This window comes from Macrotis lagotis, chromosome 7 (genome assembly GCF_037893015.1).
Source record: "Macrotis lagotis isolate mMagLag1 chromosome 7, bilby.v1.9.chrom.fasta, whole genome shotgun sequence".
Lineage (NCBI taxonomy): Eukaryota > Metazoa > Chordata > Mammalia > Peramelemorphia > Peramelidae > Macrotis > Macrotis lagotis.
Genome location: NC_133664.1, coordinates 183,783,276 through 183,841,281, shown reverse-complemented (window position 1 = coordinate 183,841,281; position 58,006 = coordinate 183,783,276). Strand labels below are relative to the sequence as shown.

Genomic DNA, 58,006 nt, shown 5'->3' with positions numbered 1-58,006 from the left:
GAAAAAAGCAACGTGGGGGAGGTAGTTACAAGATACCTGAGTAAGTACTAATAATTAAGACTAACTTGTCTTGCAACACCTCAAAATAACATCAAATGCACCAAATAAATTAAAATAAACAACCAGAGAGGAAAAATCTCATAGAAAAAAATGAAAAGAGCAACTAAAAAATGTGAAGCACAAAAAAGACCCAAATAACAATGCCAGCAAGAAACTCAGATAAAAAAAAATCTATCTATGGTAAAAATCTTCAAAGTATTCAGAAGTGCTATGTGCTAATTGAAAGGAAACTTAGCATCTGGTAAAAATAGACATGGAATCATAGAACAGCAAAAAAAAAAGACAAACATGCCTGAAAACTCCAAGAGTCAGTGGAAAATCTTAGTAAATCAATGAATTTGCTCTAGAATAGAAAGGCTCATATAGAAAATGAGCACACAGATGACAAAACAGAAATTCAGCAACAAATACACAGAAAAGAAAAGAAAAGAACTAGAACATCTAATCTTAACCAATAAAAATATTAGAAATAGCAGGCAGGGGGGTGGCTAGGTGGTAGAGCACCGGCCATGGAATCAGGAGTATCTGAGTTCAAATGTGACCTCAGACACTTAATAATTACTTAGTTGTGTGGCCTTGGGCAAGTCTCTTAACCCCATTGCCTTGGAAAAAAAAACCCTAAAAAAAAAAAAAGAAATGGCAGGCAAAGCTTGTTAAGAATTGCTTATCAATAAATAGAAAGAAGGGAGCCATGATGGTGGTGTGAAGACAGCATATCCCAGGAACTCCAACTCCCCAAACCCCCCAAAAAACAAGGGATGGCTCTAGCCCAAATTTAGAGGGGCAGAACCCACAGAAAGACTGAGTGATATGTTTTCCCAGGGCAAGATAACTTAGAAGTTCACCAGGACCGGGGGTTGGGAAAAAAGCCAGGGTGCAGTGCAGACCAGCCCAGTGCGGTGCAGCCTAGAGATCACCTGCACCAGCTTGAAGGGGCTGTGAGAGAACTCTGCTGCACCTGGGTGAGTGTGGAGTGAGGAGCACTGGCCACAGAATCTGCAGTGAGAATTGGGAGAAAGCAGCCTGCACCCCCCAGAGATGGTAAGGGAAGTCTGCAGATATTTCTCTGTTCTAGCTGGGGTAGGACTCTGCTGTTTGCCTCCACTCAGATATTGCAGTTTGGGCTCCCATATTAAGATAGCTGGATCCTGCCTTATAGCCCCAGGGCAGAGAGAAGTACTGGGTCATCTACATATCAAAGCACAGGCAAGAGAGCATAAGACCTTGGAGGAATAAAGGTCCCAGTGGGGTGTCCCCCCACCCAAAATAACCCAAAGCCTTGGAAGGGCTGCAAATTAGTCTTGGGCTGAGGAAATGAGTAAACAGAAAAAAGAAGAATCTGACCATAGAGAATTATTTTAGTCCTATGGAAGATCAAAACACATACTCAGATGATGACAAAATTGAAGCTTCTGTATCCAAAACCACCAAGAGAAATAGAAAATGGGCTCAGACTATGGATGAGCTCAAAAAAGACTTTGAAAAGGAATTAAGGGAGGTAGAGGAAAAATTGAGAGGAGAAATGCGATCAATGCAGAAAAATCATGAAAACCAAATCAAAAGATATACAAAAAAATACTGAAGAAAATAATTTGTTAAAAACCAGTTTAGGCCTAATGGAAAAAAGCAAAACAAAAGGCAAATAAGGAGAAGAATGCCTTAAAAAGCAGAATTGCCCAGCTGGAAAAGGAGATAAAAAAGGTCTCTGAAGAAAATAACTCCTTCAAATGCAAAATGGAACTAAAGGAAGCTGATGACTTTTCAAGAAAGCAGGAAGAAACAAAACTCTGCCAAAAAAGCCAAAAATCAGAAGAAAATGAGAAATATCTCATTGGAAAAACAACCAACCTCAAAAACAGATCCAGAAGAAATAATTTAGAAATTAATGGGCTATCTGAAAGCCATGAGCAGGAGAAGGGCCGAGACTTAATTTTTCAAGAAATAATACAGCAAAATTGCTCTGAGATCCTAGAAGCAGAGGGCCAAATAGAAATCGAGAGAATTCACCAGTCACCTCCTGAAAGAGATACCAAAAGAAAATAACGTCAGGAATATTATAGTCAAATCTCAAAACCCCCAAATCAAAGAGAAAAATTCTAAAAATTGCCAGAAACAAACAATTGAACTACTGAGCTCCATAGTCAGGTTAGCACAGGATCTGGCAGCATGATAATCCAGAAGGCAAAAGATCTTGGTTTACAACCAAGAATCAACTACCCAGAAAAACTGAACATCCTCTTTCCAGGGAAAAGATGGACTTTCAATGAAACAGGGGACTTTCAAACTTTCCTACTGAGATGACCAGCGCTGAACAGAAAGTTTGATCTCCAAGTACAGGACTCTGGTGAGCCATAGAGGGAGTGGAAGAGAGGGACTAACTATGAGGCACTTGATGATATTAAACTGTTTGTATTCCTGCATGGGAAGAAGATATTAATAACTCATATGAACTTTCTCATTTATAAGAGCTGTTAGAAGGAGCATATATAGACAGGGCATAGGAAGGAGTGGAATATAATGGCATGATGTGGTAAAGGGATGGAGTCAATGGGCAATGGGGGAAAGTACTGGGAGGAAAGAAAAGGAGATGAAGAAGAAGCTGAGAGATTTCTCATAAGAGTCAAGAAAAAACTTTTTCAATGAAGTGGAGGGGGGAAAGGCAAGGGGGAATGAGTGAGTCTTCATTCTCATAGGAAATGGCTCAGGGAGGAAATGACATGCACACTTAATAGGGTGAGGAAATCTGTCTTGCCCTGGAGAAGGATGGGAGGAAAGGGATGGGATGAGGGGGAATGGGGGGAGGGAAGGGAGGAATAGTTGATAGAAGAGAGGGAAGAACAAGAGAGAGGGTACTCAGATTCAACACATTTTTGGACAGGGCCAAGATGAAAGGAAAGAGAGAGACTAGAATAAATGAGAGTGGGGAGAAATAGAGTGAAGGTGCAGCTAGTAATAGCAACTGAGGGAAAAATATTATAGCAACTTCTCTGGTGGACTTATGATAAAAAAAAAAAAAGCAATCACCCCAGAGACAGAGCCATTGAAATCTGAACACAGACTGAAGTTCAGTTTTTTTTTCTCTCTCTATTCTTGAGGTTTCTCATCTTCTTGGGCGGGGGAGGGAGTTTATGTTTATTCTTATGTTTACTCTTATAACATTAAACTTACATCAATGTATGGCATGGAAACAATGTAGAGAGGGAGAGGAGGGAGGAGGGGGGGAAATTGTAGAATTCAGAGCCTTGCAAAAAATGATGGGTACATATTACTATTGAATATGATTGGAAAACAAATAAAATGTTATAATGTTAAAAATAAATGAATGAATGAATGAATAAATAAAAAGAATCTGAATGCTATGTTTCAGGAAAGGATAAAGAAAATTTCTTTGAAGTATTCATTAAAATGGAATATCATAAATTTTAAGAGCTTTGTTGTTATTGGAGGGAAGTGGGACTAACCAAGTAAAAGAAGTCAATTTTAGCAACTCCACATGGTTTACCAGTTCAGGGTTTCTTCAAACATGGATTAGTCCTCATGGAACATGGAGCTATACTGGAATGGGAAGGAGAGTTATTGACACTGTTCAACTTTTCATCTGTTTTTGGGTTTGTGTGTGAGAGTATTCTGTGTTTTTGCTGTTTCCTGTTCAGGTCAAATAAAGTCTCATCCTCTATTTGATGTATTGTTGGTCTGAGTACTTGCAAAAAAACCAAAGTTCCTTTATCTTTTGTGTGCAGCCTGAGCCACAAGCATAATTCTGATATAGCCAAGAAAAAGTTAACTGGAGGTCTATTTTAGTGAGAAACTACCCCAAAATGGAAACTGAGACATTTGGTTCTATAAACCTTAGGGCATTTGGTTCTGAACTACAAATCATGTCTATAATTATAATCTACTGAGGAGATTACAAAATAATGTCCTAAATAATGTATGTCAAAGACCAAATTATAGTGTAACAGGGGAGTTGAATAGTGAAACCCAGAGCATCCCTCCCTGCTTCTAGCCAGTGCTGAGAGGCTTGGGACTTTGGGGATGAAGAGGCCTGCTCAGAGTTTCAAGGTCTTTCACTTTTAGTTTAAGAAATTTCCCATTATTGGCCATTGAGAAGAACAGATGATTCAGTGAACCTTTAAAAAGGGAGGGACTCTGACCCTGTCATCTATTCAAGAAGAAAAGAGAGAGCCAGGGATTTTCTTTAAGCTGTACAGAATTAGATAAGTAGTTTATATATTCAAAGACCTATGACTCTCCTTCCTATATTTCATTCCCTCCTCTGTACTTTTTCTATTCTCCCCCCCCACTCAGGAAAAAACAAACTCCCATCCCTACTTGTAGGCTGCCTTCTGTCTCCTTTCTCTATCACCAGAAAATACTTTATTGAACTTTGGGGATACAAAGAAAGGCCAAAGACAATTCCTGCTTTTCAGAAGACAGCATGCTAACAATCATGTGAAAACAAGATATGAACTAGATAAATTGGAAATAATGGATTATGGAAGATTATGAAAAGCACTTGCATTAAGGGAATCTGGAAAGACTCCTTAAGAAGGTGGGATTTTAGCAAGGACTTGAAGGAAGCTGAAGAAAGTGGAGATGAGGAGGGAGAGAATTCCAGACCTAGGAGATAGCCAGTGAAAATATTCAGTACAGGAATGCAATGCAGTGAGTTGTTCAAAGAACATGAGGAAGCCCACACTGGATGGAAGAATATCCTTCAAGGCACCCAGGTTCATAGCTACTCTCTCTCCCTCCCCATATCCAATCACTGAAAGGTCTTACTGATTCTACCTCTCCCATATCTTTTTAAAAAAAATTTATTTATCTATTTTGAATTTTACAATTCCCCCCCCCATCTTGCTTCCCCCCACCCCCCTACAGAAGGCAGTCTGTTAGTCTTTACATTGTTTCCATGGTTTACATTGATCTAAATTGAATATGATGAGAGAGAAATCATATTCATAAGGAAGAAAAAGAAAGTGTAAGACATAGCAAAATTACATAATAAGACAATGGCTTTTTTAAAAAATTAAAGGTAATAGGGGCATCTAGGTGGCACAGTGGATAGACCACCAGCTCTGGAGTCAGGAGTACCTGAGTTCAAATCCGGCCTCAGACACTTAATAATTACCTAGCTGTGTGGCCTTGGGCAAGCCACTCCCATTGCCTTGCAAAAAAAAAAAATTAAAGGTAATAAGTCTTTGGTCTTTGTTCAAACTCCACAATTCTTTCTCTGGATACAGATGGTATTCTCTCTCTCTCTCTCTTTTTTTTTTTTTTTTTTAGGTTTTTGCAAGGCAAATGGGGTTAAGTGGCTTGCCCAAGGCCACACAGCTAGGTAACTATTAAGTGTCTGAGACCGGATTTGAACCCAGGTATTCCTGATTCCAGGGCCGGTGCTTTATCCACTGCGCCACCTAGTCGCCCCAGTCTCCCATATCTTAAAGGGTGTTCAGGGGTCCCCTGAACTTGTCTTTTTGAGTTGTCATATTTTCCAGAAACACTGGACCCAGAGTATGCAGGAGGCCTGAATGTAGCAAGGACGAAACTCTGAGCTGACATAACTCACACCTCAACCTGGACTCCCTGTGTGTGTACTTGGGAGGCAGGACAAGTGCCAGCCAGTCTGTGCCAGGCTAGGATAATGCTTGTGTAGTTGAGGTCCTTTGCAGATAAGCAGACCCTCCTATCTTCATAGTTCTATATTCCTAAGGGAAAATGCCCCTCCCCATGGGAAGTAGTCTTGTCTTCTTTTTTTTAACATCTTTGCTGCACCATTTCTGCCCCCCCATCTCTTCACCCTTACTCCCCTCTGCCCCACCCCCTATATCATGCTCCCTTGTCCTGCTATAATAAAAACATAAAATTCTTAAAGGTCTGTGCTTGCATTTGATTTCCACATTTGAGTTCATTCCTCTTGAAATGAGTTTTCAGGGCGGCTAGGTGGCACAGTGGATAAAGCACCGGCCCTGGAGTCAGGAGTACCTGGGTTCAAATCCGGTCTCAGACACTTAATAGTTACCTAGTTGTGTGGCCTTGGGTAAGCCACTTAACCCCATTTGCCTTGCCAAAAAAAAAAAAAAAAACACCAAAAACCAGAAATGAGTTTTCACTTAAGTTTCATGAAGGTGTGATTTCCTCTGTTCCCATCCCTCCATTCATGAAACCACTCCTCAAGTTCAAGCCTCATTACTTTTTGCCTTGGCTATTTAACAATAGTCTCTTAATTGGTTTATTGCTGTTCGGTCCCTCACTTCTCCAATCCATCCTCTGCTTAGCTGCCTATTTAAAGCCTCCTCAGGTCAGATTACAACTCTGCCTAAGAAACTCAGGAGGCTCCCCTATTACTCCTAGGAGAATAAAAAGCAAAAACCTCTGGGATCATACCAGTATGATTCTTTCATTTTTCAAAAACCCAGATGCCTGCTCCTCCTGCCTTTCAAATCTGTCTTTTCCAGATTGAGTGCATTTTACTCCCTCCCCAGATTCTATATAATAGGATGTTCCAGGTGCTGTTTCTGTGCCTTTGAAAAGACTCCCCTCACCCCCCATACCTGTGATGCTCTCCCACATCCAATTGGTCTCTCATATTCCTTCAGACTCAGCTCAAAAGCTACTTCTTGCAAGAGAAGGCCTTTTTTTGATTTTCCTAGTTAGTATTTCTTTCACCTAAAAGTTACTTTGTTCTTTTTGTTATTATTTACTTATCTGTAATATATCCTTTCCTGCTCTCCCCTCCCCCCCACCAAAATGTAAGTTGTTAAAGGCATTGACTTTCATTTTTTTGTCTATGTTTCCCTCTTACTTAGTCCAGGTATATTCAACTGAAAAAATTTAATAAACACGAAGACAAAAGCTCAAGCCATTATGGAATTTACATTCTTTGGAAAAACAAACAAATATGAACACAAGTTAAGTTGGAGGGGAGGGAAAAGGGGTAGGGAAATCCTTTTCTGTTTTGCTCCAACAGACAGTAAAAAAAGTAAATACATAAATAAATATATACAACCATAAATATGTGTGTATATGATACCCTTCACATCCCTTCTGATGAACTATTTTCCCTGAATTTTAATAACACTGCTACTGACAAAGTTCCAATTAACAACAGGACTAGTTTCTCCTTTCTGACTTGATATTTTCTGTAGATAAAATAAATATATATTTATAGAGATATATAAAACATTGGAGTTTCTCCCTTTCCCTAATGTCATAAGTACAAGAATTTATTTGGGTCTCTTTTAGAGATAACTAGACCAGTTTCCTGCTTTCTTAGGAAGGTTTTTCTCTAATTGTTGACACAACTGGCAAAGCCAATTTGTAGACGTCATTAGAGGGAGACCAGGCTAATTTACACAGTCAGTCTTCAGATTTATACACAGGTTTTGAAGAGGACAGAGGCTTCAGACTTATAAACCTCAATTAGAGGCGGAGAAACTAGTTTTTATCAGAAATATAAAAAAAATCTAGAAATTTAACTTTCACATTCTTCAAAGGACAAAGTACATTAATAGGGTAATATGTTTTGACTTGCATGTGATTTGGATTTAACTGAAGTGGGGCTCAGCCTCTCTCTCTCTCTCTCTCTTTCTCTCTCTCTCTCTCTCCTCTGGAGCCAACTGGATCCAAGTGCAAGAAATAGTTCAGTACAGGTGGAGATGGCCCTGGAGTGAGAGGTGATGGCCATTTTAAGCTAAGGTCTTTCCCAGGTCTCAGTTTGCCTGAGGCAATACCCAAAAGGCAAATAAATAAATTGGTCTAGTTTGCCTTCACAAAAGAAAGAACTGATGGTGTCTAAATACAAATTGAAGTATACATTTTTCTACTTTACTTTATTGAGGGGTTTTGCTTTGTTTTATTTTTGGTCTAGATTTTCTTTCACAACATGATTGCTTTGGAACTGTTTTGCATGACTTCAGAGATATAGCCTATAATGAACTGTTTGCCTTCTCAGTGGGGTGGTGGGGGGAGGGAAGGGAGAGAATATAGAACTCAAAGCTTTTTTTTTAAGGTTTTTGCAAGGCAATGGAGTTAAATGGCTTGCCCAAGGCCACACAGCTAGATCATTATTAAGTGTCAGAGGTCGTATTTGAACTCAGGTCCTCCTGACTCCAGGGCCGGTGCTCGATCCACTGAACCACCTAGCCGCCCCTTAGAACTCAAAGTTTTAAAAATGGATGTCAAAAATTGTTTTTACAAGTATTTGGGAAAGATAAAATACCAGATAAACTTTTTTAAAAATCCATGTGGAATGGGCAGCTAGGTGGCAGAGTGGATCGAGCACCGGCCTTGGAGTACCTGGGTTCAAATCCGGCCTCAGACGCTTAATGACCTAGCTGTGTGGCCTTGGGCAAGCCACTTAACCCCATTTGCCTTGCAAAAACCTAAAATAAAAATTGATAGAAATGCGGCCTATCTGCCCTGCGGGTGACGTCACAATAAAAAAAGGCGGTCAGATTAGGAGAAATATGAAAAAAGGATATCACGGCATAGAGCTGGAGTCATCATAAGGACCTGAGTTCAAATTTGGCCCCAGACATCATTGGCTAGCTGTGTGACCTTGGGCAAGTCACTTAATCCCACGGCTTAAATAAATAAAAAATGAGAGAAACAGAGCTGTTTGTAGAACAGGAAAAGTAAATGGCAGTGGGGCTATGTCTCCTCTAGAAAGCTCGCCCGTGTTTTCTTCTCGAATGAACCTGAAAGCCCCGGTTCGAGTGCTGCCTCGGACGATGCCGGGGTGCGTCCCTGGGGCACGGAGCAGCGGGGGCACCGGCCGTCAGGGAGAGGAGGCGGGCGCGGGCGGGCGGTGCCGGGCTCGTGGGGCCGCGGGCCGCGCGCCTGCGCAGCTAGGGCAGAGCGCGCCCCGGGCGGCCCGCCCAAAGCTGGGACCCGGGCCGGGATGGGGCTGGAGGCCTCCGACCGACAGGGGGCGCCCGATCCCGGGCCCGCCCCTCCCCGCCGCGGGCCCGGGCTCTCTACGCACCTGCCGCAGGGGCCGTCGGGAGCGCGGCCGCGGCGGCCCCGGCGCTTCCGCTCCCGCCGCTTCCGGGCCGCTCTGCTCCTCCGCGGTTGGCGGAGCGCGGCGCTTGCGCACTGCGCCTCGCAGCCCCGGCCGCCTGCAGCCCCGCCGCCGCCGCCGCCGCCGCCGCTCCGGCCCATGGGGAGGATCCGCCGGGCCCCCCGGGTGAGTGGCCCCGCGGCCCCGGCCCCTGTCCTCCGAGCCCCACGCCGGCCCGGCCCGAGCGAGGACGCCGGCCCCGGCCCCGGCTCCCGGGCTCGGGCCGGCCCTAGGCCGCGCCGCGGAGGGCCGAGGGAGACAGGCGGGCCCGGCCGCCTGGGGCCCCTCCCCCGGCGCCCCCGGGCTCCTGCTTCCGCGCCCTCTCCTCCGAGGCCCCGGGCGTGACCTCTCCCCCACCCGCGCCCCCCGCTGCCCCCTCACCTTGTGCCCTCCTTCCTGGCTTTCGTCTTCCCAGCTATCCCCTTCCAGCCCCAGCTACCCCCTTCTTCCAGCCCCAGCTACCCCCTTCTTCCAGCCCCCATCTGTCCCCCTTCTTCCAGCCCCAGCTACCCCCTTCTTCCAGCCCCAGCTACCCCCTTCTTCCAGCCCCCATCTGTCCCCCTTCTTCCAGCCCCATCTACCCCCTTCTTCCAGCCCCATCTACTCCCTTCTTCCAGCCCCCATCTGTCCCCCTTCTTCCAGCCCCAGCTACCCCGTTCTTCCAGCCCCCATCTATCCCCTTCTTACCACCCTCCTTTTACCGCCTCCCCCGTTTACCCCTCACCCTCTCCTGCAGCCCCCTGCTGCCTTCCGCACTCGATTTCCTTCACCCTCCTCACCCCCCCTTTCCCGCCACTACCCTGGGGTCCCTTTCCAACCCTTCTGCGGACCCCACCTCCAGATGCCCTCCTTCTCTTCTGCCACCCTTTAGACTCCCTTCTTTCCATCCCACCTCTGAACTTCCTGCTCTTCTCCTCTTTACAGCCTGCCTTTCCACTCATTTCTTTCTCCACCCTCCTCCCCTCTCAGAACCTTCTTTTCAGAAACAGCCTGCTGTGGAAGCATGTTTATGGAAGTGGTGGGGGACCAAAGTAATCCTTCCATTTTTCAAAAACTGAAGGTGCCAGAGAAAGGCATTGACTGCAGGGGAGGAGATGAAGGACTGTTAGCTTTGTCTGGATGGGCAAAGTGCTCCAGGAGACGAGGAAAGCTGGACATCATCTGAGGCTACTCTGTGTTGGGGAGAGTGGATTTCAAAAGTTTTTTGAGAAAGGATGGGTGGAATCCCACAGACAGGAAATCTGCTTCTCATAGAAGCAACAAAGAATGAATTGTGAAAACAAAGAGTCTGGATGTGTGGATTCCAGTCTACCCTCTATTCAGCTGTCAAAACTGATCTTCCTTTAAGTATAGGCCTGGACGTGTTGCCTCCCCATTCACTGAAATCTAGTGGCTCCTTATTATCCCAGGATAAAAATACAAAATCCCGTTTGACTTTTAAAGCCCTTCATAACTGGCCCCTTCCCACCTTTCCTGCCCCCTAAGACAGGGAAGATAGCTGCATGGACTGGTAACAAAATAGACACATAAGTCAGATATGGTCCTTTAAAAATAGTATTAGAAGTGCTGAGAAGATAGGCAAAGAGGTAAAAAGACAGCAGTAAGAAGTGCTCAGAGAAGAGCTACTGCACTCTTAATGATCATTGGATTGGAAAGGAAAACACAAAATGAGCAATAGGGATATGGTCAGTCAGAGATAAATAGGGAGAAAGTTGCAGGCGATTTAGCTCATTTTGATAATTTTAAGTTAATCAGATCCCAGTATAAGTTGTAAATCTTATAGAGTACTGAAAGAACTGACTGATGTTATTGCTTAGCTGTACAGTGATAGCATAGAGTTTCAGGACAGACAGTTTTTCAGCATATAAAAAGTTAATTAACAGGCATATATTAAATGCCTGCAATGTTCCAGGGACAGCACTATGATTTGGTGGAGCATCTTCCTTGAGAAACAGCAAAGAAGACAGTGTCACTTGATTGTAGATTACTTGGGGTCAAGGTGTGGGGGGAGAAAGGACCAAGTAAGAGGAAAGAAGATAGGAAGGGGTCGTTATGAAGGACTTTATTTTTTTTATTTTAGGGGTTGTTTGGGGTTTTTTTGCAAGGCAAACAGGGTTAAGTGGCTTGCCCCAGGCCACACGGCTAGATAATTATTTAGTTCTGAGGCTGGATTTGAACTCGGGTACTCCTGATTCCAGGGCTGGTGCTTTATCTACTGTTCCACCTAGCCACCCCATATGAAGGACTTTAAAAGCCAAACGGGATTTTGTATTTTTATCCTGGGGATAATAGGGAGGCACTAGATTTCAGTGAATGGGGAGGCAACACGTCCAGGCCTAAACTTAAAGGAAGATCAGTTTTGAGAGCTAAATAGAGGGTAGACTGGAATCCAGACCCCAAGCAGCAGGCTGTTGCCATAGACCAGGTGTGAGGAGAGAGTGGTGTCAATGTCAGAGGAGCAGAGATGCTACAGAGGTGAGGTGACAGGACTTGACAACAGATTAGCTTTGGGGAACAGAGGGATGAAAAGAGTGAGGAGTCCAAGGTGACTCTGAGATTGAGAAACTAGACCAAGAAAGGAAGATGGTTTAGAGAAATTAAGGTAAGGGAGGGAGGGAAGCTGTGGAGTCTACAGAATGATGAAAAAGTTTGGAAAAGCTTTTGTGGTGAGCAGGATAGTGACTAACCTGGGGATGTTAAAGGATTGCCTTCCTTCAGTGAGATTCCAGTTGAGATTTTGTAAGAAATTTGTAGTGGATTCAGCAGAATTTGGTAATTTTCTCTAGTTTCTTTCAGCAGCAGATGAGTAGGAGCATGACAGTGACGTTGTTGGAGCTCAGCTTTGAAGAAGGGGAACAGGCATTTATTGAGCAACTTGCTCTGTGGCAGACACTGTGCCAGGTGATTTACAAATCTCCCATTTGATCCGCAGAGTGAAGGGTGGTTTGGAGTCAGGAGGGTCTGGAGGCTGAAAAACCGGTTAAGGCCTGGTAGAATAGTCCAGGCAAGAGGTGATGAAGACCTAAACTGATGGTGTCTGTGTGTAGAAAGTGGAAGAAATGTTTTAGCAGTAGATAGAAAGTAGATAACTGATCAGCTACATAAGAATGGAGAGTTGAAGCTGATACCAAAATTTTGAACTTAGGTGATTGGAAAGATGGTCATGTCCTTGGGAAAGGGATGAGTTGGGAAAATGAGTTTGGACATGTTGAATTTGAGATGTCTTTAGTTAAGGGGACAGGACATTCTGATGGTCCAAAAAAGGGGAAGGGAGTAGACTCTGCAGAGTATAAGCCAATGAGCTTGAATTTGATGTCTGACACAATTCTAGAACATGTTGAAGAGGATGATTGATTTCTCAATAATGGAGACATAATCATAGAGTTAATGTGTCCTCTTTAAGAACTTGTCATACCACACTAATTTTTAAACAGTTTTTGGATTGGTAGGTGAGGGAAATGCTACAAAGTTTGCCTCTGTTCATCAAAGCATATGACAGAAGATTGCTATTTAAGAAACATAGAGATATAAATGATAATTCAGTTAGATGGCTTTGAACTCTGTCCAAATCTCAGGAAAAATCAGCATCAAACAATCTCCAGTGGAATGCTGTAATGAGAAAATAGTTGAAGGAAGTGGGGACGTTAAACCTGGAGAAGAGAAGACTTGAGTAGGGGAGGAGGTATAATGAATGAGCTGTAGTGGGTGGGAGCTGCAAAGATGTGTATGATTTCCTAACAATTAGTACTTTTCAAAGTCAGACACACTAATGTATTCTTTTTTTTTTTAATTTTTATTAAAGATATTATTTGAGTTTTACAGTTTTCCCCCAATCTTGCTTCCCCACCCCCACCCCACAGATAGCACTCTGTCAGTCTTTGTTTCCATGTTGTACCTCGATCCAAATTGGGTGTGATGAGAGAGAAATCATATCCTTAAAGAGAACAGAATTCTCAGAGGTAACCAGATCAAACCATAAGACATCTAGGGTTTTTTTTCCGAATTAAAGGGAATAGTCCTTGTACTTTGTTCAAACTCCACAGCTCCTTATCTGGATAGAGCTGGCACTCTCCTTTGCAGACAGCCAAAAATTGTTCCCAGTTGTTGCGCTGATGGAATGAGCAAGTCCTTCAAGGTTGAACATCATTCCCATGTTGCTGTTAGGGTATACAGTGTTTTTCTGGTTCTGCTCATCTCACTCAGCATCAGTTCATGCAAATCCCTCCAGGTTTCCCTGAAATCCCGTCCCTCCTGATTTCTAATAGATCAATAGTATTCCATGACATACATATACCACAGTTTGCTAAACCTTTCCCCAATTGAAGGACATTTACTGGATTTCCAATTCTTTGCCACCACAAACAGGGCTGCTCACACTAATGTATTCTTAATGAGACTATTAATTGGGCCAGTCATTCTGGAAAGCAATTTGGAATTATGGTTTTAAATATAGTGGCAAAAGATGCACACCTTTTTACCTACATTGGCACTACTAGCCTCCAAAGAAGTTTAAAGACAGAAAGATCTCATATGTGTAGAAAGTATTACTAACAGTGTTTTTTGTGGTTGTAAAGGACTGGAAATAGGTGCCTGTCAATTAAGATTAGATAAATGCATTGATGTCCATTAATATAATGGAATATTACTATTCTGTGACATTTGTTGTTAATGTAAGTAGTGAGGTATCCTAGTTCATGGAGTCAGGAAAACCTGAGATCAAATCCCATCTCTGATATTTACTAACTGTTTGATCCTTTTATATAAAATGGGGATAAGGTAGTACCTACCTTGTATGATTGTTGGGAATATCAAGAAATACCACATTTGCTTATAAACATTAAAACTTTATACAGATGCTAGCTATTATTATTAACAAATGTGAATTATTCAGAGAAACACAGATAGACATGAATGGAGAAAAGTGAATAGAACCAGTTTGCACAAGTACTATAATGGAGAGAAAAGAACAATTAAAATGAATCCTGTGTAATTATAATGACCAGGATTGGTCATGCAGAAGAGTTGAGAAAATGCATCTCCCTTTTGTTATTGTAGAACAAGTTAGACTTTGAGGATGGGTTTGTATGCTGTTTGGTTTGCCGAATTGCTTTTTTTTCTTAATGTTTTTTCAGTGTGCTAACCATCTTATCCTGTTATTTTGGTAGTGGTGGTAACATTGAGCATAAGTGAACTAAAAACATTAAAGCAGTGGATTATTTAAAACTTTTGTTTTAAATTGTAACAGATGTAGGGATGTCAGAAGGTAGAATAAATTTCTGTGTCAGTTTAAGAAAATTAATTTATGGAATAAAACGAACAATTCCATAACATAGTAGAGTAAAAAAGGTGATTGTAGATGCAATTGCAAATCTACTACTCATGGCATCCTATTTATTCCTTTAAATTTTACAACAAAATTATTGTGTAGACTTTTCTCTTTCCCCTGAGCTATGGAGATAACCACCATAGACATAAATAGGGTGTGGTGGGGAGAGGTGTAGAATTAATCTTATTTATTTCTCTGGATACAGATAGCATCTTTCTTCATATAGCATTTATAGTTAACTTGATTATTTATAATAGATAAAATAGCCTATTCACTCAGTCATTCTTAAAACTTGCTATTACTGTATACAGTGTTCTCTGTATCTCCAGTTTAAAAATTATTAGACATGAATTTTTATTATTAAACAGATTTCTTATTTATTAGAAGGCCTTTAATAGGTCTTTGCTCCTGTTAATTAGAGTTGTGTAGTTAGCATTTAATTGTATTTGTCTTAGCCTTTTTAAAAGTATTTCAGAACCCAACACAATGACTTACATTTAGTAGCGTCAGTTGATCAATAACCATTTTATTAATTGCCAGAAAATTTGCTAGCCTGGGGACAAAAACAAAAGACATAAAGAATCCAGGGGTGTGAAAAAATATTGAGATATAGATCAAACTGACTTGTTCATAGAACCATCTTTAAGTAAAATGGTAGGATAGAATTCATGGGTAAACAAACACTGCAAAGTTTCTCATTGATTTACTTTTGTGAAGGTATGTAATTCATTGGCTGAAGATTGTAGAAAAGAGCTATTGGGTATCTGAAGTTCTCCTTTTATTCTTTTTCACTTAGGCTTTAAGAATTACTGCTGTTGTCTTAACTTAAAATTTTTGAAGATATTTTTATTTTGTCGGTTTGAAATTCATTTGATTGTCTAATACCTTAAGGTTCTAAACCCATGTCACTTGTAGTTATAGGCCCATGGGGTGAACTAGAATAACTCTGAGATAGAGAACAAGTAAGAAAGTTCTTATTGTGTGCCAAAACTAGATTAGACAGGAGGGAGAGTATAATATATCCAGAATATTTACAGCTGTATAGAAAACCTTGAACTTGAGAGGTGAAAAAATGGTGAGAAGGATTTAGGAACTGAAAAATGGAATAGCAAAAACAAGTGATATCATTGTGGGAGCATTTTTCAGAGTGCTGACAGATGGAGAAAATAGATGAGCACAGTCTTATATGAAACCCCAGAAATGACTGAGTCTAACCTCCACCCGAATGGCTTTCTACTATTCCCTACAACTGGTCATCCAGTCTTGCTTGCAGATCTGTAGTGACAGATGACCTCCTCCATCTGGTGGCTAGCCATTCTACCCTTAAACGATTCCAACTGCTGGGAGATGGGGAGAGAGTATTTTTCTCCCATCAAATCTCTGTTCACTTCTTTGAAACTCTGCCTATTGCTCCCTAGGTCAGCCCTTTCAAACCAAGAAGTGCAAACCCAATTTGATAGCTCAGAGTACTTGAAAGATTGGTCTCTTACCCCTTATACCATAAGGGGGAAGAAAGGATGCAGATCTGTCTTTCCTAGAAGCAGAACATTTGGTGGTTTTTTTTACCTGTTGAAAATATAAACTTTTAGGAGGTAAAAAGCTATGAAGTTAAATGTTCTAATATACTGGATTCTAACCAGACAGAAGAAAGAGAAACAGCAGTAGCTGTGGGGAAGGAGTAAATGTGCGATGTTAAAGGTCATGATAGACCAGGAGAGAAAATCTGTCCTTAACCTATATGTTCATGTGAATGAACTCATATGTTGAATTTTTTTTTAACGTTTTAAAGGTGAAAGGCAAGACATAACTGAGATGAACACTAAAGTGATATATACTTCTTAAGGAATATGTCAGGAAAGCTAAAGACCAGAATCACCCCAAACTTTTTAGAAAATGCTATATTAGGGTAACAAAAAGAACAGGAATATATGCCTGATGCTTGAGATAGGTACAAGAAATTAATATCAAACAAGAATCTGTCAGTTCTTTGATTTTGACTCAGTAACTTCTCCTTTCTTTTTTCTCTCTTCTCTCCCATCAAAGCTTCTTTTCCATATTACCTGATCATATTTAGCTTATATTGTTGGGTATTTATATAGTTTTGTGAGTAAACCCTTCACCAAGAGTACATTACCAAACTTCTGTGTCTTAATAGACATGAAGTTATTGACCATTTTTGTGATTTGGACCTTTTTAACAGTCTGGCGCTAAGCACTTCACTTTTTAATAATAATGCACAAATTCATTTTATTATTTATTTTTTAGGAAGATTTTATTTATTTTGAGTTTTATAATTTTTCCTCCATTCTTGCTTCCCTCCCCCCACCCCCACAGAAGGCATTCTGTTAGTATTTACATTCTTTCCATGCTATACATTGATCTAAGTTGAATATGGTGAGAGAGAAATCATATCCTTAAGGACAAAAAATAAAGTATAAGAGATAGCAAAATTACATAATAAGATAATGGTTTTTTCCTAAATTAAAGGTAATAGTCTAGTTTCATTTAAAATAGTTCTTGAAACTATTTTTGAAAAAACTCTTCTTGAAAAACTAGTTCTTAAAACCCAAATTTATGATACAATATATATACTTTTAATACATTAAGTAACAAAACAATACATGTAAAATGTAAGCAAATTAAAATTGAATTTTTATTTATTTATTTATTTATTTAGGTTTTTGCAAGGCAAATGGGGTTAAGTGCTAGATAATTATTAAATGTCTGAGACCGGATTTGAACCCAGGTACTCCTGACTCCAGGGCCGGTGCTTTATCCACTACGCCACCTAGCCGTCCCTGAATTTTATTTTTTAATAATAATGTTCATTAGGGGTGGCTAGGTGGCACAGTGAATAGAGCAACACCTTGGAGTCAGGAGTACCTGGGTTCAAATCCGAACTCAGACACTTAATTACCTAGCCGTGTGGCCTTGGGCAAGCCACTTAACCCCATTGCCTTGAAAAACCTAAAAAAATAAAAATAATAATGTTCATTAGACTCTGGAATGATGGTCTTTGACAACTTCTATGTCAGTCTGGACATCCTGAAGACAAAGTCACATATATTACTATGTTTTATTTCCTACCTTCAGAAGGGAAGAAAATGCTAAATTTCAGTACGAGGTTTGTGAAAATAATTTTTTTTCCCATCCCAAGTTCATGGACCTTCTGGGGTTCTGTGGATCAGAGATTTGCAACACCTGAAGTAAATATAAATAGTTGACATGAGTTGCTGGGGTAATATGTGATGGCCCGTTTATTGTCTAGTCTTGATGAGACTTCCCAAACTTGAGCAGGTCTTTGAAGACTGGGTAAAAATTTTTACCCCATTCCTAATCAAACTTTTTCCATTGGTCTGACCTCTGTATAGCTTTTTGTCAACCCTGTATCACTAAAGTAGAACCTTAGAAGGTTGGGCTAATAATGCACTCTTCAAAAATTCTAAAAGACCTTTTGGGAAGATTAGAGGATTATTTCTCCACTTTGTGAAACATTACACTGCTAGAATAGGAAAACTTTGTGGGCAAGAGAAAAGAAAAAAAAACAGATCATTTGAGATTGTAGAACATTTTAAGAGTAAGCCTGAGCAGGATACCCCAGTGATGATCATTAGGTATCATGAGTGCCTTTGAGTCTAGAAAGAGGTGCAGTTGGGAATAATATAGAGAATGACAAGTCAGAAAATTCAAAAGACAAACTTGAATTGCTTTTCAAATTTTTGAGATTTTTCCTATGTTGGACTCTGTACCCAAGAAAGAGAGATGATTTTCTTTTTTTTTTTTTTTTTCATTCTATAATCCTTGTTTCAATACACAGAATTGTGACTGGTACTACTAATCCATTGTGCACTTTTGTGAGTTGAACCTTGGATTTTAACTACCATTATGACACATTTAAATGTGTCCCAAATTCCAATGAACTTTGAAATACAATTTCTTTTTTAACCTTGGGGCTTCCTTGACATCTATAGTTCAGTTATTTAGGAAGCATTTATTAATCATTTATTTTGTGCTTGATGTTGATGATTCAAAAACAAAGAATGAAGCAATGCCTACTCTCAAGGAGTTTGTTCTGATGGCTTGTGGGTTTCTGTTTGAGCTTCATGTTTAAGCATTAATGGCATAGACTAAGAAATTGTCTTTTGATTTTTAACATTTCAGTGAAAATAAAATTTGAAGCAAGTATTTAGATGTTTAATGACAGTTGATTTCAGAATTTTACGTTATTCCTTATGAAACATTTATCTCAAATTTCCCATAAGCAATAAATAATGGAATTGTCTGAAAGGATTTACAGAAGTGACATAAAGGAGGCCACGTGGCATAAGAGGCAGTACAGAACTAGAATTGGAGTAACTTGGGCTTTGATCTTTTCTTGGAAAAATCACTTGACCTTACTGGTCACTGTTTCTTAATCTTTAAGGTAAGGGGGTTTGGATTAGACATCTGTTATTCAAGAATTCTATGTTTCTTGATTCTAAATTACATTACATTGGAACTATGATTGTCAATTTTTTTCATAATTTTAATTATTTTTTTAATTTGTCAATGGGGTTAAGTGACTTGCCCAAGGTCTGAGGCTGCATTTGAACTCAGGTCTCCCTTTCTCCAGGGCCGGTGCTCTATCCATTGTACCACCTAGCTGCCCCCCAGTTGTCTTTTTTTTTTTTTTAGGTTTTTGCAAGGCAATGGGGTTAAATGGCGCTAGGTAATTATTAAATGTTTGAGGCCAGATTTGAACTCGGGTACTCCTGACTCCAGGACTGGTGCTGTATCCACTGTGCCACCTAGCTGCCCTGATTGTCAATTTTTTGATGATTGAATGCTGTTAATAAATTTCTAAAAATCTGAAAACTTAACTGATCTCAGCCTACTATTCACCTAGTCTTTTAACTTGTTTCTCCCTCTTTGTCTTTAGCTTTAAAAAGAAGAGAAGATGTCCTTGTATGATGACCTGGGAGTGGAGACAAGTGATTCAAAAACAGAAGGCTGGTCCAAAAATTTTAAACTCTTACAGTCTCAGCTGCAGGTCAAGAAGGCAGCTTTAACCCAAGCAAAGGTAAAGGTAATAACTGGGAACAAGTCAGACTTCTACAGTATAGGGCTGGTTGCTTGTCAAGATAACAAATGGTTTGGATATAGCAGATGTTTTCTTCCTTTGTGATTGGATTGGTGAGTGGTTTTGTGGATTATGTATTTGTAGGGGTGAGTCTAGGAATAGAATTTAGTTGTAGTCAAGTCCAAGACTAATTTACATCCCCAACCCCTACCATGATATTAGATTGTGTGGTGGTGCCAGACAATGGAGAGACAACTTCTTGCACTGTCACCAGGATTCCTTCAGTAGAAGCTATGTTGATTTGAGCCACAGAGAGAGCACATTGTTTGATTTTTGATGTAACAGTGGCATGGAAAGTTTTTCCTTCTTACCCCGGTTTCTTTGAACCCCTTGTTTCCTTAAAAATTCATTTCATCTGTCTCCATGAGGTTTTCTTTGTCCTCTCAACTGCTAGTGCCTTCTCCAAGGTTACCATGAATTTAATTTATTAATATATATATATAATATCTTAAATATTCAAATTACTTTACAGTCCTTGAGAGCAGGAACTTTTTCAATTTTTCAATTTTCAATTTTTCAATTTCAACTCTATATCCCATTCATTGCCTATCAGATAGCAGGTTTGTTTTTTGTTTTTTGGGGTTTTTTTTAGGTTTTTGCAAGGCAAATGGGGTTAAGTGGCTTGTCCAAGGCCACACAGCTAGGTAATTATTAAGTGTCTGAAACTGGATTTGAACTCAGATACTCCTGACTCCAGGGCCGGTGCTCTATCCACTGCGCCACCTAGCCGCCCCCCTAGATAGTAAATTTTTAAAATGTACTTATTGTCCTATATTGATGGTTTGTTCCCATTATTCAAGACATTAGGAATGTAACATTCTTTTACTATGTGGCCATTGTTGACAGACATCGAATGCTTTCTGTTAACACAATTGAGTAAAAGAAGTATTTAATGAAATTAATGTGCTGAAAATTATGTCATTCTTGGTACAAGAAGACTTGGGCTCATTGGGGGAATACTTTGTATTGTGTTTCTCAGGCGAATTAAGTTCTCATTTTGCAGAAATATAAAAAACAGTATCAAATTTATAAGAATAAGAACCGTTTTCCAGTTGATAAATGGCATAAGATATGAGCAGGTGTTTTCAAGGGAGTCCAGACCATTTTCAGTAATATGAAAAATTGCAAATCACTAATAATTAGAAAGCTGGAGGTTAAAGCAACTTTTAGGTTCCACCTCACACATGACAGATGGTCCAAATTGACGAATAAATGCTGGAAAATATCACGTGCTTGAACATACTGTTGGTAGAGCTGTGGTTTGGTCTGGTCTCTCAGGAAAATAGTTTTGAACTCTGTCCCCAAAATCCATTGCTTTTGTTCCAACAACAGCCAGGCTTATACCACAAAGAATTTAAAGAAAAGAAAAAGAATTCTTGTGTACAAAAATAGTTATAGCAATTCTTTTTACAATTGCAAAGAACTGGAAGCAAAGGAGGTGCTATTCAATTGGGAAATGAACTGAACAAATTATGGCATTTAAATAAAATGGGTTATTATTTCTCCATTAAAAATAAGATACAATTACTTTGATGTTTTAAAAGAGACTTGAAGGGCAGCTAGGTGGCACAGTGGATAGAGCACTGGCCTTGGAGTCAGGAGTACCTGAGTTCAAATCCGGCCTCAGACATCTAATAATTACCTAGCTGTGTGGCTTGGGCAAGCCACTTAACCTAACCATTGCCTTGAAAAAAATCTAAAAAAAAAAAAGAGAGAGAGACTTGAGAAGATTTGTATCAGCTGGCACAGAGTAAAGAAAGGATAAATGGGAAACGAATTTCTATAATAACAATAACACCATAAAGAAACAACTATGAAGCTATAAGAATAATGATCAGTATAATGACCATTCAAAAATGAATGAATGAATGAACAATAATATATTTCTGTATGATATAGGAAAATATATAATGGCCAATCAGGATTCCGGGGCACTGAAGATGAAGTATACCACTCACTTCCTGAAAAGAGAAGTGATGGGCTTAAGGTGTAGAATGATGTGGCTAATGTGTTTTGCTTGAATATTTGGATATTTGTCTGTGTGTGTGTGTGTGTGTGTGTGGAGAGACAGACAGACAGACAGACAGAGGTGGAGGTGGAGAGACAGACATATTTTAGTCTTTTTAAAGCAAAAGTCCAGTTTGTGGTTAACATTTATGTAATTGGTGGCAATTGGAGAAAGCTTTGTTTTTAACCTAACCATCAGATATTTCTGTTTGAAAATTCATTTCATAATGGAAATTAATTGTTTAACCAAATCTTTCTGCTTGAATTTCCTTTTAACTGTTTTATAATATTGGTAGTTGAATTAAGAGTTCAAATTTGTTCTGATTTTCAAATCTATATTCTTAGGATTTTCTCTTTTCTTTGAACTACTTTAAAATTCCTGCTCTTAAATTTAATGAACAGTGTTTGAAGGAATTATAGAAGTTTGGCCTGGAGAAGACTTGGGAGAGCATAACTATTTTAAGCTTTGAAATGTCTTAATATTTGAAAGTTGGTAGAGGTTACAGATAGTAAAATTTTGGCCAGAAATTTGGAAGAATTCCCCAGTGGTTACTAGAAATGTTTGGTAATATAACAGTTTCTCAAAGCAATTAATCCAGTGTCAACGGAAGCAGATTCTGATAGATTATTTGTCAGGGATTTTGTAAAGAGAATTTAAGTGCTGAATCTATGGATCCTTTATATTCTTATGTTAGTATCCTTTCAGATCAAAATGACTTTCATGAAATTAGTTTAAAGACAATTTTACTTGAAGCCATTTTACTTTTCTTTGTTAAGTGATTATAATCTTACTAAAATTTAGTAATTGAATTTTGATCTTACATGGAAATTTAACTTCCTGCATAATCAATCAATAAACACTCAGTTCAGGAGAAGTTACAGATGAAAAAATGTTTTATAATATACTCAGAAGAAAGATAAAGATTGATATACATCATTCTAAGTATTTAAAAAATTGATCTTCAAATATGCTATTTTAAATATAAATTTTGTGTTTTTTGTTTTTTCCTCTGGATTCCTATGGCAAGAATTAACCTATAGAAATATAGTTTTATTTATATCATCAAAGTTATTTTATTAGATAAAACTAGCTACATAGAATAGAAATCATGTCCTTTTAGAGGGAAAAGCTAAGGAAAAATCATTGTGAGTATTTTAAGCATTGTTTTATGTAACCAGAGGTGTTAAACTCTCAGCTTCAAAGCCACCAAGGGCACCTGAGCCAGATGAAAATGTAATTGAAAATTGTTTGGGGGTATTTTTTTTTTTTAGTTTTTTTGCAAGGCAATGGGGTTAAGTGGCTTGCCCAAGGCCACACAGTTAGGTCATTATTAAGTGTCTGAGGCCGGATTTGAACTCAGGTATTCCTGACTCCAGGGCCAGTGCTCTATCTACTGCTCCACCTAGCTGCCCCAAAATTTTTTTTTTAACAAAATAAAGATTCAATATAAAATATGTGGTGTTCATTTATGGTTTTCTAAGTCAGTAATTGACCTGCTGGAATCAGTTTCTGTTTGAGTTTGATACCATTGTATCTTACATATTTTTAAAAAAAATTATTTATTTTTTTTATTTTTTAGGATTTTGCAAGGCAAATATGGTTAAGTGGCTTGCCCAAGGCCACACAGCTAGGTAATTATTAAATGTCTGAGACCGGATTTGAACCCAAGTACTCCTGACTTCAGGACTGGTGCTTTATCCACTGTGCTACCTAGCCGCCCCCAAAATTTTTATTTTTATATGATTGTACTATAGTTTAGTATATTGGTTTAGAATAATGCATTCATCTTACTTTTCTGTTGATTAGCTCACATTTAATGCAGCATTTTGTAATTTAGTAAAGTGCTTTTCTTAGAAAAGTCCTTTGAGTTATTTAATGAAAATCTTTTCATTTTACAGATGTGAAAAACTGAGGTTTAGATATGTAATGATTTATCCCATTTTTTGGCCTTATCCTCAATACTAGGTCTTCTGATTCTCATTCCAGGATGTTTTCCACACGATCACCATATTTCTATTGATCTTTGTATGATTTAAATACATTGGTGACCTAATTGAATGAGAATTGCCACAATTTGTAAGTTTGAAAGATTGCAAAAATGTGGTGAGCTTACAAAAAGTTAATGTAAATTTTCCTTTTTATTCATAGATGAAAAAGGAAAAGACAAATATTGGAGGCAAGATATACATTATCCCTAATGGAGTTAAAACTTGAATTTAGCAATGCCTGACTCCTCCTAGTTGTGTTTTTTCATAATTGGATCTTTGAGTTCTGTTAGATTATTACTGTTTATTTTTGTGTTAAGAATAAAAATCCTATTAAATCAAGATATTGCTAATATATTGTTAATATTTTGAAATTGGTTTTCTGGGATGCAAAGGAATTGCTATTGCAGAAACAAAAACTAATTGTTTTACTTGTAAGAACTTGTATTTGGAATTTCAGTATTTTTTTTAACAATATCTGTCTTTTGATTGTTTTATTTTTAGAGTCAGAGGACAAAACAAAGTACAGTCCTTGCTCCAGTTATTGATCTGAAACGAGGGAGCTCTTCAGATGACCGGCAGATTGTAGATACCCCTCCTCATGTTGCAGCAGGCTTAAAGGTAAGATCAGCTCATAGCGAAAAGCACCAAATAGTCCACCTTTCACTTGCTTGTGGAATTTTTTTCTTGTTTTAAAAAAAATTTGCATTTATTTATTTGCCTAGTTCTTGAATTCATTAGCTTTTCTTAAAGTTATCTTTAAGATTATTAATATTTTCTGGGTCAGCTAGGTGGCACAGTAGATAGAGCCCTGGCCCTGGAGTCAGGAGTACCTGAGTTCAAATCCGACCTCAGGCAATTAATAATTACCTAGCTGTGTGGCCTTGGGCAAGCTACTTAACCCCATTGCCTTGCAAAAAAAAACTCTAAAAAAAAGATTATTAATATTTCTTTAAAACAATCATTATTATTCACATTTTTATGTGACAAACCCAAGGCATTAAAAGTTAATTGGTGATATAAACAGTAGTGATTGGAAAACTTTTTGCATTCAAAATCTTGCTGAGCCAACAGCATAGCTGCCTACTGTTGTACTAATACAGTTTCTAATGTTCAGTAATTGATATTTTGTGTGCTGTGGTATTTTCACCACCATTAAACCTTGCTGCTTTTCTTTAGTATACTTGGGATACAGATTTATCACTGAATTAACTTGGTTCAGCTATTAAGAATTATTTTCTGTCATTTTTGAAATGACTAAAAAAAATGGAACATTGACCTTCACACCCATGCTATCAGTTTGCCTATACATAGCCAATTTATCTCTGATCTTAATAGTATGCAAATTATTTAATTATCAGTTTCTTTTCTACTATAATAATTGAAAAAATAATAGAAATGAGTGTATATATGTGCATGTACATATAAATATAATAAAATTTATGTTTTCAAGTCTTTTTAAATCCATAATAAACACCTTTAGGAGTATTAAGTAAAATTTTTCCCTTGAAGAAATGTTTATCCCTTTTACATGTTAAGGGATTTTCTAATTGTTTTTCTGATTACTTTTATGTAAAAAAGAGTGTCTTCAATAAGAAGATTGATGAATTTGCCCATGGTGTAAAAATGCTCATTTGAATAGTTTATGGATTAGATTTAGGTCTATGATTGAATACGTACCATCTTGTTATCATTATCATAACAGTTGTACTTTAAATACAAAATATACCTTATATTTTAACTTTCCCCATAAAGTGTCTATCACAAATAGCAAACAAAAATAAGCTTAACTTTTGATATCAAAATCAACTTATTTTGCAGGTTCTCTAAAACTGTAAGTGAATTAACCTTTTGAGGACCCTGAGTTCCATTCTATTTTTAATTTATTTATTTTTATTTTTGTACAAATGATTTTTTTTTATGCATTACTTTGTTTAAGAGTAAACATAATACCCCCTCCCTGACAAAATAAAATATAGACCCTCATGAGCAATAGAGTAAAGGAAAAAGAAAATTAAAATTAAAAAATAATAATACTAATAATAGGGGCAGTCAGGTGGCGCAGTGGACAGAGCACCGGCCCTGGAGCCAGGAGCACCCAAGCCCAAATCCAGCCCCAGACACCCAACAAATCACCCAGCTGTGTGACCCTGGCAAGCTACCCTAATCCCACTGCCCTACAAAAACCAAAATAAAATAATAATGATAATAATAATAGTAGGGGCAGCCAGGTGGTGCAGCAGACAGAGCACTGGCCCTGGAGCCAGGAGCACCCGAGTCCAAATCCAGCCTCAGACACCCAACAATCACCCAGCTGTGCAACCCCAGGCAAGCCACACAACCCCATTTGTCCTATAACCCCCAATAATGATGATGATGATGATGATGATGATGATGATGATAAATGTGCTTCAGTCTATGTTCCAACACCTCCAGTTCTGTCGTGGGTGGATCACAGTCTTTATGATAAGTCCATCACAAAAGCTACTTCCATATTTTTCCACTGTTGCCATTGCTGATTGCAACTCCTTCCATTTGTACTTCCCTACTACCATATACTATATTTTTTTCTCTCCTTTCACTCTGTCCCTCTTCTTAAATTTGCTGTAAGGTAGCTGAGAGTGGTGCAGCAGACAGATTACCAGCCCTGGGTCCATTCTACTTTTAATGAAATATATTGGTAAAGAATAATTAGTAAATACCAATCGAGAATATAGGAAATATCACTATTACGGCAGATTAAAAATTTTGTGCTAGAATAAAGATAGTTTACAATAGGTTTCTAGGAATCGTGCCATGAAGTGTAGTCTCAACCTTAAAGTGTCATTATTGATTTTTTTTTTTACTATTTGTTTCCTTCTTACATAGCATTGGATGAATAAGCTTCATCTTAAATAATTGCTTGTGTCTAAAAATGTAGAAAAGAAGATACCAACTCCCACATACCAAATTTGATCATCAGACCTCAAAAATTAGAGGTTACATTGATTTTAGCAAGAATTACATTCCGTCTATGAGACTTGTAGTATTTTTAAAAATAGAATTATTTCCTTCATGTTAAATTAATTTCTACATGTTTTTATTGTAAATTTATTCATTGTATTTCCTAGGGAGTGATTTCAGTAATTTGTGAGTTAGAAGTGTAGCATTTTGGAGCTCAGGGGATTCAGTAATCATCTAGTAAAACTGTTGGTTTTTTTTAAGGGTGGTTTTTTTTTTTGGTAAAACTGTTATTTTATAAATGAGTAAATGGAAGTGACTTGTGAAGTGAAGTGAAATAATGTAATTTAGTGACAGAACCAGAATGCAATCCCAGCTTTTTGAATACAAGTTCAATTGACTTTTCATCCCATTACTCCCTCTAACAAGAAGTTTGTGAGAGATTTAAAGTTTTTCCTTTCCTTTTTCCCTTACACACACACACACACACACACAACACAACAACACATTATGGGTGGAAATAATTACATAATTTGATAATTTGATTCTGGTAACTTTGGAATTTTGACTCTTTAGGATCCTGTGCCTAGTGGATTTTCAGCAGGAGAAGTTTTGATTCCATTAGCTGATGAATATGATCCCATGTTTCCTAATGATTATGAAAAAGTAGTAAAACGCCAAAGGGAGGAACGCCAAAGACAGCGGGAGCTGGAAAGGCAAAAGGAGATTGAAGAAAGAGAAAAGTAAGAGTCTGCTTTGGATTTTTGAATAATACACAGTTCTTGTATTTTGATTGGAATATTAACATGTAGCCATGAACTTTAATATCCAAATCTATTTTCTCTTTATCACATTTTAAGACATTTATTTTCTAATCATAATTTTTTCATTGTTGTCCTAAAGTTTAGTTTAAATACTGAGGCAGACAATTAGGCATAGTTTCTTCACATACAACGTTAGTATTTTTTATTTTTTTTTTAATTTTTTAAAAATTTAAGGCAATGGGCTTTAAGTGACTTGCCCAAGGTCACACAACTAGGCAATTATTAAGTGTCTGAGACCAAATTTGAACTCAAGTTCACCTAACTCCAGGGCCAGTACTCTATCCACTGTGCCACCTGGCTGCCCCAATGTTAGTCCTTCATTTTCAAGAAGACCATGACATCAGTGAGGTAATGCCATGACAGGCATGTGAATTAGATTTGAGTGAGGGGCTTCTGTACTAAGTCACCACCTTCACTTTCTCCTCCAGAGCCATTTGGGTTTAGTGGCCAGATATGAATCAAGGCCACTGGAGGTGGCCCTGGTTGTGAAGCAGTCAGGGTTAAGTGACTTGTCCAAGATCTAAATTATCTGTAACAGATTCCAAAAGAATATCAACATATTATATAGGAAGATGATTGTTCACTAACCTATGAATCTTCATTTATCATAACCTTACATATTTGAAGCTTTTTAAAAATAACTAAGTTATGATAGTTTTAATCAGTTCTTGCCACACTTGCTATTATAACTGCTCGTGGCAAGGAACTTTAGTAGTTTGAAGAAATAGGATCTTGGGGCAGCTAGGTGGCATAGTTGGATAGAGCACCGGCCCTGGAGTCAGGAGCATACTTTAATAATAACAACCTACCTTGGACAAGTCACTTGGCCTTGCAAAAAACAAAAAAAAAGAAAATAGGATCTTGCCAGTTTTCATTTTTATTTATTTGGGTTTGTGTTTTTTTTTTGCAAGGCAAATGGGGTTAAGTGGCTTGCCCAAGGCCACACAGCTAGGTAATTATTAAGTGTCTGAGACTGGATTTGGACCCAGGTACACCTGACTCAAGGCCGGTGCTTTATCCACTACGCCACCTAGCTGCCCTTCATTTTTATTTAAAAGCTTATTCAACTGTATCCTATTATCTGTCAGGTCCTTGACCAAAGTCTATGAACCTTTATTAAAGTAATGTAGAATGACTCAAATACAAGGTGTTTTGGGACTCCCTGTATAGCAGGATGACATCTGTACAGATTATCATCAAAAATAGATATTGCTCATGTTCTTTTGGTAATAGTGGATATTTATATATTGATACTGAAGAGACTTAGAAGAGATTTCTTCAAACAGAGCAACTCTGGGGCAGCTAGGTGTTGCAATGGATAGAGCACCGGCCCTGGAGTCAGGAGTACCTGGGTTCAAATCCAACCTCATACACTTTAATAATTACCTAGCTGTGTGGCCTTGGGCAAGGTACTTAATCCTATTGCCTTGCAAAAAAATTAAAATTAAAAAAAAACAGTGCCGCTCTATCTTTTAGTTGGTTGAAAAATTATTCACTTACCATCGCAAGAGGACTGGTTGTACACTGGGCTTGTCAGTAGAAAGGCTTTGAGTGTAAGAAATAAGATAGAGAGGCGAAGTGAGGATTTTTGAGAATGAATGGTATTCCAGCTATTCCAAGGAAACATAATCAACCCATATATCCCTTTTACCCCCTTATTTTCTTTTGAGAGTCTTTTCTTTTGATCTACCTTGTTTTTTTCTTTTACTATCAACTGTTGGTCTCAGGATTTATCTCTGATCCAATGGAGAACATAAGTCAACTTCTTCTCTTTTCTTTTCTATCACAGTTGTTTTGGAATTTTTTTAGATCATTGTATAAGGGGGAGTCAGGAGGACCTTGAGCTCAAACCTGGCCTCAGGCACTTAATAATTACCTAGCTATGTGACCTTGGGCAAAACACTTAACCCCAATGCCTTGCAAAAAAAAAATTTTCCGAAGGTTTATATTTTTCTAATTGCTGTCAGCAAAATAAAAGGCATTAAAAATGCTTTCTCTTCTTTTTATCTTCTCCCTGCTTTAAATCCTTTAGAAAAAAATGCAAAAATAAGGGGGCCATCTAGGTGGTGCAGTGGATAGAGCACTGACCCTGGAGTCAGGAGGACCTGAATTCAAATCTGCTCTCATACACTTAATAATTGCCTAGCTGTGTGACTTTGAAAAAGTCACTTAACCCCATTACCTTGCAAAAAAAAAAGAAAAGAAAAATATAAAAAAAATACACATAGATGATATGTCCTTGGGTACATAAAGGATAGAATTAACTTTCATTTGCATTTCAGAGTACTGCCAGACTCTGGAAATTTCTGCACTAAGTAGAATAAGGCCTGGGTATAGGTGGGAAAGGACAAAGGGTCAGGAATTGAGCATGTTTAGGAGTACAATAGCATTGGTTTGACTAGATGGTTGAGCAGTCTTGGGACATTTTCTCCCTCTTTTTCCTGTCACAATGGTGATTAAAAGCTTTTTACATTGTCTATCTTTCATAATGTTATATATCATATATCTATTTAATACCCATCCTCCGTGGTATTAAATAGCTTCATTTGAGCCAGAAATATTTTTATTTACAACCAAGAGTTTTAATTTTATCTGCCTTTTATGAACTCAAGAATTGTACTTAAATATATTTAAATACTTTAGTATTTAAACTGAGCTTATCAGTTTGGGCATAATGCTACATTCAAAACTCATCCATGATTTGTGTCTGTTTTCTTCTATAGTTCCTCCCTAGAGATATCTTCTTTTGTGCTAGAGGTCTTCCCTTAGGTCTGTTTACATTTTAAAGGAACCTATGGTGACTCTGACCATCCATTTGTCATCCCTCACCAAACTTCTCTCTATTGCTCTTAGAATTGACCACAGCTTTAATTCTGCAGAGATTATAAAAGTAGTCGCAGATTTGCAACTCTATACTGGCACCATGAAAATGGTTGTATTAGAAAGATTTTTTTTCACTTGGAAGTTACTTGGTATCTACAAAAGAAAAGTAGTTTCTCAAATTTGTTTCCAGGTCCCTTTTTGACATATTCTCTAGTTGTAGTGCTTACTTGTGGTTCATCTTCAGTGCCTAAACTGTGTGTGTGTGTGTGTGTGTGTGTGTGTGTGTGTGTGTGTGTAGATATAGATATGCCAATTTAGTGGGATGGCCATGCAATTGCATGTCATAGCCTAAATAATATTGGAATTTTTTCATGCAAACTGAAAGAATTTAACATTAGAGATTTATGAGCTAAAGTGATTTTTTTTATTCATCATTTCACTAGTAACAAATAGTTAGTTTCTCTATTACTCTGACATATATTCATTAATCCTGGATTTAGCACTCTTGTTACTGGTGAAATTTATTTTATCTGTTCTAAGGTAGCTCACAAATTGAAAACAACAAAGCTATAGTGATCTTTTTGTTCTTGGTCAATTTGTATTCACATTACATATGCTAAATTGATGCCATTTGGATTCTGCATTGATACTGTTTTATTGTCTTTTGTATTCGTATAGTATAGCCCCTTGCTCAGATAGAAATTGTCTGAAAATAAGGGTTTGTACAACATAGCATCTAAATTACAATTCATTTTCTAACATTTTATTATCTTTTGATAGAGGATATAGATATTTGTTGGGCAAGAGCAAATTCCATAGCAACACTTCTCCAAATTTCAAAAATATGATTTTAAAGGTAATTTAGTCCATTTGAAGCATGAGTTTCTCCATGTTGTCCTCAAAAGGTACTTACAAAGCCTCTACTTGAAGACCTAATTTGTAAGGAATATTTTGTTTTCTATAATTTTAGGAGGCGTAAAGACAGGCATGAAGCTAGTGGGTTTTCAAGACGACCAGATCCAGATTCTGATGAAGATGAAGATTATGAGCGAGAAAGGAGGAAAAGAAGTAAGAAACAAGAAAATATTATATCCACCTTCCCCCCCCCACTTTAATTAGATTGACATTTTTTGTTGTTCTTTCAGATAGACTTTCTTTCACTGTGAGATGTGTGATGCCTTTTCTAAAATCCCTCTTTCTGTAAACTTTCAATTTAGCATCAACTGGCATTTATTAAGAGCTTCCCTTTGCCAGGCTCTGTGCTAAGCTGTAGAAATGCAAAGAAAAGCAAAAAATAATTCTTGTTCTCAAGGAGTGCACAGTCTAATGGGGACACAGTATTTTAAAAATTTTGTACATAAAGATGTATTTGGAATAAATTGTCACAATCAGAAAAATCAGTTAAATAAGAAATTCCTGGGCAATGGACAAACACTGAAATTAATTTTAAAAAATTAAATTCTCTATGAGAAATACCCCTGAACATTTGTTTCTGATGGGGAATATTGAGTGAAAAAGAAATAAGGAAAGAACATGTCATATTTTTTCCCTTATTTAAATTAGATTGATCATTTTGTATGTTGGAAAGGTATTCCCTAGGACATTTCCAAAATGTGTTAGAAACAGTAAAAGCATGTGTATTTTAGCATTACAAATAAATCATGCTTTAGAATGTGAAATGCAAAACTATCCTGATACTCAGAAACTTCATTAAAGGCTGATAGTTTTTCCTTTAAATACAGTGATCCTAAGTTTTATGTGTGACATATCACCAAGACCCTGAACAGGCAAACCAGTCGTTTATTTGTGACACCCATTGTCTTATGGTGAAAGCAGAAAGGCCAGAATATGCTGACATTTAACATTGACATGCGGGAGGAGAGGATATTCTGGTGCCTGATAATATAACTTTTCATTTTTAATAATTAAAATCTTTGTCAATATTGCTATTGTTGGGGGCGGCTAGGTGGCCCAGTGGACAAAGCACTGGCCCTGGAGTCAGGAGTACCTGGGTTCAAATCCGGTCTCAGACACTTAATAATTACCTAGCTGTGTGGCCTTGGGCAAGCCACTTAACCCCATTTGCCTCGCAAAAACCTAATTAAAAAAATATATTGCTATTGTTGACTTTTAAAAGTGTTTTTGCATAAGGAATTTGGAGATGGGAATAAAAAGTACGCAGATAGAAGAAACAAATTGATCCTTCTTAGAGCTTATCAGTCAGTGAGCATTAAGTGCTGACTGTGTGCCAGAAACTACTATCCAGAACAGTCTGTTTTCAGGAACTCACACTGTAATGGAAGAGATAACACGTGAAGGTGGCTATTGTTCAGACTTTTTTGCCTCTTTGTGACCCCATGGACTTGTCCATGGGATTTTCTTGGCGAAAATGCTAGCGTAGTGTGCCATTTCCTTCTCCAGTATATTTCCCATTTTTACATTAAGATGAAGAACTGAGACAAATAGAGAGTAATTTGCCCAGCATCATTTAGCTTATATGTAAGGTCAGATTTGAATTCAAGTTTTCTTGACTCCAGGCCCAGGGCATTATCCAGTTGCCAAATGTGTAACTAGGTTTAAAAAAAAGGAAACTAGATGGGAGGTAACCTTAGGGAAGACACTAACAGCTGGGGAATAGGGGACTAGGAGAAGGAACCTGAAAAGACTTTTTACAAGAGATAGCCAGAGAATCTTAAAAGGTGGAGGTAAGGAGGAAAAGCATTCCAAACATGGGAAACAGTTTTTGCTGTGGAATTGGAATGAGAGATGGAACGTCCAGGATCAGCAAGTAATCAATTGAAGTGTATCCAAGAAATGTGTGGAGAGGAGGAGAGTGTAAGAAGAGGAAAGGGAGACGGGCTCACCTAGGACTGATTTGACCTTAGAACTTTATTGAGGAGAAGCAGGACAAGGTCAGATCTTTATTTTAGGAAAATCTCTGGCAACTGAGTGGAGAGTAGATTAGAATCCAGAGACTGGAACCTGGCAGTCCAATTAGAAGAGCAGGTGTGGAGAAGGGCCTGTATATATTCGGTTGGTGGTAGAGAGAAGGGAATGTATATGTGAGAGATTGTAAAGGTAGAAATGACAAGATTTGGCATAAATTGGATATATTAAGTGAGGATGTAGAATAGGGGAGATAAGGTTATAAACCTGGGTCCAAGGAAAGATGATGAAATAGGGAAGTTCTAGAAAGAACTGGTTTTAGGGAAAAGACATTGAGCTCTCTCTGTATTTTGAATTTGAGGTGCCTATGGGATATCCAGTTTGAAAGGTTCGGTAGGCAGTTGGTGATGGAGGACTGGAGCTCAGGAGAAAGACTAGTCCTGGAGGTGTGTGTGTGTGTGTGTGTGTGTGTGTAGAAATATGGTAACTGAATCAATTAAGACCCAGATCACCAAGTAAGAAAATAGAGAGAGAAAAGAGAAGTCCCCGGACAGAGCCTTGGGGGGGCCCCTCATATTAGTGATGGTGACAGGAATGAAGAACTTTCAGGGGAGGCTAGGTGGCGCAGTGGATAGAGCACTGGCCCTGGAGTCAGGAGGACCTGAGTTCAAATCCAGGCTCAGACACTTAATAATTACCTAGCTGTGTGGCCTTGGGCAAGCCACTTAACCCCATTTGCCTTGCAAAATCCTTACAAAAAAAGAACTTTCAGCGGAGGAAGACCAAGGAGTAGATTTTTACAAAGGAGGAAAAACAGGAGAGAGGAGTATTAGGAACTTTTAGAAATGTGTATCCAGGAGAGATGATCTATAATATCAAAGGCTGCAGAGGTCCAGCCAAATGAAGATTAAGAAGAGACAGTTTGGCAATTAAGATATCATTGGTAACTTTGAAGAGGACAATTTCAGTTGAATGAAGAAAGAAGCTAGACCTGAACATATCACTTCAGTGTCACCCTATTACACCCCTGGCTAGAATAAAAATTCCTCTGCCATTTACAACCCCTCACCATTTGACTTCAGTCAGTGTCTTTCCAGACCAAGTTCACTTTACCTCTTCCTCAAGCATTGGCCTACTCCCTATCCCCCACTTGTGTGCTTTTGTACAACTGTTCCTTAAGCTAAAGTACTCCTCTGCAGTCCTAGCTTCCTCGGGGTGGTGCTCCACTGCCTCTCTTGAACATGCCTTTCCTGTTGGCTTTCTCCCATTCAGTCACAATTACTTTGTATTTACTTATCCGTTTCCTCCAGTAGACTGTTATTGCCTCAAATCGGGGACTGTGTTTGAGTGTGTCTTTGTATCTCAGCACCTTGTACATGACAGATGTTTCATTGATTGTATCTTCTAACTTATACATCGATAAAATGTGGGTGATAGTATTTTTTCCATTTTGATTACAACCATATTATATTACAAATACTAGTTTTCAGGGCTCTGACTTGTAAAAAAAATTGTTTTTAAATACTGTTTGTTCACAAACCTTTTAAAAAACTGTATTGTAGGGGCAGCTAGGTGGCGTAGTGGATAAAGCACCGGCCTTGGAGTCAGGAGTACCTGAGTTCAAATCCGTCTGAAACACTTAATAATTACCTAGCTGTGTGGCCTTGGGCAAGCCACTTAACCCTGTTTGCCTTGCAAAAACCTAAAAAAAAAACTGTATTGTGATCACTTCCTCCCATAATTCTCCCTTATACCAAAAAGTAATTAAGTAAACTAAATTAATACATTAACCAGGTCTGTATTGTGATCACTTCCTCCCATAATTCTCCCTTATACCAAAAAGTAATTAAGTAAACTAAATCAATACATTAACCAGGTCTGATGGCCTGGGCCTCCTCACCTCTCTACCAAAAATAGAGTAATGTTTGACTAAAAGGGTTCTGTTTAATTCGCTTACTGTCCATTCACAAAACTTTCCCAGATCTTCAGAATTCTTCATAATCTTCATTTTCTACAGCACCATAATACTCTGTTGATGTAACCTTTGTTCACCCATTCAATATTATGTGTCCGCTTTGCGGTTCCTTTCTACTATAAAAAGTATTGCTATAAATATTTTTGTATATATGAGACCTTTTTATCTATGATCTTTACCTAAGTAAAAGGGTATATAAAATTGACTTTCCCGGTTTAATTACAAATTGTTTTCCCTAATGGTTGGACCAGTATATACTTTTCCAGCTGATATATTAATGTGCTGGTTTTTCTCTCTTAACCCCTCCATCACTGACTCTTCCCATCCAACATTGCCAATTTTGGGGGAGGGGTCTGAGGTAAAAATCTCAAAAGTTTTAATTTTTATTTCTCTTACTAGTAATTGAAACAAGAATTTATTTTTCTCATTCCTTTAACCAGTTCAATTTATGTTAATTTGCAGGTATGGGAGGTGCTGCCATTGCACCACCAACTTCTCTCGTGGAAAAAGACAAAGAATGTATGTTGATCTATTTCTATACTTCATTTCTAAAACTGTCTTATGCTAGCTATGACTCAATGATTAAAATTCTTAGCTTAAATCAACTGGTTTTCCTGAAGCTGAGAGGGTAGTAACTGATTTGATTTCCTCTGTTCTCAATGCATTTTAACCATTAAGCCCCCCAGTGAAGATAAACAAATCAGTCTTTTTCCAGATTTTCAACTATAGGAACAGAGTCAGACTTAATCTTTTCTAATGGAAGAGATTTCATCTTTGTTTTCTTGATGCTTTTACCAGTGTAATCCCACATAATCTCCTGTGTGGTTTAAAAGTGTTCTCTGTGTTTTCCAATGTGTCAGCAAAGTTCTGAATACTGTGTTTTAGTAGGTCCATTTTATTTTGGTGATTTTATTTGAACTTATTTGGAGTTGTCATTTGCAAATTGAGGGAGTAATTGAAAAATTTTGAGTTCTGTACCTTGCCTCTTTTCTAGTGACTATTGTAAAAGATTGTAGTATAGGTCACTTTCCACTAGATGGCAGAAACTTACTTCATTTTTAATTTCCTTACTATTCAAGGAATTGCATTTGTGTATCTATTGAGCTCCACAACTAAAGATCTATATTACTTTCCACCTCTTCTATTAGTGATACTGTAATGCGCTGGAAAGAATTTAAGAGTCATCCAGGCTTATAAGTAGCCTACCAAAGAGGTGCAATTTTAATGTAATTACTTAATACCTTTGGAACAAGAGTTTCTACATATTTTCTAATGTGTTATGATCTGCTACAAAGAGTAGGTGTGTGGTCTTGAGCTTCAGATTTCATAGTCTGTGTAAATTTGTAATTTTTTGTTTGTGTATGTTAGTAATTATCTACTATCCTATAATTGTGCTCTGAGAAAATCAAATTAGATAATATGTGTAAAGGGCTTTGTAATCTTTAAAGGACTGTATATAATTTTTTATTAGGAGGAGGAAGAAAAGGTAAGTGAGTGGTAAGCATTTTTCTCCCTATTTTATTCGTTATTATTCACTTGATATAGTTGAGCAAATAAATAGCATGAACTAGTAGATTGATATAAAACTAGGACCATGGAATTTTATCCTCTTTTCTTTCCTATAGCTGTTTTCCTTAATTGTATTATAATTTAAAATTTTTACTTCATATCCAACCTGCTTAAATAGGAATCATTTTTTCCCAAAGAAACAATATGGTTAAGTTCCTAGGGTAATAAGCCTATAAGTAATGGAATGGAATGGAGTTTGAAAAATCATAAGCACAATTATTGTAAATATAAAATAAGATAGTCCCTAATTTCTTAAAGGATTAGGTTCTAAAAGGTGATTTAAATTATTTTTTTCTTTTTGGTTTGAGTTTAGAATTTATCTTAATTTTTTATTTAAGGCAATGGGGTTAATTGATGTGTCCAAGGTCACACAGCTCAGTAATTATTAAGTGTCTGAGTTCCAATTTGAACTCGTGTCTTCCTGACTCCAGGGCTATTGCTCTGTCCACTAAGCCACCTAGATGCCCCATTAGAATATATTTTCTCACTTAGATTTAGATGTTAACCAAAATGTAATTTATATTTCTTAGCCATTCCAACTTAAGCTATCACTAAATACCTTTATTCTTACTTCAGTCCTGCGAATTGGGCCTAAATCTTCCCCTGACCAATTTGACACAGTTGAGACTTTAAAAGTTAGAGTGGAGACTCCCCAGCTTCAAGCCACTGGTATAGTTCCTGTGAGATTAGAGAATTTTACAGAATTGGTTACTGCAGTTATAGCAAAGGAATGGAAAGAACAGGAGTTTTCCTGCCCATACCAGAATGCCACTTTTATGTTAGGGGTGTGTGTGTGTGTGTGTGTGTGTGTGTGTGTGTGTGTATTTTCATATATATATGTATATGGGACTACCTGAATAATATTTAAGCATCACATTCTCTTCTGCCCCTAGCAATTTTCTTTTTTTTTTTTTTGCCTCATTTTGGGTTAAAGACAAAAAGAGATACAGGTAATCCAAGGATCAGTTTGGAGTCCTTGTAACTTTTTTGTATTGTGGTATGCTCTAAGTGTTGGATATGAGACATAAGAGATTTTATTTCCTCCCAAACCCTCATTGAACTATGTGAAATAATTTTATAAAGATTTAAGCTCCTTTTTCAAAATTTTCTCTTTGAAAACTTGTTTCTTTCTATCTAATAGTACCCAGAGAGTTTCCATTTGAAGAGGATTCAAGACCTCGATCACAGTCTTCCAAAGCTGCTATTCCTCCCCCTGTATATGATGAACAAGAGAGACCACGGTCTCCAACAGGACCCAGTAATTCCTTTCTTGCTAACATGGGGTAATTATTTTACTTGAATTCATTTCTCAAAAGAAATTCTTAAAAGTTTGAACAATATTTTATAGTGGAAGATCATTGGGTTTTAAGTCTGAGAGATTGGGTTTGAATCATAACTCTGCCGTTTATTATCTGTGTGACTTTGGACAAGTCACAATCAATATTTTCTTTGGTTTATTCATCTGTCAAATGAGGTTGGAATAAAGGACTCCAGCATCCTTTATAACTCTAAATCTTTGATTTGGAATATAGGTATAAAGGCACATTTCAAATTCTTTGCCATACATGCCATTGTCTAAATATTAGCATATTCCTCTGTGTATAGATAAGTCATTTTTGTTCTACATTGTCTTAAAGGATCAACTCCTTGATAAATTTGGAGTACATTCCAACGGTGTGTCGTCATCTTGTCTTAAAAGTTGTGCATTCAAGTTGTTTTTATAATTTTCATGTTCAGCTTCATATTTATCATAAATAGCATGCTGGGTAATTCTTAATTTTTTGAAAATAATTTGTAAATAGACTCCATATTTGAGTCATTTGCCTAGAATATTCAGGATTCTAAATATATCGAGACAGTTTTTTTCCTTGTTTCATTGGCCAAGTCGATCTTCTCTGTAATTTGGGACTTCTTTGTTTAAGTATGTAAAATTTACTAGATTGTAACTTTTCATAGCACTTTTAATCCTAATATTCTTTAACTCCTGAAATATTCATTATATGCCTATTATCTATTAATTTGATCCAAACCTTTCTAGCTTGTACTATTATCTAGTATTATATTTCAGTTTATTGTTATCACCTGAATTCCAAGTTAACTCTTTCTACTTCTGTGTTATTATATTACCTAAAATTGATTTTTGGGACCTGTCAAAACTTCCACAATCCTTTGAGTGTCAGTTTGATTTTTAAGGACAAGAAAACTGATTGACCTTATACTTTTTATTGTTCTTCTCACTAGTGGTACTGTAGCTCATAAAATCATGCAGAAGTACGGCTTCCGAGAAGGCCAAGGCCTTGGAAAACATGAGCAAGGACTGAGCACAGCATTGTCGGTTGAAAAGACAAGTAAGCGAGGTGGCAAGATCATTGTTGGTGATGCTACAGAGAAAGGTATGCCTTACCCAACAAAAGACAGTATGGTTGTACATAATAAGAACAAGAAAAGATATAGTCTTTCACTCAATTTGAAGTTTTTCTAGAAGAGTATGTTCCTTCATATTACCTTTTCCCCCAAAACTACAAATTTTTTTAGATGGCTCTTCAAATAATCAATAAACATTTATTTAGCATCTTCTGTGTGCCAGGCTAAGGTCTGGGGATATAAGAAGAAAAAAAAGATAGTCCCTCTCCACAGGGTGCTTACAGTATAAGGGGAGAGACAATACACATACAATTATAAGTAAAGCAAACTTTATACAAGATACATGGGAAATAACAGAAGACACTGGAATTAAGATTTAGGAAGGTCTTCAGTGAGGAAAAAAGGGTCTTTAGTTGGGGCTTAAGGAAAACAGGGAGCTTAGTAGGTAGAGCTGAGGAGAAAGAAATATTCTGGACATGAGAGACAACCAGACTCTTCTCTTTAATTTTTGGAATAGGGCTAGAGATTGTAAACTCTTAAAGAAAAATGAGGAGATGGGAGGGGGGGATCCTTTTTTCTTAAGTTTAAAAATATCAGAAAAGATGAGGCGCCAATTTCTTTCAAAGAAAGAATCTTGATGTGAAATTGAAACAATCATAATAATCTTTTATTTAGATTTTGTAACATTAATATTAGTGATACTTGTATGTATTAATTCAATTATATAATTCAGATATATCCTGAGTTCTCTTGATTGTATCTTGATTGTTTTCTTAATCACTTTTCCTCTCCTTTGTACCTATTTAATTCCTTCAGCTAAATTTTGCTTTCATTTCTGAGACCTAAATACTTAATTGTAATCTGACATTAATTTATAATTTTTTCATTTGTCAGAACTATTCTTCTTTAGGAGTGAATTAAAATGGACAAAAACCTCAAGGGCAGCATTTTATGAATTTATTTAAGCTCCACAATTTTACTCCAGTGTATTGGTGTGTTGTGGAGGTGACTTTCTTGAAGACCCTCCTAACATTTAAGCTATGTAAAAATTCAGTCATGCTAAAAGGGCCAACTGGGTCTGTGATACAACTTAGCTAGATATAGAAATGCTCCTTAGAGAGAAACTGGTCACCAGGTGATGAATCCTTTGGTTGTGGCAAGTTAATGAAAAAAATTTAAAATGTCCCTTGCATTCCCCCTTCTGATTTCACAGTGATAAGAAAGTAAAGCATAAAGTATCACTAAGTTAATAGACTACCCACAAATTTTAATATAATTAAGCCATTGATTTCCTTCTTTCAGCCATTTCTTTTAAGTAAGTTGATGGCAACAATTTGATAGACTTACCTGAAGAATTAAATTATATTGATTTTCTTATGATGGGTAAAACCAAAAGACAGTTGAAATGTAATGGAAAGTGACTCCATTTTTTTCTTGGAGATGCAAATGAGAATTTTGAGCAGCAGCGGGAGAAAGGGGCCAACTGGGACAGTGAACTATATATAGTCATTTTGTTTTGCTTTTTGTTTTTTTGTGTCACGAAGGAGATTTCAGTTTGGGAGTTTAAGGGAGTCTGAGAAGTGACTGATATAAAGACAAAAGGATAAAACTTTAAATTATAATAATATTTACGGAGTGTTTATTATATGCCAACCACTTTGCTAAATGCTTTTCAGATAAATATTATCTAATTTGATCCTAGCAACAACATTGGGAAATAGATGTTGTTATTATACCCATTATATAGTTGAAGAATCTGAGTCAGGCAGAGTTTGAGTGACTTGGCCAGGATGAAACATCTGAAGCTATATACTCTAGTCTTCCTGATTTCAAGACCAATCACTGCACCACCTAGCTGGTCTCTTCTTGTATCCAGAGGCAGCTGGGAACACCTTCCTAACACCTAAACAAAGAAATCAGCATGAATATAATTTCATCTTGTGTACTAACATCTCTTGTGGAAAATGAAAAGATAGCAAAATTATACAAAGAATTTAACAAACTTCTCCAAGCTTAGTTAACATATAGCTTTTAATCTTGATGACTTCAGTGCAATTGTGAATACAGGTTGGATGGTGAAAAGTTTTAGAAAATATACCTTAGCTATTAAACACCAAAAAAGTTAAAGGATTAACTCAATAATCTTGTCCCTTTGTGTAATCAGCATACGGTTCTTTAAGAAGAATTGAAAGGCACTGGACATAAGGAACATTTTCTCTTTTTTAAAAACAATGAAATTGACTGTGTCTTGACAGATGTAAAACAATTGATTGTTGATGTGGGGAACTGAAGAAGAATAAGTTCTCTGTATTTAAATCATTAACTAGTTAAGGCAAAGGAAAGAATCTTTATCATATCCGAAGATGGAGTTAAAATACAGTGAAGCCAGCCATTGGTACCTAAAAATGAGACACTGAAAAAAGCTGAAGATGTTGAATTTATCATTTCCTACAAATGTTAGTCACCAAAAAGAGGACACTTGAAGAAGCTGCAACCATATTAGACTGAAAAAACTTTATCTGTAATAACAACAGCTACTTGAACAGTAACATTTATTTAATGTTTTGTATCATTTGAGCCAATAGCCCTTATAGGGTAGATGCTCTTATTTTCCTCATTATACAAGTGAGGAAACTGGGTCTTAAAGAGGGTAAGTGACTTATCAAACGACAGTAAATATCTGAAGAAGTATTTGAAATCAGGTCTGTTCACTATTCCAAGCTGCCTCTGTCTTTGCCAAATGAAGAGATGGGATATCCAAGTACAGCACATACTTAAAATATTAACTCACTTGTAAAACACTCCAGAGAAAGATGGCAGAAGATTAATAAGAAAAATAAGAAAAACAAAAGTTTACCTTGGTATGATGCTTAGCTCACATGAGCGAGCATTCATAGATAAAACTAGAATGGCAACAAATAGGCAAAAAAATAGAACAAAATAATTTATATTTCTATACCAGTCTGTTTTCTTTTATCACATTTGAATATGACACTAAAAGTCCCCAAAAGAGATATTAGAAAAAGTCAAAAGGTTCTTAAAATGAAATTTAATCCTGCAAATTCTCACTTAATAATAATCTCCTATAGTTCTTTTACCTTAACCCTCTTAAGTCTTTTCTTCTACCTCACCACAAACTTTACTCACTGAATCACTTCCTGATTCACTAGCCCACTGCCTCTGTCCTGGACTTCCTTTCCTTCTTCAAAATCTTGACTTTGGAGATAACTAATTGAACTTTGCATTCTTTGTCCCCTATCTTTTAAAAGTCTCTTTTTTTTTTTTGTTTTTGCAAGGCAATAGGGTTAAGTGGCTTGCCCAAGGCCACACAGCTAGGTAATTATTAAGTGTCTGAGGTCAGATTTGAACTCAGGTACTCCTGACTCCAGGGCTGTTGTTCTATCCACTGCACCACCTAGCTGCCCCCAGTCTTTTGGGGTTTTTTGGGGTTTTTTGTCATAATATTGTTACTTATATTTTTTCAACTCCCAATATGAATTATCACATCATTTAGCCTATTGATCCAACTACAAACTTAGTTTACACAATTTCAACTTACCTTTCATTTCACTGTCTTATAGCAATATTTTTAGTCCCTGTCCAATTCTTATTACACTCCCCATAATAATGTACTTTCTCCTCCCCAATTCTACATTGCACATCATTTCAGCATTATCCTCCATCCTTTCTTCATTATCGACTTAGAGAAAGAAGTATCCTTTCTTTCCAGGATCACCCTTGAGAGGCAGAGTATTGTAATGGAGAGGATAATGGACTCAAGTCAAGAAGTCCTGGGTTCATATCCAACCTTAACCACTTATTAGTTTGGACCCTTTGCAAATCATTTAACATCTATGTACCTGTTTCCTCATCTGCAGAATAAAGAGGTTAGATTCAATGGCATTCTTCTCTCTAAATATCTGATCCTTTGTTTGCATCCTTAATCTTATATCCCCAGGCTCTAAGATAGCTTTCCCTTTTAATCATCTTTTCCAATCTCTTCTTATTTATTGGTGCTTTACTTATTGCCTACAAACATGGCCAAAGAAAATATCCTCATTGTGTTCTGAGAACAACACTGTAGTGCAGTGGATAGAAATCTGGCCCTGGAGTCTGGTGGACAGGAGTTCGTATTCAGCCTCAAGACACTTGACACTAGCTATGTGACCTTGGGCAAGACTTAACCCTGATTGCTTCACATCCAGAGCTATCTTTAGTTGTCCTGATCCATATCTGGTCACTGGACCCAGATGGCTCTGGAGGAGAAAATGAGACTGGTAACTTAGCACAACATCTCCTCACACAAATCTAATTCATGTGCTTATCATGGTATCACCTCCTTGATGTCATAGTCTTCTTCAAGAGTGGAAGACAAACATCATCCTCATCACCTCCATCTTTGAAAACCTTCACTTGAACCTAGTATTTCCTCAAGTTAACTATATATCCATCTTCCTTTTCATACGCAAACTCCTAGAAAAAGTTGTCTACACTCATTGCTTCCATTTGCTCACTTTTTAAGAGCTTTTCAGCTCTTTGTATTCTAGAGGCAGTGTTATGACTGGAAATCACTATAGAGTAGTTAGTTATAGAGTAGATGGGATAGTTAACCTGGAGAGGACAAGTTTTAGGGACATGATTATCTTTAGATAATTAAAACTTCCTAGCAGGCTGTTCACAAATGGGAAATGATTACTCTTGGAATTGTTTTCTGTTAGTAGAAATGACAAGGCAGAGGCCTGGTAATTATTTATTTTATTATTTTTGATGGGACTCAGGAATGGGAAAGAGTTAGACTTGATAGCCTTTGAGTTCCATTCCAACTCCACACCTGGGATAGTTTTCTAAAAGTATCATGAGGCTAGTGTTAGCCAATTTTTTCTGTACTTCACAACCCTCCCTTTCCTTAGGCTGTACTACCAGTTAAGTAATTGGAATCTGCATTCAGTTATTAACTATTACTGATATGGAACTGACTATTACTGATATGGAACAAGTGGCTGCTTGTCAAGCTTGCAGCATTGTGTATTAGCCAAGTTAGAATTCTGCACTAAATTAAGTTGTGAACATTGTCCTAAACCATTTGCTCTGCTTTAGGAAGTGAAATAATAACTTGTCAGATAGCAACTAAAAACCTCTTTGAAAAACCATTTTGAAAATCATTGTGATAAGTATTCCCTAAAACAAAACTGGTTACCTTTTTACGAGTGGGTGTTCTTTTCTTTTGGGTGAATGCTTGCTGAAGTTCTTGAGATGATATTGAGAGAATCAGAATGCTCATTGTTGGGTTGCATTGTTTCATTATGGCATGAGTTCACCTAGCTTTTTACTGTGATGACATACATATTGGTTTTTTCTGTTCCTGCAGATGCATCCAAGAAATCAGATTCAAATCCATTAACCGAGATCCTTAAGTGTCCTACAAAAGTGGTTCTACTAAGGGTAAGTAGAAAAAAGTCTTTTTATTGTGTCAGTGACTATCAAAAGACAGTCATGGGGCAGCCAGGTGGCTCAGTGGATACAGCACCGGCCCTGGAGTCAGGAGGGCCTGATTTCAAATTCAGTCTCAGACACTTAATATACACACCTAGCTGTGTGACCTTGGATAAGTCATTTAACCCCACTGCCTTGTAAAAACCTAAAAAAAAGAATCAGTCATAGTTGACATTTGAGGAGAACTCAAAAACTGACTAATAATAAGAAAATTCAAGTCTTAGAAGTTGGTTATTGCAGGATATTGTAAAGGACATTTTCCTTGACTCAAATTGTTAAAAATCAAAATGTGATATTAGAGTTATTTGCATTGAAGTTTTTATTTCTTTGCAATTCAGAGGGTAGAAATTACTCTTAAGATTGCTATGATATTTTGAAGTACAGTGGTTTCTCAGAACAGGGGAAAATAATATTTTTGAAATTTCTTTGTTCTGCACTTAATTGTAGAACCTGAATAGAATCTTAATCTGATACCCAGGGCTTTCTTTAATATAAATGCCTGTAATTTTGACAGCTGCTTGTTATTAAGTGTTAGCTTTGGGATGTTTCAGGGATGAAAATCTTCACTATATCAATATTGAAGTAAGAAATTTTGTCATGAAACGTTTAAGTTTTGCTCTTTGAAAACCTATAATCATCCAGTTTCACATGGTCATTGAATTTCTTTTCCTTGATTTTCAGAACATGGTAGGTGCTGGAGAAGTAGATGAAGATTTAGAAGGCGAAACCAAGGAAGAATGTGAAAAATATGGAAAAGTTGGAAAATGTGTAATTTTTGAAGTAATGACCTTTCTTTTTTTATCCTCCTAAGAACATTTATGCACTTATGATGAAAAATGTTTGGAAAGAAAATCTTTTAAGCCAGAGTTAAATATCTTTTCCCTCTACATTACAGTTTTTGTGACTATTTATGCCGATCTTTTTGCCAAAACAGCTTCAACAAATTGTTCCCTGCTATAGGTGGAGTACTGAAACTGCTCCCCAATTACAAGAGTGTTTCTTATATGTTGCCCACAGTTCTCTTTCCTATAATATAAAAGTTTCAGTGTGAAGATAATATTGATTCCCTTTACTGATGCAGATTCCAACCTTTTCACAATCCAGTGAATATTATTCATGAGTTGCTTTGGCCAAAAAAATTCTCCCTTTTGATGATCAGCCTTGTCCTAGAAAAACAAGAACCACAAAAATATAACCTATCAACAGATGTGCAGACAGTTCCCTCCTTGCTTTGGTACTTTGACTGCTGCTTGCCATTTATTATACATCTATTAACTGCTTGTGTGTTACATACTGTTCAAGGGGAAGATGTTAAAGAAGGGTTAGGAATAGGCAAAGATGAGGAAGGGAGGTTATGCCAGGTATACAGAGAAGAACTTGCTGCCTCTTTGTAGGCAGAGAGTTTGGCTCAAGGTCATTGAAGGTATTAATAACAGAGAAGCCTGAAAAAGTAACCTAATTTTGGGGGGCTAAAGGCCTGCACTTTAAACTTTATGCTTTAGGAAACCAAAAGTTTTTGAACAGAGGAACAACATACCAACATTACTGACTCATTGATTTAGAATCATTCCTTTTACAGTTGAGGAAACTAAGGCCCAGGAATGCCAAGGATCACTTAGAATTATACAAGTAGTGTCAGAGGCAAGATTTAAGACTAGATCCTCTGACTCCACATCCAAGAGATTATTTTGACAATTTGTTATCCCCCAAGTTAGTGGTCATACCGTTATTGCCAAATGTTATGGTTTTTCCTCATTTCTCATTTTTCTTGACCTCGTTACAGTATTTGTTACTATTGACTAACCTCTCCTGGATAGCCTTTCTAGGTTATCCTGATATAATCTCTTGGTTCTATTACCTATTTTTCTTTGCTGCCTCATTGTCTGTATTGTGACTCCTAACTGTGGGTATGCCCCAGGTTTTACTCATGGGTCATTTCTTTACTTTCAGTGACTTTATCAACAACCATGGATTTAATTTCTTCTATGGGGGGATCCCCAGGAGTGGGTCTGTCTGTCTGCAGTTCCAGGGTCTCTTGAGTTTTAGGGCCACATCATTAGCTGCCTGATGTTTCACAGACATCTCAAATTCAACATGTCCATAACAAAACTTAATAGCTGTCTCTAAAAACTCTTTTTTCTTTTAAATTTTTCTTTCTTTGAGGGGTACTATCATCCCACATTTTCAGTTTTGGTTTTATCTTCAATTTCTCTCTCTTGCTTTTCCCACATATTGCTGAATTGCCAAAGTAAGCAACTTAGTTGGATATCTTGTCTTGATAGTGTTGAAGATTATGTACAGTACCCCAAGACAAGCTCAGAACATAATAGAGTATTGGTCTTTAGAGTCAGAAGATGAATTTGAATTTTTGTTCTTCTATATATTCTATGATTGGGCAAGTCATGTAACTTCTCTGAGCCTTAATGTCTTCATTTGTAAAACTGAGATATCATCGGTATACTACCTATCTTACAAGGCAATTGTAAGCAAAATGTCTTGGAAGATATTAGCACCTTCCTCCCAGGATTGTTGTGAGGATAAAACGAAATGATATTTGTAAAGTGCTTTGCAAATAATAAAGTGAGGGGCAGCCAGGTGGCACAGCAGATAGAGCACCAGCCCTGGAGTCAGGAGTACCTGAGTTCAAATCCGGCCTCAGACAGTTCATAATTACCTAGCTATGTGGTGTCTTGGGCAAGCCACTTAACCCCACTGCCTTGCAAAAAAAAACAAGCAAGCAAATTATAAAGTGTTAGATCAATGCTAACTATTGTTAAACCATGAAGTTTACTATATGTAGGCCACTCTTAGTATAGGAACTTATAACCTTTATTAATATGATTTGATTTCTGTTCCAGATTCCTGGTGCTCCTGATGATGAAGCTGTACGAATATTTTTAGAGTTTGAAAGAGTTGAATCAGCAATTAAAGGTAAATTAAATTATACAACTAAATATGCTTTATATTGGAGAGTGTTTTAAAAGTAATTTATTTTCATCTTTGCATTTAATCACTTTTTCTGTTTGCATTCTAGCTGTTGTTGATCTGAATGGGAGGTATTTTGGTGGACGGGTAGTGAAAGCTTGTTTCTACAACTTGGATAAATTCAGAGTCTTGGATCTGGCAGAGCAAGTCTGATTTTAAGAACTCAAAGCACAAATCACCTCTGGCAATCCTTAGTAAGCCTTTAGGCTGAAAGCAAAAAGGAAAGAAGGCAAGCCTGCTTGACCAGTGGGTACTGAGACTTTTGGGAAGGACTCCTAAAATTCATGTTGACTGACCCTTTTTTTATTTTGTGTTTTTTTTATATAGTATAAAATCCTTTAAAAAAAAAAAGCTTTATGCCTCTCTGATTGTTTCTTTGTTTTTCACTATACCATAGTTCGTTTACATTTATTGATGATTCTTGAATGCATCAATGATGTGGAATTTCATGAATTCTGGAAAGTCTTGAAGATATCAAGGGGGGGGAGGCAATTATAAGATGTGATCCTTCACTTTCTTAGTAATGTGTTGGCTATTTTTTTTAAAATAGCTACATAAACCCCACAGTAATCATCTTGGCAGTCTCTACCAGTGGTGAATGTCTGCTTTTTTTTTTTTTTTTTGAACCAGTAAGGTCTTTTCTGTTAATTGTTGGAAAACCTTTACATTTAGAAGTAAAAGTGGAATATCATGATTATGAGAATGAGTTTGAAATGAATTATCTCTCTTCAAGCCAAGACAAATGAGACTTGGAAAAGGTTTGGATTGAGTGTTGGTACAGGAATCGGTAGACCTAGTCTCTTCCCCTCTAAGATCTAAGTACATTTCTGTTCAGGTAGAGAAATACAAGTTAGAACAAACCCTATACCCCTGCTGACCAAATTTTGTTCAAGAATGCTATGTGGCTAGGTGGCGCAGTAGATAAAGCACCGGCCCTGGAGTCAGGAGTACCTGAGTTCAAATCCGGTCTCAGACACATAATAATTACCTAGCTGTATGGCCTTGGGCAAGCCACTTAACCCTGTTTGCCTTGCAAAAACCTAAAAAAAAAAAAAAAAAGAAGAAGAAGAAGAATGCTATGTCTTGGTTTTGCTATTATATAAGTAATAGCCTTACTTTAAGACAGAATTCATCCACTTCAGCCCAAGACTGATCAATATTAATGATTCCACTAGCTTGATGGAAGTATTGCATTATTTGAATGTAATAGATGTGACTTATAAAAGTTAATAGGGCCAGAAAAAAGTGAACTGGTAAAATGGTCAGTGCTATAAGTTTGACTGTCAGTTGGGAGTGTATCCAGTACATAACTTGGTGCCTATGTTCTGTCCTCTTGTTTGCCAGAATGTTAAGTTGCAAACTATTCTTTCCTCAGAAGTGGCAGCAGTGGGACAGGTACCTATGTTTTATTTTTTAAGTTGTTCAATGTGAAAGTATATTATGATCCTTGGGGGAAGGGCAGGGCAGGAATCCCAATATTTAATCTCATGATTAATGCCCTAGACCTGATTTGGAGGTTTGAGAACTATTTTTTGCCTTTAAAAAATTTTCCAAATGTTTTTAGTTCATATAAATAAAACAGTAACATTTCAGTTTTTGTGGTGGTGATTATTTCATTAAGTTTTTGTATGTTGAGAAAACGTTTATGAGGATAGGCAGTGCTCTGTGAAATACTTTGGAGTTAAAGACTTTTTGATCCATGGCACAATGGAATGCTATCTTGTAGATTGGCCTCTCTGTATTAGGATTTTTTTTTTTGAATTTTGAGATAAGGCCTGAATTTAAAAATTTTAAATTCTGTGAAACAAGCCATTATATTTTAATAACAATGATTAGCACTGCAAACTATCTGTATTTTTATTCATATATTTTATAAGAAATTTGCCATTCATTTTGCGTTTTAGTGATTTCATTGAATTGCCCATGGTGAGAGTACCAAGCAAAAAAGATGAGTAGCTTATCTTACCATAATGCATACCATTTATTTTTCCAATACCATAATGAATCCAGCATACTTCTGGGTACTTTTCTAAACTGCGTCTTTTTAGGAAATTCAAAATAATTTTTAGTATTGACTTGCAGTAAATATAAACAGGAATGACTCAGAAAAATGTTTTAAAAAATATGGTATATTCTAGAGTCCTTGGATATATAAACAGCATAGCATTTATCCATGAGATTCTTCCCCATTAGTGAGAAAAACAAAGAGGAATGTGTCTTACTTGACTAAAGATTAATTGTAGCTGACTCTTTTTTTCATTTGTGTGTTTTTTACAAATGTGAAAAATCTGTGATTTCATCAGTTTAAAGCATTGACTTAGATAAGTGCAGAGGAATCTTGGGCATTGAGAGCTTAAACGATTTGCCCAGGGTCATACAACTAGTTAAGTATTAGAGGAAGGCCTGTCAAATTTTTAAAGAGTAGTTTTTCTTCCATATTATCTTTCAGCTTTAACTTCATGTGAATGGAGGAGAGTTGTGAGGTGTTTGAAATTGTACTGGTGTTTAAATCAGGAAACCTGGATCCAGTTCCAGCAAACTAAACTGAAGAGCAATAAGCATGTAGTTAGAAGAAACCACATTTAATAAAGGTTTATCTCCACCACTAACTTACTACTTGACTGAACAAGTCAATTGATCTAGGCTCTAGTTTGCTTATTTGTGAAATTGATTCCTGTCATTTGAAATGAAGGATTCTGCAGGCTTAAAAATCTTCCGTTCTCTTATTCTGTGAAGGTAGTTGTTGAATAGCATGTAGTCAGCTCAGTTTCAATTTTAACATAGTATGTAAATTCCTTAAGAAAGGATTCTCTTGGGGTGGCTAGGTGGCACGGTGGATAGAGCACCAGCCTTGGAGTCAGGAGTATCTGAGTTCAAATCCGGCCTCAGACACTTAATAATTACCTAGCTGTGTGGCCTTGGGCGAGCCACTTAACCCCCAAAACTTTAAAAACATAAAAGGATTCTCTTTATGATTCATCATTCTGGTGAATTATCATTCCCTTTAAATTTAAAAGATCAGTTAATGCTTTTTAGTTCTAATTTTTTCTCCAAAACTTCACTTAAGTTGGTAATCCAGTTCTTTTTCTTTTATTTGTTAGCCATCTTCCACTTTGTTTCAAACAATATGAAAATATTTGCTGTTAAAATTCTATTCTATTATCCTTATCTCTTACAAACATCATATACCTGCTGAAGCATCCAAGGAGATTTTGGTTCCTTTGAGAGATGGCAGTGTGATATAATAGAAAGAGCATTGAATTTGAAATCAAGAGGACCTGGGTTCTGGCTTGATCATTTACTAGCTCTTTGACTTTGAGCTAAATCTCTCTAAAGAGAAATTTCCCTAACTGTGAGCTAGGGATGATACTTGCATTACCTTGGACAGATTATGAATAAACTGCATTTTAGTTTTCATTATTTCTCTCCCCACTTTTGCCTGAATATTTAGTCTGTCCTCATCTTTTTTTTTTTAGACCACAGTATAAAGCAAGAAAATAATACCTCAGTTTGCACTAATTGCACAATTGCACTAATAATCAGTTCTCTCTCTGGAGGTGGATAGTATTTTTTTTTATCAGGAGGCCTTTGGAATTGTTTTGGATCATGATATTGATCAAAGTAGCCAAGTCTTTCAAAGTTGCTTTATCATTACAACATTATTTCACACAATGATCTCCCAATTCCTCTTTGTCTTGCATCATAGGTCTTCCAAGTTTTTCTGGGGAGCCCCCAATTATTTATGGCACAATAGTACTCTATAATAACAATCTTAAATTACAACTTGATTAGCCAGTTGAGTAACCCTTGAATTTCCAATTCTTTGTCACTACAGAAATAACTGCTATAACTGTTTTTGTGCATTTGGGTCCTCTTCCATTTTCTTTTATCTTTTTGGAATACCAAATTTAAAGGTATTATTAGAGCATGGGGTATATACACAGATATATAATTCTTTGGTTATAGCTTCAAATTGTTCTCCAGAATGGTTGGATCAGTTAACTGCTTCACCAATAGTTCATTAATGTACCTATTTTCCTTCATCTTATTTCCCATTTCTGAAAGATATGAGGTAATACCCCAGGGTTGTTTTAATTTTCCTTTCTCTAATCATAGTGATTTAGAACATTTTTCTCAAATGATTATAGTTCACTTTGATTTCTTCTGAAAACTACTCTGTTCATTATTGCTTGACTAGTTGCCAATTGGGGAATAACTCTTAGTGGGGGGGGGTTGTTTTGTTTCTTTGTTTTTTAGTTTTTCAAGGCAGTGGGGTTAAGGTCACACAGTTAGGTAATTATTAAATGTCTGAGGGTGGATTTGAACTCAGGTCCTCCTGACTCCAGGGCTGGTGCTCTATCCACTGCACCACCTAGCTGCCCCTATTTTTGTAAATCTGTTCCAGTTCTCTCTGTTTTTGAGAAATTAAGTCTTTAACAGAGAAACTTGACCTGACATTTCATTGTCTTTCTATATTTTATTCTTTTTTTTTTTTTTTTTTTTTTTTTTTTTTTTTTTTTTTTAGGTTTTTGCAAGGCAAACAGGGTTAAGTGGCTTGCCCAAGGCCACACAGCTAGGTAATTATTAAGTGTCTGAGACCGGATTTGAACTCAGGTACTCCTGACTCCAGGGCCAGTGCTCTATCCACTGCGCCACCTAGCAGCCCTATCTTTTTATACTTTCTATCAAAATATAGTTTCCCTAGTTATCTTTTTTTAAATTAGGTCTATTTTGGCTTTGTCTTTGAGATAATGATAGCCATCTCCTGCCTTTTTTACTTCAGTTGAAGTGCAGTAGATTTTGCTTCAGCTCTTGATTTTTAACTGTGTGTGACTCTCGTACACTACATCTTGTATACTACATGTGGTTTCTAATGTATTCTACTATCCATTTCTGTTTTGTGGATTAGTTCCCCATTCACATCCACAGTTTTGATTTACTTGGTGTTTTCCTCCATCCTATTTTCTTCTGTTCTTTCTCTCTTTATCCTGTTCCTCCTCAAAAGTCTGTTTTGCTTTTGTCTGCTAACTTGCATAATCTACCCTCCTGTTTATTACATCTCCCTTCCTCAACCTCTCCACCTTAATCTATTTCCATATTGGGTAAGATAATTTTCTATACCCTACTAAGTGTTAATGTATATATATTTTTCCCCAGTTGAACCAATTCCAGTGAGAATGAGGTTCAAGCATTGCTCACCATTCCATTATCCCCTCTTTTTTTAAATATAGGATGATTTATTTTTCCTAATTACCTGTTAAAACAATATTATTTACATTTTTTAAGTTTTGTATTCCAAATTCTATCCCTCTCTCCTCCCTGAGATGGACAGTAATTAAATGTAGGCTAATACATGTGTATTCATGGAAAACATATCCATATTTGTCATTTTGTAACAAAAGACTTGAATAAAAGAAAGTGAAAATGGCATGCTTCAATCTGTATTCAAACATCAGTTCTTTCTTTGAAGGTGGATAATATACTTCATCATAATCTTTGGGATTATCTTAGATCACTGTATTGCAGAGCATAGCTAAGTCATTCACAGTTCTTTTGTACAATGTACTGTTACTGTGTATAATGTTCTGGTTCTGCTCACTTCATTTTGCATCATTTATGTAAGTTTTTGCCAAATTAGACCAATTCTGTTTTTTGAAGTGTTATTTTCTTCAGTAATTTTTTTATGCTTATTTCACCCAATTATTAATCTCTTTTCATAATTTTCTTGCATCACTTTCATTTTTTTGCCCAATTTCTTCTACCATTGTTTCTTTAGATCTTCCAGTAATTCTTTTTTTTTTTTAGGTTTTTGCAAGGCAAATGGGGTTCAGTAGCTTGCCCAAGGCCACACAGCTAGGTAATTATTAAGTGTCTGAGACCGGATTTGAACCCAGGTACTCCTGACTCCAGGGCCGGTGCTTTATCCACTGCGCCACCTAGCTGCCCATCTTCCAGTAATTCTTACTGACTTTTGAGTCTAGTTAGTATTTTTCTTTGAGGTTTTACTTGTAGGTGCTTTCAAATTGATGTCTTCTAAGTTATGCTTTAGTCTTCCTCTCCAAGTTGTTTTTATATTGTTTCCTCGTGTTCCCAACCTACTTCTTTACTTTTAATTTTATACTAAAGTTGGGCTTTGCTCACCTGGGGGCAGGGAGGCATTGTACTAAGATTTAGACTTTTTTGTGCCATTTTTTTAGACCTAGTTCTGGAGTCCTTTAAATTTTCATTACTTCCAAGTTGGTTTGATCCTGGGGAAGATATAAGCACTGCTCTCCTGATATGTATGCTCACTGATCTTTTCCCAGGAAGTTCCTCTACTCACCTGCAGCCAAAAGTACTAGTTATTTCTGTTCCTGGAACTGTGGCCAAGTCGGCTGCTTTCCTGTAACCACAACCTCTAGGGCTCCTTTTGGCCCTAGAACTGCAAAACAGAACAGGGTATGGGCTGTAGAGTTGATGATCAGTACTAACTTCATCTAGTGCCAGTAAAAGGTCCCTTGTAATCTCTCTGACCAGTTGTCCTATACCCTTACTATCTCTGGACTATGAGCTGCTGTTGCTGCTGCTGTCACAGCCACTTCCAAGGCCCACTGCTTATATTTCTGCTCTTCTTGGGGCCTGTGCCTTCCCTGGTGTAATAGGCCTCTCCTGGGCAGCTTCTAAGTTGTCTTAGCCTGATGGCTGACTCTGATTTTTGTTGCTTCTGCCACTTAAATTTGATTTGAAGCATGATTTTAAAGTTGTTTGTAGGGGGCTGTTGGCAAAGTTCATCTGGGACCTTTGGGTCCTGGCTTGTACTCTGCCATTTTGGCTCTGCCCCTGAAATGTTCAGTATTGATAGTGGCTAGAAAACTCTTGAAGGAGAGGTGAAAAGGTGGTCATGACTATTAAAATCAATAAATTTATTCTGTGTTGCTGCTAAGGCAAACTTACTACTTTGATAAGTTCGTTGATTTGGCTTGTAGATCAAACCCATAATCCCTTCACAGTAATTTTTGCAATGCATTTTTGAGGTCTTTTCATGCTCATATTTCATGATTCTCTGGAGACTGGCTGCCCCAAAGAATCATTAGAAGAATATTGGTATTACAAAGATGGAATTTTGCTTCAGGGAATAGCTTGGGATCATTGAAAGGACTGAACAAGTTATTAGAAATATAATGCCTAGAATGGAGGATATTGTCTCCCTGAACTCTTCATGGTCTAAGAATATCTGGAGTTTTGATAGTTCTATGTGTTAACTTTTTTTTTTTGCAAGGCAATGGGTTTAAGTGGCTTGCCCAAAGCCACACAGCTAGGTAATTATTAAGTGTCTGAGGCTAGATTTGAAATCAGGTCCTCCTGACTCCAGGGCCGGTGCTCTATCCATACATATTACTTTTTAAGAATGGCATTGCTGAGGGGCAGCTAGGTGGTGTAGTGAATAGAGCACTGGCCTTGGAGTCAGAAGGACCTGAGTTCAAATCCGGCCTCAAACACTTAATTACCTAGCTGTGTGGCCTTGAGCAAACCACTTAGTCCCATTGCCTTGTAGAAAACTAAAAAAAGAAAAAAAAGAATGACATTAGTGAATAGTTTTAGTGATGGGACTTAAAGTTATGTAACACGTGACTCATTTAAAGGAATGAAAACTATTTAGCCTGGAAATGAGATTTTCGAGAAGAAAGGTGCTCAGATATTTGAAGGATTCAAATATTGTTCCAGAGAGAATTGTGTAGAGTAATTGGATGTTACCAAAACCTTATATGAAAGAAACCAGGTAACTTGCAGGTTTTTATGACAATAAGCCAAATGTGTAAGGCTCTTTGTCACCCTTTATTATGTAATTTTTATCATACTGGATACAATTTTAGAAGTCTTATTAAGCTAATTCATTTATCTTCTCATCCTCCCCCCTACCTTCCCCCCCCCCACCGTGAATCCAACAATCTTAAAGCAGGCTTCTGTGTGACCCAGAAGAAAACCAGCTTTATCCCCCAAGATGAATAATTATACTCCGTTATACCTTTATTCATTTAGCAGATACTTTCTCAACACCTACTTTCTGAGAACCTTGGGCAACCATTTATAATGTGACCTCAAACAAGTTCCAGACCTTGCATCTCATAAATTTAAGGGTATCTGTTCCAACTTCCTTACAAAGCTATACTGAGTTTGTAGTGAATCTGAAAGTACATTGTAAATGGGAAGTTAGTTACTAATCACTGTAATACCAAGGTGATTGGTTGGGTAGTGAGGAGGGGAAGAAACATAAGGCACTCTCCTCCATGCAAGAACTTGCCATCTAGTTGGGTACACAAGAAAAAGGAGACAATGAGTCAGGATATGCTAAGTGACAAAGTGAGTGGTACAAACAGGAAAGATCACTTGAAGTTCCTTTTCCCACACACTACACTGGAGGAGGAAATATTTTTATTTTTCCTTTCAGGCGTTTCTGAGGACATTTTTTTAAATGACCAAAATGTGTACTCTACTGGAATCTCTGAGAAATGGCAAAATATTTTTCACCCTGGAACTTTTTTTAGGTCTTCAACCTTCATCGTTAGACAAAATTTAGTCAGACCTGGCAACAGGTAAAAAATCTTATGTCTCACCAGAGACAGAGGTGGTCCTGAGTTATTCACGTCTTTAGCATTTAATTCACTAAACAACCTTAAGCAAATAATGCTGCCATGTTAAGACTTGTGACCATCTGGAAATTGGAAATATCAATGTAACCCTGATGGGTATTGAGAAATTCACAGTCTAACCCTCTCATTTTGCAGATGAAAAAGTCAGACTCAAGTTGTACTTTGCCTAAGGTCAGCTCAGGGCTGTCCAAAATGCTGCCCCTAGGCCACATGCTGAGCAGTGCAATTTTATGCAGCCCCCATAGGTTTAGTAAATGAAACGAACAGCAGATCAAATATATTGTCTATTGTTTCAATAAAAACTTCTAAAAGTAAGGTTGGACAGCCCTGTCATATCTAATAAATAGCAACATGAACTCAGGGCTTTGTGATCTTAAGGCTATTTTTTTTCCACATAATGAAAGAAAACTTCCAGCCATCTCTGGGAAATTCTGGAAGAAACTTTGAAAGGCTATCCAATCCATCCTACCTTCAAACAAATTCATCTTTAAACCATCCTGAATGGGATAAGAATCTGCCATGTGTGATGATTTCCAGAAGGAAAATAATCCAGAAGGGCAAAGGTCTTCTCCCTACCCCAAAAATATCACTTCTGTCAACTGAACTAACTGAAAATAGTTTCCTAATATTTTGACACTTCCATAAACCTGCTGCTGATAACCTGCATTTCCAGCATTAAAGATCCAGAATGATAGGAACTAAATTTTGGAGTGACACCAAAATCATTTAAGTTAAACTTGTTCCTGAACAGGAATCTTCTCTACAGTATTCCAGACAACCATCCAGTCTATTTGGAGACTTTTGGAGAGAGAATAATTAAGCTCTTGTGACAGCCTAATTATTAGGAATTTAGCTTTTTCATCAAGCCAATCTGCCTCTCCGAAACTTTGATTCATTACTTCTAGTACTCAATGAATTCTCTACCAAAATAAGTATGATTTCTACTTACCAGTTCTGCAAGAAAATTACCATATTTTCCATAAGTTTTGGTCCTTATGATCTGATCCCCTACGGTATGGTCTAAAGTCCAACTTTCTGGACACAGACCAGTTAATCAACTTTCTTAAAATATGGCATCTACCCAGAATTGAACACAATATGTGTTCTGACTGGAAGACAAGACAGCAGGGCTCTCCTATGTAATGGGCTCACTGCCTTTTTAAAAAATCTGTAATGTACAACTATATCAGATTGCTTGCTGCCATGGGGAGGAAATGTGTAACTCAAAAGCTTGAAAAAGGATAAATGTTGAAAATTATCCTTGCGTGTAATTGGGAAATAAATGAATAAATAGATAAGTAAATAAGGAAAGAAAAATTCCTTGTAGGATCATGGTAGCTTTTTATGACTGCTGTATCACAATGAATTTGATCACTGAAATTACTGGTTTTTTCCCCCACCAGGTATTGACCAGCCATGGTCACTATGCTTGTGTAATTGATTTTTAAAAATCTAAGCATACTAAATTTTATGCATAAGATTTGATTCACTAGTCTAGCTTATTGAAATAACTTGGATTCTGGCTCTGTCATCTAATTTATGAACTATATGCATATTTGATGAACAAGTAAGATATACCCTTATCCAAGTCATTGATAAAATGTTAACAGCAGCATGGGATTGAAAAGCTTACGACATTCTATTAAAGATCTCACTCCAAGTTGATATTAACAGTACTGAATCCACCTAACTACTAGTAGATAACTTAACCAACCAATATTTCTCTATCTTGTCCACAAGGACATCATGGACGCCTTTGTCAGATGTTTTGCTGAAATCTAGCCAGCCCATGTCTGCTGGCACTCCCTGATCTAGTAAGCTTATGGATTTAAAAAAAAAGTGAGATTTAATAATGGCATGACTTGTTCCTGATGAAGCTATACTGACTGGCCTTATTCAAACAACTAAAGCTTAGTCACATTCACCTGTTCTGGATTTTGTCTTTATTTTCAATACCC

The 58,006-nt window shown here is 37.2% G+C and overlaps 1 protein-coding gene across 3 annotated transcripts; it reads left to right on the top strand.

Annotated features, from left to right (window-relative positions):
- Positions 1-9,114: 9,114 nt before the first annotated feature.
- RBM17 (RNA binding motif protein 17) lies at positions 9,115-51,895 on the top strand. 3 transcript variants are annotated; one of them, XM_074194189.1, is made up of 13 exons: positions 9,115-9,247; positions 11,921-12,022; positions 19,366-19,512; positions 24,064-24,180; positions 27,076-27,242; positions 31,117-31,214; positions 35,470-35,526; positions 37,718-37,859; positions 38,818-38,969; positions 44,309-44,382; positions 45,115-45,213; positions 47,292-47,364; positions 47,468-51,895. In XM_074194189.1, exons 3-13 carry the CDS (start codon positions 19,384-19,386, stop codon positions 47,569-47,571), a joined length of 1,212 nt encoding a protein of 403 aa, XP_074050290.1. In that variant the 5' UTR covers positions 9,115-9,247; positions 11,921-12,022; positions 19,366-19,383; the 3' UTR covers positions 47,572-51,895. The 3 variants fall into 3 exon arrangements, with proteins under 3 accessions (XP_074050290.1, XP_074050289.1, XP_074050291.1); XM_074194188.1 differs by lacking the exon at positions 11,921-12,022; XM_074194190.1 differs by lacking the exon at positions 11,921-12,022 and having other exon boundaries at positions 9,116-9,247; positions 19,366-19,506; positions 47,468-51,894.
- The last annotated feature ends 6,111 nt before the right edge of the window (positions 51,896-58,006 follow it).

Bases quoted from the DNA above. Each gene is read 5' to 3' on its own strand.
- RBM17 (XM_074194188.1), top strand. From the start codon at position 19,384: ATGTCCTTGTATGATGACCTGGGAGTGGAGACAAGTGATTCAAAAACA. The intron at 38,970-44,308 runs GTATGCCTTACC...CTGTTCCTGCAG, and splicing joins TGGTGATGCTACAGAGAAAG to ATGCATCCAAGAAATCAGAT. The intron at 44,383-45,114 runs GTAAGTAGAAAA...CTTGATTTTCAG, and splicing joins CAAAAGTGGTTCTACTAAGG to AACATGGTAGGTGCTGGAGA.